General features: G+C 39.8%; 2 protein-coding genes and 2 long non-coding RNA genes across 5 annotated transcripts; all 4 read right to left on the bottom strand.

Annotated features, from left to right (window-relative positions):
- Positions 1-17,878: 17,878 nt before the first annotated feature.
- On the bottom strand, positions 17,879-39,476 carry LOC110916960 ((E)-beta-farnesene synthase-like). The gene is made up of 5 exons (XM_035984910.1): positions 39,105-39,476; positions 19,044-19,262; positions 18,824-18,962; positions 18,487-18,738; positions 17,879-18,382 (listed from the first exon to the last, which is right to left on the bottom strand). Exons 1-5 carry the CDS (start codon positions 39,464-39,466, stop codon positions 18,089-18,091), a joined length of 1,266 nt encoding a protein of 421 aa, XP_035840803.1. The 5' UTR covers positions 39,467-39,476; the 3' UTR covers positions 17,879-18,088.
- LOC110916961 lies at positions 27,872-35,929 on the bottom strand. Of its 2 annotated transcripts, XM_022161598.2 has the most exons (3): positions 35,413-35,929; positions 34,569-35,330; positions 27,872-28,133 (listed from the first exon to the last, which is right to left on the bottom strand). In XM_022161598.2, the coding sequence occupies exons 1-3, from the start codon at positions 35,804-35,806 to the stop codon at positions 28,117-28,119; spliced, it is 1,173 nt and encodes a 390-aa protein (XP_022017290.1). In that variant the 5' UTR covers positions 35,807-35,929; the 3' UTR covers positions 27,872-28,116. The 2 variants fall into 2 exon arrangements, with proteins under 2 accessions (XP_022017290.1, XP_022017288.1); XM_022161596.2 differs by lacking the exon at positions 27,872-28,133 and having other exon boundaries at positions 33,996-35,330.
- Positions 39,477-61,633: 22,157 nt separating the features above from the next.
- LOC110920019 lies at positions 61,634-64,583 on the bottom strand. Its single transcript, XR_004883049.1, has 6 exons — positions 64,074-64,583; positions 62,866-62,918; positions 62,748-62,799; positions 62,495-62,661; positions 62,330-62,392; positions 61,634-61,695 (listed from the first exon to the last, which is right to left on the bottom strand). It is a non-coding gene; the product is annotated as an uncharacterized LOC110920019 (long non-coding RNA).
- A 3,302-nt stretch (positions 64,584-67,885) lies between these two features.
- LOC110918259 lies at positions 67,886-69,099 on the bottom strand. Its single transcript, XR_004883050.1, has 3 exons — positions 69,036-69,099; positions 68,508-68,561; positions 67,886-67,895 (listed from the first exon to the last, which is right to left on the bottom strand). It is a non-coding gene; the product is annotated as an uncharacterized LOC110918259 (long non-coding RNA).
- Positions 69,100-72,089: the final 2,990 nt, after the last annotated feature.

Below are 72,089 nucleotides of genomic sequence, written 5' to 3' on the forward strand. Positions count from 1 at the left end.
CAAACTAGGTTAGTAACTTAATACAGCATTTACGTCAATTCACGAGATCAAACCCTCACAACTATTATCAAGTGCAATACTTAATAATTCAATCGGATTCACAACGAATAACAGAGCATAGTCCGAATTCGAACAACACTCAAATATTCAATATGAAATCACGACGAATAATCAAAGTACAAGCTCAATTTGAGCAGCACTCGAACAATCGTTGGATAGTTATAATCGATCGGACGTTGAATCGTAATAGCGATCGAGTTATTACCCTGATTGCGGCAGCACTTCGTGAATTGTGTGTGTTGTTGGATTGTTTCGACTATAACTCAGAGCATAATAGGAATTTGAGTGTCGAATTAAAGCAGAATGTCAAGTCCCAGACCCGACTATTTATAGCTGGAAAATGGACTCCTTCGCGCCACGCGAAAGAGACTTGTGTACCCGTCGCGTGGCGCGACGGGTCTACTTTCTAGCCTAGGTTGCTTCGTGTCTAAGTAGCTTAGCTGAGTTGGTTTCGTAGGAAATTTTAATTCAGACAACGAATTATAAAGATAATCGTCAACTAGGTTTTACCCCCCCTGAGTTTTAGGGGCCCTGATCCTGATTCCGATTGTTTCGAAAATTTTAGGGTTAGTGCAGAATTACTTGGGTGTTTTAATTAGGGTTTTCTAGTGGTTAATTTATAAATTACTATTATTCTTTTTATTTCTAAAATAATGATTTTAAAATTTTCGGTATTACAACTATTACCCCCTTAAAAGAAATTTCGTCCTCGAAATTTTTCAAATAAGAATATAACCTATTGCAACAGAAATGAAACTTTCATAGCAGAGTTACTAACTTATATAACCAGAATTTCCTAACCACACATGGGTATCTGAAATTCATAGCTAAGGTCATGACTATACTTGTCAATTACCTTATATATGTGCCCTAATGGTCCTTCTTAATAAGATATCTTACCGTATGAAAAGTTAATAGAGATTTACAGATACTTAGAGTGACTATTAATACTGACATTTCCTACATAGATATACTTAGTCATAGCTAAAATATCTTCTCATAAGGTAAAGCATAAATGACCGTAAACAGAAACAAATGAACATATATCAAATAGCAAGATTTACCGTTACTCGACTAAAATTCTATTGCGAGAATAGATTAGGGTATAGAGAACGAATTGATTCTTCAGATTCCCATGTTGCTTCGTGTTCAGAGTGATTTTTCCAAAGGACTTTAACAAACGGAATTACTTTCCTACGCAAAACCCTTTCTTGTCGATCTAAGATGGCTTCTGGTTCCTCTTCGTAGGACAAATCTTCGTGAATCGTAAGTAACGGATAACTAATAACGTGGAGTGGATGATAATTATATCCTCTTAAAGAGGATACATGAAAAACGTTATGAACGTGAGAGAGTTGAGGCGGTAAAGCCAGTCGATATGACACTTCTCCAATTCTTTCAAGGATTTCAAATGGACCGATGAAACGGGGACTAAGTTTCCCTTTAATTCCAAATCTACGAACACCACGCCAAGGTGATACCTTTAAGAATACGTGGTCACCAATTTTAAATTCGAGGGGTCGTCTATCTTGATCTGCATAGCTCTTTTGTCTACTCTGAGCTTCTTTCAGTTTTTCTCGGGCCATAGTGACTTTTTCATTTGTAATCTGAACTAATTCTGGCCCTTCAATAATCTTTTCTCCGACTTCATCCCAGCATAATGGTGCGCGACATTTCCGGCCGTACAAAAGCTCAAAAGGTGCCATGCCAATACTTGCTTGCCAACTATTGTTGTAAGCGAACTCAACAAGACATAAATATTCATCCCAGTTTCCAGACCATTCAAGTGCGCATGCTCGGAGCATGTCTTCCAAGGTCTGAATCGTGCGTTCTGACTGCCCATCTGTTTATGGATGGAAAGCCGTACTAAACTTTAGTCGTGTCCCCCAAGCTGCCTGAAAACCTATCCAAAATCGTGAGGTGAAACGTGGGTCTCTATCGGAAACAATGGAAGATGGTGTGCCATGGAGTCGAATAATTTCTTGAAGAAATATTTCGGATAACTTATTAACCGAAAATCCTTGCTGAATTGGTAGAAAATGTGCTGACTTTGATAATCTATCGATAACAACCCATACAACATCATTCTTCTTGAATGTCTTAGGTAAACCAGTAACAAAATCCATTGTGATCTCATCCCACTTCCATATGGGAATATCCAATGGCTGCAACAGACCGCTTGCTCGTTTGTGTTCAATTTTCACTTGTTGGCAAGTGAGGCATTTACTTACGTATCGAGCAACGTCTTCCTTCATGCCATTCCACCAGAAGTTCTGTCTTAAATCTCTATACATATTGGTGGATCCTGGGTGAATCGAAAACGGTGAGCTGTGAGCTTCGGCTAACAATGACTCACGAAGGGTGGAGTCATCGGGTACACAAAGTCTTTTGCCGCACCAAATCACCCCCTGATGGTCTATACTAAATTCAGATTGCTTACCCACCTCGAGATTTTGCACAATTGCCCAAAGTTCTCCATCTTGCTTTTGTGCTTCTTTGATTCGGGATATGAGGTTGGGTTCAATCTGCATTCTAGCTAGATATCCATCAGATTTACTAATCTGAAGCCAAATGTCCATCCTTTCGAGATCCCTCCTAATATGAGGTTGAATTTATAGGCAAGATATAGTCCCGGAGTTCTTTCGGCTTAATGCGTCAGCTACAACATTGGCTTTGCCTGGATGGTATTGAATATTTGCGTCATAATCTTTTAAAAGTTCTAACCACCTTCTTTGCCTCATATTTAGCTCCTTCTGCGTAAATATATACTTGAGGCTCTTGTGGTCGGTAAAGATGTCACAACTTTCACCATACAGATAATGTCGCCAAATCTTAAGTGCAAAGACGACTGCAGCTAGTTCTAAATCATGTGTAGGATAGTTAACTTCATAAGGCTTCAACTGACGGGAGGCATAAGCGATAACCTTCCCATGTTGCATTAGCACACAACCTAATCCTTTCTTTGAGGCATCACTGTAGACTTGGTAACCTCCTGATCCAGAAGGGAGAGCGAGTATCGGAGAGGATACGAGTCGTTTCTTTAATTCTTCAAAGCTTTTCTCTTGTTCCTCATTCCATGAGTACTTCACCCCTTTCCTTAGGAGTTTCGTGAGTGGTAAAGCAATTACTGAGAATCTTTCAACAAATCTTCGGTAATAGCCAGCAAGACCCAAGAAACTTCGTATTTCGGTAACAGAAGTGGGTCTTGGCCATTTTGTAATAGCTTCAACCTTTGTTGGGTCTACGATAATTCCCTCTGCTGATATGACATGACCTAGAAATGACACTTGGCTAAGCCAAAAGTCACATTTGGAGAACTTCGCGTACAATTTCTCATGCCGCAAGGTTCCAAGTACTTCATGTAGATGTGCTTCATGCTCTTCGCGACTTTTAGAATATACCAGAATGTCATCGATAAAGACAATAACGAATTTGTCTAGGAATTGGTGAAATACGCGATTCATCAAATCCATGAAGACTGCGGGTGCATTAGTTAGCCCGAAGGGCATAACCAAAAATTCGTAATGACCATATCGAGTACGAAAAGCGGTCTTGGGAACATCATCATTCTTAACCTTTAGCTGATGGTACCCAGACCTCAGGTCGATTTTTGAGAAGAACTGAGCCCCTTGAAGTTGATCAAAGAGATCATCAATGCGAGGCAGAGGATACTGATTACGAATAGTAATCTTGTTCAGCTCTCGGTAGTCAATACATAAACGCATACTACCGTCTTTCTTCTTTACAAATAAGACCGGAGCACCCCAAGGTGAAACACTGGGTCTTATGAATCCTAAATCTAACAATTCTTGCAATTGTTCCTTCAACTCCTTTAGTTCCATTGGAGCCAGACGGTATGGAGCTTTAGAAATAGGCTCGGCACCAGGGATCAAGTCGATGGTGAATTCTAACTGACGGTCGGGTGGTAATCCCGGGAGTTCATCCGGAAATACATCAGGATATTCACGAACAACGGAGTGGCTATCGATACTCTTAATACTAGCAGAAGTATCCTTAATCGATGCTAGGAATCCAGCGCAGCCGTTTGATATGGATTTTCGAGCCTTAAGTGCAGAGATAATTTTAAGAGATTTATGGGCTTGAGTCCCCTGATATATAATATCAGGATGATGAAGATCACCGAAAATAACTAGGCGAGAATGACAATCTATATTTACACGATGTCTAGACAACCAATCTATTCCTAGAATAACATCAAAGTCACACATATGTATTGGAAATAGGTTTGCCTTACACACAATAGATTCAATACGGATCAGACAATCCTTATATACGTAAGTGATTACGGATGAAGTTCCTATGGGAGTGGAAATAGTTAAAGTATGATCTAAGAGAGTTGGTCTTATCGGAAGATACTTAGTAAAAGAGTGGGATACTAAAGAATGGGTCGCTCCTGTATCGAATAACACATAGATACTACGTTCACCAATCTGAAGGGTTCCAGATACAGTACCTGGAATATTAGCAGCGTCAGTAGCAGAAAGTGCGAAAATTCTTCCTCCAACATTGGGTGGATTATTCTTCTTAGTATCTTTCTTAGGACATTCCTTGATCATGTGTCCAGTTTGGCCACATCTAAAACATGCTCCTGTACTTCGGTGACATACGCCCTGATGTCTCTTACCACAAGTATTACATAGAGGATATGTAATCTGATTCGGGTTTACTTGTTGATTCAGTGGTTGAGCTCTAATAGGTTCTGCATACAACTGAATCTGGTTTTGAGCAGGCCTCGGGTTTTGAAGTCTAGGTTGCCATGGACGTGCTTGATTTCCAGAGTTTTGATTTCCTTGCACTTTACGATCTTGATGCTGTGGCGTAGTGGATGATTGGCCGATTTCTTGCTTAAATTGGCCTTCTCTATTTCTCTTCTTATTATCCCCAGTTCGAGATAGGAATTCTTTCCTTTCGAATTCAAAAGTTTTGATTGCATCAGCAACTTCGGTGATATCCTTAAATTTCATGTACATGATCGATTTCCGAATTCGATCATTAACTGCCCACTTGCATTTTTCTGCCTGGACTTCTGCTGATCCTGCAACATCTCCTACAATACTAGCCAACCTTGAAAATCGAGTAATGAACTCAGAGGCTGGTTCATCACTCCCCTGTCGAATTATTGCATACTCCCTGATATAAGCTTCTTTATCAGCGGTCGAAAAATACTTATCGTAAAAGATATTACGAAAGTCGACCCATGAAAGATTAGCGTCAAAATCATCCCCTCCTTTGACTTGCTTATATCCTTCCCACCAAGTTTGTGCATCATCTTCTAATTTGTAGGTAGCTAGTCTAACTTTGTATTGCTCCGGAACTCCAAGAACTCCGAAGATCTTTTCAACATGAGCTATCCAGTTTCTTGCTTCGACTGGATTAGTAGCGTGACTAAAGGATTTCGGCTTTTGTTTTTGGAATTTACTAATCCATATGTCTATACTATAAGTAATATTGTTAGTGGTATTCTCACGAGTTTCACCACCAGAGGTTGGATTAGTGTTAGTGCGTTCTGGATGAAGAGTTTGTTGAATAACGGCCTTAGCTGTTTGAGCAACCAGGTTTGGAAGCAACCCAGCAACAGCCTTGTTGATAGCATTAATTATGTTTGGATCAACTGGAGTCTCATTCGAAGAAGTGTTGTTACGTTCATGGTTAGTACGAGTATTCCTACGTGGCGGACGACGAGGAGGCATCTATAAGAATAGACATAGGAGTTAAACCAAATAAGAGATCAAATTAAATCCTATAGATATCTACCCATTCCTCACAGGTCTTAATTACTATCTTCAAGTTTTCTACAGGAAAGAGCCTTTGCTCTGATACCATAGCTGTAACACCCCAACCCGGAGGGCTGACGTGTCACAATAACGGTAACATAAACAAAAGTCATAATTCCATTTATTTATTTGATAAGGATACAACCACACGACCATTAAAATTTAGATTAATATACAAGCGGAGACATTCATCTTAATTAACTAACATCTTCAGATTTATTCCTAGGCTTTATTCTTCTCTCTTTTCCCCTCCCAAAGTAATCTGTGGACCTGTATATACAAAAGTTTACGGAATGAGCCGAATGCTCAGTACGGAATTTTAGGCTCAAATAACAAATAATGCTTCATATGAAATCTTATCCGGATGGAACTTTAGGCGAAAATGATACGATGCAAGAACAAAATGTCATAATCATATCTTACTGATGTACCCATGAGCAAACTTAAAACGTGACAATACACAGGTAGCTACTCCTGCGTAATTATCACATGAGATGGCGAATTGGCATACCCGTTATCCACCTCCTTATACTTAAATCCTAGGATCGATCCATACGCCTCCTAATAGCCTTATGTACCACACTTGTACTTAAGAGACGCCGTGAACTGATCTCTCCGTCACGGATGGAGCACATGATGTCGATGCCGCAACAACATGCTCGTGGGACACTCCACGAGAAGCGATACTCAGGGTATCAGAGTACAAATGGTCTTATTCACATAACTTATAAAACTTATTTTCATAACAAAACGGAACATATATTGGAACATGCGATAATGAGTATAACATAATACTATCGCATGACATGAAAGCTAAATCAAATGATTAGGATAGGAATCGAACGGACTGTCAAATGAATCGATAATCAAAGACGTGAGGAGTTTTTAACAGATATAGTAATTTAGTGGTTTTATAACAATTTGAATATGAAGCAATAAAGAGTGGGGTAAGGATCCGTACCTTAATAATTCCAAAGTGAAGCTACCTTGTGCTAATATTTTAGATTTATACGGGCAGAGTTTAGACTACTGATTAATCTTTTAACCTAATTTAAATAACATGCACACAAACTAGGTTAGTAACTTAATACAGCATTTACGTCAATTCACGAGCTCAAACCCTCACAACTATTATCAAGTGCAATACTTAATAATTCAATCGGATTCACAACGAATAACAGAGCATAGTCCGAATTCGAACAGCACTCAAATATTCAAGTTGAAATCACGAGGAATAATCAAAGTACAAGCTCAATTTGAGCAACACTCGAACAATCGTTGGATAGTTATAATCGATCGGACGTTGAATCGTAATAGCGATCGAGTTATTACCCTGATTGCGGCAGCACTTCGTGAATTGTGTGTGTTGTTGGATTGTTTCGACTATAACTCAGAGCATAATAGGAATTTGAGTGTCGAATTAAAGAAGAATGTCAAGTCCCAGACCCGACTATTTATAGCTGGAAAATGGACTCCTTCGCGCCACGCGAAAGAGACTTGTGTACCCGTCGCGTGGCGCGATGGGTCTACTTTCTAGCCTAGGTTGCTTCGTGTCTAAGTAGCTTAGCTGAGTTGGTTTCGTAGGAAATTTTAATTCAGACAACGAATTATAAAGATAATCGTCAACTAGGTTTTACCCCCCTCCCCCCTGAGTTTTAGGGGCCCTGATCCTGATTCCGATTGTTTCGAAAATTTTAGGGTTAGTGCAGAATTACTTGGGTGTCTTATTTAGGGTTTTCTAGTGGTTAATTTATAAATTACTATTATTCTTTTTATTTCTAAAATAATGATTTTAAAATTTTGGGTATTACACCTACCACACTCCGTCAGGCAATCGAGTTATCAGCGACACTGACTGAGTCGCAGATTCGGAAGAATAAATTACACAGGAAGGGGGACAAGGGCAAGAAACAGTCGTCTGACAAGGAAGATAGCAAGAAATGTCAAAACAAGAAGGGAAAGGAGTCTGGTTCCTCAAGGGGGTCAAGGAAGCGTAAGGCTTCCCAAAACTATGTTGTCACTGCCCAAGCTAACCAGGCAGCTCCCAACCAACCTGCACAGCCTCCCGCAAAGAAACCCTATTCAGGAAGTGCACCTTTGTGCAATCGATGCAACAGTCACCATCAGCCGCAACATCAGTGCCGTTTCTGTACTAACTGTGGGAAGTCAGGTCATCTTGCCGATGTTTGTCGGTTTACTCAAAATGAATGCTCAAGAGGCACAAGCAGACAATGAAGTGGTGAACGGTACGTTCTTTATTAATAATCAGCCTGCATCTGTTCTTTTTGATTCGGGTGCCGACAAGAGTTTTGTGTCATTGTCTTTTGAGCCAATGCTTCACGTGTCTAGAACGAAACTAGGTAAACCTTTGACAGTAGAGGTTGCCAGTGGTGAACCCACTGTTCTAAATTCTGTTCTCCGCAACTGCCAGTTGAACCTTAACACCATATTTTTCCTATTGACCTCACGCCAGTGCAACTTGGAAGCTTCGACGTTATAGTGGGCATGGATTGGTTATCTAAGCATCGCGCAGAGATAGTTTGTTCTGAGAAGATTGTTCGTGTGCCGCTGTCGACAGGCGAGATCCTACAGGTTCGTGGTGAGAAGCCTGCCGGTGGTCTCAAACTCATGTCTTGTGTTAAAGCACAGAAGTATCTATGGAAGAACTATGTGGCTTTCTTAGCACATGTTACAGCAGATAAAGGCAAGGGTAAGTCTATTTCAGATATTCCTGTCGTTCGGGATTATTCTGAAGTTTTTCCTGAAGAGTTACCTGGTCTACCTCCAGCACGCCAAGTCGTGTTCCGTATTGATCTCGTACCTGGTTCAAATCCCATTGCCAGATCTCCATACCGTCTTGCACCATCTGAGATGCAAGAATTATCTAAGCAGCTTCAGGAGCTCTCTGACAAAGGTTTTATCCGTCCTAGCTTTTCACCTTGGGGTGCTCCCGTTCTCTTTGTCAAGAAGAAGGATGGATCTTTTAGGATGTGCATCGATTATCGTGAGCTTAACAAGCTTACCATAAAGAATCGATATCCCCTACCTCGCATTGATGATCTCTTTGATCAATTGCAAGGCGCTTCTTATTTTTCAAAGATTGATCTGCGATCTGGATATCATCAACTCCGTGTGCATGAAGAAGATATTCCAAAGACAGCATTTCGCACTCGTTACGGGCATTATGAGTTCACAGTCATGCCATTCGGTTTGATTAATGCTCCTGCTGTTTTCATGGACTTGATGAATAGGGTCTGCAAGCCTTATTTAGATAAGTTCATCATCGTTTTCATTGATGACATTTTAATATATTCTAAGACGCGAGCTGATAATGAGCAACATCTTCGTCTTACTTTAGAACTCCTAAAGAAAGAGCAACTTTTCGCCAAATTCTCCAAGTGTGAATTCTGGCATAAAGAAGTTCAATTTTTAGGACATATTGTCAACGAACAAGGTATTCATGTGGATCCCTCCAAGATCAGTGCGATCAAGGATTGGGATACGCCTACTACTCCTACTGAAGTTCGTTCTTTTCTTGGTCTGGCGGGTTATTACCGCCGCTTCATAGAAAATTTCTCGAAGATTGCAGTTCCTCTAACTGCTCTAACTCAGAAGAACAAACCATTTGATTGGGGATTCAAGCAAGAGGAAGCTTTTCAACACTTGAAGCAGAAACTTTGTGACGCGCCTGTCCTAACCTTGCCTGAGGGCAATGATGATTTCGTCGTTTATTGCGATGCATCTAAATTGGGTCTTAGCTGCGTCCTGATGCAAAGAAACAAAGTCATAGCATACGCATCAAGGCAGTTGAAGGTACATGAGAAAAACTACACCACTCATGATCTTGAGTTGGGTGCAGTTGTCTTCGCTCTTAAGATATGGAGACACTATTTGTACGGTACAAAATGTGTGGTTTTCACTGACCACAAAAGTCTCCAGCATATCTTCATTCAGAAAGAACTCAACATGAGGCAACGACGTTGGGTTGAACTTCTAAACGACTACGACTGCGAGATTCGCTACCATCCTGGTAAGGCAAATGTCGTGGCCGATGCTTTGAGTCGCAAGGAACGTACTAAGCTTCATTGTGTTCGTGTTCAATCTGTTATCCAAGCTCAAACCGATATCCAAGCACGTATTTCTCAGGCTCAGCAAGCTTGTGTATCACAAGGTTTGATGGATAAGGAATTTCCTTATCACATAACACCTGCTCTAGAATTGAAGGATAATGGATCGTATTACTTCATGGACCGTTTGTGGGTCCCAAGCCAAGATAATCTTCGTACCTTGCTTATGGATGAAGCCCATAAGTCTCGTTATTCTATTCATCCTGGCTCAGATAAGATGTATAAGGATCTTCGTATTCAGTATTGGTGGCCTGGTATGAAGAAAGACATTGCCTTATATGTATCAAAATGCCTTACTTGTCTTAAGGTTAAGGCTGAAGATCAGCGTCCTTCCGGATTATTGGAACAACCGGAGATCCCAGTTTGGAAATGGGAGAACATTACTATGGATCTCATTACTAAACTCCCGCGCACAAAGAAAGGTCACGATTCCATTTGGGTATTCGTCGATCGTCTTACCAAGTCAGCGCATTTCTTGCCAATCCGTGAGGATTTTTCGGCTGACAAACTTGCTCAAATCTACGTAGATGAAATTGTAGCTCGACATGGTGTTCCTTTGAACATCATTTCTGACAGAGACGCTCGTTTCACTTCTCATTTTTTGGAGAACCATGCAATCTGCTATGGGGTCCCAACTTAATCTGAGCACAGCTTATCATCCGCAAACGGATGGTCAATCTGAAAGAACAATCCAGACACTGGAGGATATGCTTAGAGCTTGTGTGATCGATTTTGGTGGTAGTTGGGATTCACATCTTCCGTTGATTGAGTTCTCCTACGACAACAGTTATCACTCCAGCATCAACATGGCTCCTTTCGAGGCTCTCTATGGTCGAAAATGTCATTCACCAGTCTGCTGGAATGAGATCGGCGAGGCTCAGCTTACTGGACCTGCCCTCATTTTAGAGACAACAAATAAGGTTAAGAAAGTTCGTGATAACCTTCAGACAGCTAGAAGCCGTCAAAAGAGTTACGCGGACCTAAAACGCAAGCCCTTGGATTTTCAAGTCGGTGATCGTGTATTGCTTAAGGTCTCACCTTGGAAAGGTGTGATCAGATTCGGAAAGAAAGGAAAACTTGCACCCAGATACGTTGGACCATTCAAGATCGTCGAAAGAATCGGTAAGGTAGCCTACAGACTTGAGTTACCTCCTGAACTTGGAAATGTTCATCCAACCTTTCACGTGTCCAATCTCAAGAGGTGTTTAGCTGATGAGAACCTCCACATACCGCTTGACGAAATTCGTGTTGATAAAACACTGAAATTTGTCTAGAAACCCGTGGAAATCATGGAACGTGAAGTCAAGTGGCTTAAACGCAAGCGCATTCCTTTGGTCAAGGTTCGCTGGGAATCTAAACGTGGACCCGAGTTTACTTGGGAACGCGAAGATCAAACGAAGGCAAAATATCCGCATCTTTTTCCACGAGTTTCCTCTAAATAAATTTCGGGACGAAATTTCCACAAGTAGGGGAGACCGTAACATGAGTTATCAATAAAACAATGTTATTTGATCCCAATGTTTGTTTGGTTGTGTTTTACATTTTTCGTGTTTTGACTTTTGTTCAATTTCAAACTCTACATCGCTTTCTGGAGAGTTATACGCAAACTGGTGCGTAAACGTACTCAGTTTAATGCGACAATTACTCTAGAACATCAACATATACTCAACATACCTTAAATAACCTGTACATAACTTAGAAATAAGTTTTGAAGGCTTTGGTATGGCAAAAAAACAAGTTAATTCGTTTACATGGACTAAACTTGACAAACTGCGGAAGTATGCCAATTTGAACTGTAACGAACATTCCGGAACATGTCCATAAGTTAAACATACCATAAATATCCTTTACATAGCTTAGAAATAGACTTTGAGGGGTTTGGTATGCTAAAACAAACTTTTGGATCATTCAGGGGCTAAAAGCGTCAAAAAGTGCACAAGTTTGCACTTTCGCGCATAACTTACGTTCTGAATACATCCGGACATCCAAAAATTTATGTAAGCATCCTTATATTATGCCTTAGTGTCTGGCATGAAAAAAATCCATTCGTCGCGTCATTTGGATCGTCTTTCGCGCTTATGCGCATTCCGTCGTAATTAAGCGAACATCGCGATCGTACGGCCAAACGAACCAACATGCGACATATTTTTGGGCATGTTTCATGTCCACAATGTTTAGGCACCATTTTAGGGCCCTAAAGTTGGCTTTACGGGCCTTAGAAGTGTCTGAAATGGCTTAAATACGTAACAGGGACTAAAACTGTAATTGCTGAAAGTTTGTGCGGATCAGACAGGGCCAGGCGGCCCGCCTGAGCCTTGTGTGAATCCTGACGCGGGCCGCATCAGACATGCAGACCAGATTCAATGTTTGATCCACTTGCATTGGCCTTTCGATCACCCAAAGGGCAACACCACGTGTCGGATTCCTATGGTGGGGGCAAAATAAGGCACCACAACTTTGTGACAAGTGTACGGCTTGGATCGTGGCACGATATTCAAGAAACGATCCTAACGGCTTTACTTTTCCTATAAAATACCCCCCCTTTTGGCTAAAACCCACAAAAATCTGATCTAAAGCTCTAAGTTGAGGCCTTTGCTCTCATACTTGAGCTCCTGGATCGAGATTAGCTTTCGGGGACCCTTCGTAAGTGTTCTTTCGTTCTTTTATTCGCTTTTCGAGTTCGAAAGTCAACGTTTTGTTTGACTTTCTGCGTAACCAGCCTATGGTCAACACGAAGTTCTTTGGAACTTCATAACGTGAGCGTGATCACGATGGTTATAGTCCGTAATGACTATACCTACTGATTACCACGTTATCTAGGCTCAGTGACGAGTCGTAGTTTCGGCCAAAATGCGCATTCTTGCGTATTTTGTAACCAAACTACTCGTGAGCATCAAAGCCGTTTGTTTTGATGCCAAACCTATTTTCTAAACTTAGTTAAGCATGTTCTAGCATGCTTAACTCGTCACTTTTAGTATAGTGCTTATATAGGGTCGTAAGGTAAGCGAACTAAACCATCGCTTATACTTTCGAACCCGACCCATTTGGTCGATCATTAGGATCCGACCAAACACATTAGGTGACCATAGCTATAACCTTCCGAGGTTATACCTTATGGCCACGATGTTAGGCGTTCCAAACGCGTTCTACGCGAACGACGCGTTAAGGTAGCATAAGCTACCTAAACAGGTCGTAATGGGCCGTAAGCACTTAGGTTAGGTTTCATTTTAGTATGTAGGCTTTGTTAAACCATATTACGCGGGTCTCCATACTCGTTTGGTTTATGAACCCGCATACTATCCGATCCTTCCGATTTTGGTCCGGTATATTAACATAGCTACCTATTAGGTGCCGTTTGATATTCCGTGATCACTAGCATTGTGTGATTATTAAACATGAACTTCAAAGCAATCTCAGGTGAGTACACTGAACCCCACATTTACTGTTTTCCAAACTGTTTTGGGGTGAAACACTTGTGCCTACTTGTTACTTTCATGCTTTCCATGTTTTCACATCATATACCTGCTATGTTCGTTAGTACATTATAGTACATGATTTCATTACATTCCATGCTATGTACGCCCATTGTGTGCGTACTTAGTACATTGTTTTACATTACATTTCATGCTATGTATGCCCATTGTGTGCGTACTTAGTACATTGTTTTACATTACACTTCATGCTTTGTATGCCCATTGTGTGCGTACTTAGTACATTGTTTTACATTACACTTCATGTTATGTATGCCCAGTGTGTGCGTACTTAGTACATTGTTTTACATTACATTTCTGCTATGTATGTTGACTGAGCATGCTAGTACATTGATTTACATGACTTTTATGCTATGTATGCCCATTGTGTGCGTACTTAGTACATCATTTTACACTACATTTCATGCTATGTATGCCCATTGTGTGCGTACTTAGTACAATTATTCATCACATGCCTGCATTTCGGTATGACATTTGGTTTGTTTAACATGGAACAATACATTCATTAACATTGATCACGCCATTCGTTAGTAGGTAGTGGTACCATAGGAATTGACAACTCCCGTTCCGGACATCCTAGGTTGGTTTGGATGAAAGGAATGACCGAATTCGATATACATAACTTAGATAAACCTTTAATTTCTGTAAAGGGTTTATCGCCACAGTCTCAAGGCTTGGATGTATGCATATTTCACAATACCGCATAAATGTTTGTATCAGTATAGCATGCATTTGTTCCACAAAACATAACTTTGATTTAAACCATGATTTACTTCAATACCTTGTTTTTGTGCATTTTACATATGGTTTAGTTGATACATTTCGCTTACCATGCATGATATATTTTGGGTACACATTACATGATTTACATTAAACATAAACATGTTGACATTGATATACACATTTGGTGGTTTACATTGAACATAGACATTTCGATATGGTTTACACAATAACACTTGACAATTGATTTATACATGAACAATTTTACATGATGGTTGGTTTGGGTAAATGGTTTGAGTAACGTGGCGTATGTAATATGATACAAACATGGTGGATACGCCGCTGGTACTTCCTATATATAAATGCTTGTATAATATTACACATCGTAGCGTTATCTAGATCATTTCAGTTTAGACATATTACGTTTTACAAAAATAACATATTCTTCACAAGACATCATTTTTACAAACAACTTATCTTATACAAACTCATTTTTACTAGGTTATTCATTTAACCTTACATTATTCTCTTATTTATACATATCATCTGATCTTATCGTTTTTCCACCGATTTACAAAACAAAACAATTTACAAGGTTCATGACTGACTGTTATTAAACGTTTTCTTAAAACCCAAGTCATGAATCCCATTTTCACAAAACCTATGTATCTCACAGGCATTTTTATGCTGACGTACCTACTTTCACATGTGTTTTCAGGAGCTGTTCCATAGGATGATGATCATGGCACTAGGGCGGACCTGTGCCTTAGAGACTAAAAATGAAGATAGACTAGTTTAATTATGTCACGAACTCTTTGTTTTCCTGTTTAAGACAATGTATTTCGCTTGTTGAATAAATAAAATGCAACTTTGGTTTCCATGGTTATGAAACAATTAATTCTGTCCCAACACTCCCCGGCGTTTCCGCCGCGGTTGCATGTTACACGCGGCCGGGGTGTGACAATTTGAAATCATGAAAATAACAGATAGGTACACATGCTTCACCCCAAAACATTTGAAAACAGTAAAAGATGGGACTCTCTACTCACTTGAGAGTGCTTAAGAGTTTTGAACAACTACCAAGAAAAGCTAGAGGAGCACGGAATATAGGTAACTATGTAAATAACCGGACCTAATTCGGACCTAATTAGGTCCGAATATAGGTAAGTAACTATGTAAATAACCAGACCTAATTCGGAAGATCGGATAGTATGAGGTTTTGTAAACCAAATGAGTGTTGGAACTCATATGATATGGTTTAAGAAAGCCTATATACTAAAATGAAACCTATCCTAAGTGCTTTCGACCCATCACGACCCATTTAGGTAGCTTACGCTACTTTAACGTGTCGTTTGCGTAAAACGCGTTCGGACTGCCTAACTAGTCCTATGACAAGTATTATATGCCTAAACATGTTTAATTATGTTGCATAATCAGTTAAGTGACAAAAGTTTGGGTTACATATGCTTAAATATCCATTATGCATAAAAAGGGCATTTTGGTAATTTACCTAAGGCAGATAAACTACCTATCATACAACTACTTAAACTAGGTGACTATAAGGTATAACCTCGGAAGGTTATTCCCTATACAACTATGGTCACTAAACATGTTTGGTCGGATCCTAATGATCGACCAAACGGGTCGTGTTCGAAAGTCTAAGCGGGTGTTTAGTCCACTTGACTGACGACTCTACACAAGCACTAGACTAAAAAGTTACGAGTTAAACATGTCGAAACATGTTTAACAAAGTTAGAAAACAGGTTTGGTATCAAAACAAACGGTTTTGATACCTACAAGTAGTTTGGTTACAAAATACGCAAGAATACGTATTTTGGCCAAAACTACGACTCGTCACTACACCTAGATAACGTGGTAATCAGTAGGTATAGTCACTAGGGACTATAACCATCGTGATTACGCTCACGTTATGAAGTTCAAACGATCTTCGCGTTGACCATAAACTGGTCAATGCAGAAAGTCAAACACAGTTTGACTTTCAGACTCGAAAAGCGATAAAAGAACGAAGGAATACTTACAAAAGGTCCCCCCAAGCTTTGATTTCCCAAGTATTCTCAGGTATGAAGTGGCTAGCACTTCAACTTAGAGAAATCTCAGAAAATCAAGTGTGGGTTTTGCAAGTGAAAGGAGATAGGTATTTATAGGAATGCTAGAACCGTTAGGATCGTTTCTCGATCATCGAGCTTTAATCTTGGCCCTCCACTTGGGAAAATGGTTTTGTAATACAAGGGGTAGATAAAAACCATCAAAATCCAGCCCATAGTATTGAAAATGTTACATAAAAACCCCTGAAAAACAAGCTGGTTGCTGAAAACTGGGCTGCTGAAAAATGGGCACTTTCACGCCACGCGAGAGGAGCACATGGTTCTGTCGCGTGGCATGAGGGAGCCTGTTTTTGGCAAAAGTTTAATTTTTGGCAGAACAGGTCCCTGCATGCTAAAAACTTGATTTTTGGCACGTTTAAGCCCCGTTAACCCCATTTCAAGGCTCTAAAATGAAGTTAAAGTATAGGGAACTCAAAACATGCTAAAAAAAAATCTCGGATGTCAGTTCGTTTGGTCGTATGATCGCGTTATTCGCTTAATTACGACGGAAGTCGTTACGAACGCAAATACGATCCAAATTAAGCGACGAATGAAATTTTATCATGCCAAACACTAATATAAAATATTTTAATGCTTACATAAATTTTTGGATGTCCGGATGTATTCAAAATGTAAGATATGCGCGAAAATGCAAACTTGTGCATTTTTTGACGCTTTTAGTCCCTATTGATCAAGAAAGTTTATTTTTGTGCACCAAACACCTCAAAGCCTATTTCTAAGCTATATAAAGGATATTTAGGGCATATTTAACTTATGATCAAATTCCGGAATGTTCGTTACTATACGAATCAGTATAGTTTCGCAGTTTGACTCAAATAGTCCCTGCGATCGAACAAACTTGATTTCAACACACCAAACCATCTGAAAGTTATTTCGAAGTTATATGAAGGTTATTTAAGGTATGTTAAGCCTATTTCACTATTCCGGAGTGTTTGTTGCATTAAACTGGTTATATCAGAGCGCGTATAACCTTCCAGAAAGCGATTTAAAGCTTGAAATCGAACAAGAGTTGATATGTGCAAACGATACACATATTTTTACAAATCCCAAGTATGAAATACAATATTTCATTGGTTTGGTATTTGTTTGATGATTGAAGTGACACAGGTGTCACAATTTCTCTAAAAAAAACCTCAAACCCACCGCCATAGGTTTGTTCAGATGCGCCTTTGGTGTCATGTAAGATCCATCGGCAACATACGTTCTGCTTATTTTCCCGGCAAATCACCGTGAACGACAACCTTGGTGAAGTGCCGCACTCGAGATTTTGATTGTGAAGATATATAAAGTCTTTGCCTTTCTTTTATTACAAATAGAAAACTCATTAATGCATGATAAGAGAAGTGAGAGTTTATACATTATTGGTGTCCAAGGTTTAGATATCTTTGGCTTTTTCAAATGAACAGAGCAAGATGAAACATGGAAGAAAGAGTTGCGTAAAACTTGGCAAATGAATCTGGCAGAGCTTTAGTTATTTGTCACAATGTTACTGGAGTTGTAAAAAAATGAACACTCAAGTAACACACATGACCAGTTTGCAAGTTAATATATAACAGGTAATTAAACAACAATTATATTACCAAACATTTATTTTATAACATCACTTGGAACAATGGTATGACAGGCACGTAGTATGGCATGCACATAGAACAACGTACGTGCATGGCCAGAAATATATGCTTATCACACACACAATAAGCCTAAGAAAAATACATTACAACAACTATATTTGTTAACACAGACAAACACCATGCATTTAGTCTTGAATCTTAAATAGCTAATGGGTGAACCAATAGCGATTTGATGTGATTTATCATCTCCTTCCTAGCATGAGTGTAGCTGTCGTTGACTTTATATATGACGTCACACGCACGAGCAAAGTTGATTGTGGACGGTAGTAGAGGAAATGGGATGTCGGTTGGTCTGAGCGACTCTCGATTTATAACTTTCCATGCATCTTCAACCATGTTAGAGATAAATTCACATGCTTCCTTCTCGGATGCACCGGTTTCTTTTTGGTAGCACTCGATGCTTGAAGCTACACGGCCTCTTTCTTGCTCCTCCTGAAAATATTTTAAAATGTTATTTCGCAGTATTAGTATATGTATCACTTTCACTTGAATTAGAGATTTGAATAAATAGATATGAGTATGTGTGTATGTAGTACCTTGTGGGTGGTAATATCATCCATTAGCCTTAAAACCAAACATGCAGCTTTAATAATAGGAGGATATGTGGCGACCCATTTGAAGGTGTCTTCAGTGACCATATTATCAACCCTACCAACAAAGGATCTCGCTATCATCAAGCCGTAGGTACAAGTCTTCATTGAAACAGACATGTACTCTTCAAGAGTTGGCATGTACCCCTCTTTTAACCATTTAGCTTCAACTAAGTTGTTTTCAAGCACCTCTTTTGCCTGTATGCCCAATTTTTTGCTAATTAGACAAGACTAGCATTCATAAATTATGAATTGCACAATCAAATGCGGAAATGTAATATACCATCTCTATCACATAGTGGATCTGGTATGTTTTTCCTTCCTTTTCAAGTGATTCCTCCATTTCTTGGTGATGATTCAAAAGTTCTTGGTATATTAGTTTCATATACTCTGGAAGCAAATCCAAGCAGCTCATTGACCATCTAGACAATATACAATTAACAATAAAAGATTATACTAATTAATTAACCAATTATTTACAAGTTTGCATTATAAATGTGTACCTTTGAACAGCATCAGAAAAGATCTTTAGTTCTTCATAAGTTCCATAGTTATCATATGTGTCATCCAGCACAATCAACCACATGGAGGTTTTCATTAAAAATATTCTCGTATGAGAATGTTGAGGCTCAAAATAGACCCCCAGTATCCAAAAATAGCCTTCTATCAATCTGTCTCGAACATAAGGTAGTTTCTTTTGCATGTCCAAGTCTTTCCACCATCTACCACAAATGATTAATTAAATATACGATATATCATGAAAATACAGAACTTAATCTAAAGAGTGTGCCTATTGGCACACTAAAGTGCCTATTGGCACACCAAACCCTAGCAAAAGTTAGGGTTTATCTACGCTTCGTATTGGTCAATACGCAGCCTATAAGGTTAACCCTAGACGCTGCGTATTGACCAATACGCAGCGTAGATAAACCATAGATCTCAGTGCCTGATTACCAATCATTGCACAGAAAACAAGGTCCCTATACGCTGCGTATTGACCAATACGCAGCGTATACAAAACTGATGCACATTTGGGGTCATTTTGGTAGGTTTGAAGTGTCAAATTTTTGCCAGGTTTCTATACGCTGCGTATTGACCAATACGCATCGTATATAAACTTGGTAAAATTTGACACTTCATACCTGGAAACATTTTGTGTCAATTTCAGAAACATAAGGGACCATTATTGTAAATCCTGGAAACATCAGGGACCATTTATCTAAATTATCAAATATCAGGGACCATTTTTGTAATTTCATGAAACTTCAGGGACCATTTTTATAAAAAATGAAACACCAGGGACCAAAGTGTAAATATATATAAAATCAGTATAAAAGGGGGTCTTCTTTAAAGAACCGGCCCTTAGCATGAATCGAACTCGTGACCTATCATTTAGAACCGTAACGCCTTAACCAGTTTATCCTCCGTTCCGGAGCTGTTAGAACATGGAACTTAATTCTTATATGCAGTGACTCCTAATACGCTGCGTATTGACCTATACGAATCGTATACTGACACTTTGTATACGCTGCGTATTGGTCAATACGCAGCGTATAAAGCCTTCTAAACTTTAAATTCACACAGAACCTGTTATGTTCCAGAGACACTCGTTAGAACATGGAACTTAATTCTTATATTTTTTTATTATTTAGTCGACGTCGTCCGTAAGGCGCGTACGGGCCTAACGAGCGTCGAAACTAAGCCCGTCGTTAAACGGACTTAGTTTCGACGCTCGTTAGGCCCGTACGCGCCTTACGGACGACGTCGACTAAATAATATTTTTTTTATTATTTAGTCGACGTCGTCCGTAAGGCGCGTACGGGCCTAACGAGTGTCGAAACTAAGCCCGTCGTTGCCCGTTAGGCCCGTACGCGCCTTACGGATGAGAAATTTACAAAAATGGTCCCTGAGGTTTGATGTGTTTACAAAATTGGTCCCTGAGGTTTGATGAATTTACAAAAATGGTCCCTGGTGTTTCCAGGATTTACAAAAATGGTCCCTGGTCAATTTCTGAAACACAAGGGACCATTTTTGTAAATCCTGGAAACACCAGGGACCTTTTTGTAAATTCATCAAACCTCAGGGACCAATTTTGTAAACACATCAAACCTCAGGGACCATTTTTGTAAATTTATCATCCGTAAGGCGCGTACGGGCCTAACGGGCAACGACGGACTTAGTTTCGACGCTCGTTAGGCCCGTACGCGCCTTACGGACCACGTCGACTAAATAATAAAAAAAATATTATTTAGTCGACGTCGTCCGTAAGGCGTGTACGGGCCTAACGAGCGTCGAAACTAAGTCCGTCGTTGCCCGTTAGGCCCGTACGCGCCTTACGGATGATAAATTTACAAAAATGGTCCCTGAGGTTTGATGAATTTACAAAAACGGTCCCTGGTGTTTCCAGGATTTAATAAAATGGTCCCTTGTGTTTCAGAAATTGACCAGGGACCATTTTTGTAAATCCTGGAAACACCAGGGACCATTTTTGTAAATTCATCAAACCTTAGGGACCAATTTTGTAAACACATCAAACCTCAGGGACCATTTTTGTAAATTTATCATCCGTAAGGCGCGTACGGGCCTAACGGGCAACGACGGACTTAGTTTCGACGCTCGTTAGGCCCGTACGCGCCTTACAGACGACGTCGACTAAATAATATTTTTTTTATTATTTATTCGACGTCGTCCGTAAGTCGCGTACGGGCCTAACGAGCGTCGAAACTAAGCCCGTCGTTAAAATTTTAACGACGGGCTTAGTTTCGACGCTCGTTAGGCCCGTACGCGCCTTACGGACGATGTCGACTAAATAATATTTTTTTTATTATTTAGTCGACGTCATCCGTAAGGCGCGTACGGGCCTAACGGGCAACGACGGACTTAGTTTCGACGCTCGTTAGGCCCGTACGCGCCTTACGGACGACCTCGAATAAATAATATTTTTTTTATTATTTAGTCGACGTCGTCCGTAAGGCGCGTACGGGCCTAACGAGCGTCGAAACTAAGCCCGTCGTTAAAATTTTAACGACGGGCTTAGTTTCGAAGCTCGTTAGGCCCGTACGCGCCTTACGGACGACGTCGACTAAATAATATTTTTTTATTATTTAGTCGACGTCATCCGTAAGGCGCGTACGGGCCTAACGGGCAACGACGGGCTTAGTTTCGACGCTCGTTAGGCCCGTACGCGCCTTACGGACGACGTCGACTAAATAATATTTTTTTTATTATTTAGTCGACGTCGTCCGTAAGGCGCGTACGGGCCTAACGAGCGTCGAAACTAAGCCCGTCGTTAAACGGACTTAGTTTCGACGCTCGTTAGGCCCGTACGCGCCTTACGGACGACGTCGACTAAATAATATTTTTTTTATTATTTAGTCGACGTCGTCCGTAAGGCGCGTACGGGCCTAACGAGCGTCGAAACTAAGTCCGTCGTTGCCCGTTAGGCCCGTACGCGCCTTACGGATGATAAATTTACAAAAATGGTCCCTGAGGTTTGATGAATTTACAAAAATGGTCCCTGGTGTTTCCAGGATTTAATAAAATGGTCCCTTGTGTTTCAGAAATTGACCAGGGACCATTTTTGTAAATCCTAGAAACACCAGGGACCATTTTTGTAAATTCATCAAACCTCAGGGACTAATTTTGTAAACACATCAAACCTCAGGGACCATTTTTGTAAATTTATCATCCGTAAGGCGCGTACGGGCCTAACGGGCAACGACGGACTTAGTTTCGACGCTCGTTAGGCCCGTACGCGCCTTACGGACGACGTCGACTAAATAATTATTATTTAGTCGACGTCGTCCGTAAGGCGCGTACGGGCCTAACGAGCGTCGAAACTAAGTCCGTCGTTGCCCGTTAGGCCCGTACGCGCCTTACGGATGATAAATTTACAAAAATGGTCCCTGAGGTTTGATGAATTTACAAAAACGGTCCCTGGTGTTTCCAGGATTTAATAAAATGGTCCCTTGTGTTTCAGAAATTGACCAGGGACCATTTTTGTAAATCCTGGAAACACCAGGGACCATTTTTGTAAATTCATCAAACCTCAGGGACCAATTTTGTAAACACATCAAACCTCAGCGACCATTTTTGTAAATTTATCATCCGTAAGGCGCGTACGGGCCTAACGGGCAACGACGGGCTTAGTTTCGACGCTCGTTAGGCCCGTACGCGCCTTACGGACGACGTCGACTAAATAATATTTTTTTTTATTATTTAGTCGACGTCATCCGTAAGGCGCGTACGGGCCTAACGGGCAACGACGGACTTAGTTTCGACGCTCGTTAGGCCCGTACGCGCCTTACGGACGACCTCGAATAAATAATATTTTTTTTATTATTTAGTCGACGTCGTCCGTAAGGCGCGTACGGGCCTAACGAGCGTCGAAACTAAGCCCGTCGTTAAAATTTTAACGACGGGCTTAGTTTCGACGCTCGTTAGGCCCGTACGCGCCTTACGGACGACGTCGACTAAATAATATTTTTTTTATTATTTAGTCGACGTCATCCGTAAGGCGCGTACGGGCCTAACGGGCAACGACGGGCTTAGTTTCGACGCTCGTTAGGCCCGTACGCGCCTTACGGACGACGTCGACTAAATAATATTTTTTTTATTATTTAGTCGACGTCGTCCGTAAGGCGCGTACGGGCCTAACGAGCGTCGAAACTAAGCCCGTCGTTAAACGGACTTAGTTTCGACGCTCGTTAGGCCCGTACGCGCCTTACGGACGACGTCGACTAAATAATATTTTTTTTATTATTTAGTCGACGTCGTCCGTAAGGCGCGTACGGGCCTAACGAGCGTCGAAACTAAGTCCGTCGTTGCCCGTTAGGCCCGTACGCGCCTTACGGATGATAAATTTACAAAAATGGTCCCTGAGGTTTGATTAATTTACAAAAATGGTCCCTGGTGTTTCCAGGATTTAATAAAATGGTCCCTTGTGTTTCAGAAATTGACCAAGGACCATTTTTGTAAATCCTAGAAACACCAGGGACAATTTTTGTAAATTCATCAAACCTCAGGGACTAATTTTGTAAACACATCAAACCTCAGGGACCATTTTTGTAAATTTATCATCCGTAAGGCGCGTACGGGCCTAACGGGCAACGACGGACTTAGTTTCGACGCTCGTTAGGCCCGTACGCGCCTTACGGACGACGTCGACTAAATAATATTTTTTTTATTATTTAGTCGACGTCGTCCGTAAGGCGCGTACGGGCCTAACGAGCGTCGAAACTAAGTCCGTCGTTGCCCGTTAGGCCCGTACGCGCCTTACGGATGATAAATTTACAAAAATGGTCCCTGAGGTTTGATGAATTTACAAAAACGATCCCTGGTGTTTCCAGGATTTAATAAAATGGTCCCTTGTGTTTCAGAAATTGACCAGGGACCATTTTTGTAAATCCTGGAAACACCAGGGACCATTTTTGTAAATTCATCAAACCTCAGGGACCAATTTTGTAAACACATCAAACCTCAGCGACCATTTTTGTAAATTTATCATCCGTAAGGCGCGTACGGGCCTAACGGGCAACGACGGGCTTAGTTTCGACGCTCGTTAGGCCCGTACGCGCCTTACGGACGACGTCGACTAAATAATATTTTTTTTTATTATTTAGTCGACGTCATCCATAAGGCGCGTACGGGCCTAACGGGCAACGACGGACTTAGTTTCGACGCTCGTTCGGCCCGTACGCGCCTTACGGACGACCTCGACTAAATAATATTTTTTTTATTATTTAGTCGACGTCGTCCGTAAGGCGCGTACGGGCCTAACGAGCGTCGAAACTAAGCCCGTCGTTAAAATTTTAACGACGGGCTTAGTTTCGACGCACGTTAGGCCCGTACGCGCCTTACGGACGACGTCGACTAAATAATATTTTTTTTATTATTTAGTCGACGTCATCCGTAAGGCGCGTACGGGCCTAACGGGCAACGACGGGCTTAGTTTCGACGCTCGTTTGGCCCGTACGCGCCTTACGGACGACGTCGACTAAATAATATTTTTTTTATTATTTAGTCGACGTCGTCCGTAAGGCGCGTACGGGCCTAACGAGCGTCGAAACTAAGCCCGTCGTTAAACGGACTTAGTTTCGACGCTCGTTAGGCCCGTACGCGCCTTACGGACGACGTCGACTAAATAATATTTTTTTTATTATTTAGTCGACGTCGTCCGTAAGGCGCGTACGGGCCTAACGAGCGTCGAAACTAAGTCCGTCGTTGCCCGTTAGGCCCGTACGCGCCTTACGGATGATAAATTTACAAAAATGGTCCCTGAGGTTTGATGAATTTACAAAAATGGTCCCTGGTGTTTCCAGGATATAATAAAATGGTCCCTTGTGTTTCAGAAATTGACCAGGGACCATTTTTGTAAATCTTGGAAACACCAGGGACCATTTTTGTAAATTCATCAAACCTCAGGGACTAATTTTGTAAACACATCAAACCTCAGGGACCATTTTTGTAAATTTATCATCCGTAAGGCGCGTACGGGCCTAACGGGCAACGACGGACTTAGTTTCGACGCTCGTTAGGCCCGTACGCGCCTTACGGACAACGTCGACTAAATAATATTTTTTTTTATTATTTAGTCGACGTCGTCCGTAAGTCGCGTACGGGCCTAACGAGCGTCGAAACTAAGCCCGTCGCCTTACGGACAACGTCGACTAAATAATATTTTTTTTATTATTTAGTCGACGTCCTCCGTAAGGCGCGTACGGGCCTAACGAGCGTCGAAACTAAGCCCGTCGTTAAACGGCCTTAGTTTCGACGCTCGTTAGGCCCGTACGCGCCTTACGGACGACGTCGACTAAATAATAAAAAAAATATTATTTAGTCGACGTCGTCCGTAAGGCGCGTACGGGCCTAACGAGCGTCGAAACTAAGTCCGTCTTATATGTAGTAACTGCGTACAGGCCTAACGAGTGTCTCTGGAATATAACAGGTTCTGTGTGAATTTAAAGTTCAGAAGGCTTTATACGCTGCGTATTGACCAATACGCAGCATATACAAAACTGATGCACATTTGGGGTCATTTTGGTAGGTTTGAAGTGTCAAATTTTTGCCAGGTTTCTATACGCTGCGTATTGGCCAATACGCAGCGTATATAAACTTGGTAAAATTTGACACTTCATACCTGAAAACATTTTGTGTCAATTTCTGAAACATAAGGGACCATTATTGTAAATCCTGGAAACATCAGGGACCATTTATCTAAATTATCAAACATTAGGGACCATTTTTGTAATTTCATGAAACTTCAGGGACCATTTTTATAAAAAAATGAAACACCAGGGACCAAAGTGTAAATATATATAAAATCAATATAAAAAGGGGGTCTTCTTTAAAGAACCGGCCCTTAGCATGTATCGAACTCGTGACCTATCATTTAGAACCGTAACGCCTTAACCAGTTTATCCTCCGTTCCGGAGTTGTTAGAACATGGAACTTAATTCTTATATGTAGTAACTGCTAATACGCTGCGTATTGACCTATACGCAGCGTATACTGACACTTCGTATACGCTGCGTATTGGTCAATACGCAGCGTATAAAGCCTTCTGAACTTTAAATTCACACAGAACCTGTTATATTCCAGAGACACTCGTTAGGCCTGTACGCAGTTACTACATATAAGACAGACTTAGTTTCGACGCTCGTTAGGCCCGTACGCGCCTTACGGACGACGTCGACTAAATAATATTTTTTTTATTATTTAGTCTACGTCGTCCGTAAGGCGCGTACGGGCCTAACGGGCGTCGAAACTTTTAACGACGGACTTAGTTTCGACGCCCGTTAGGCCCGTACGCGCCTTACGTACGACGTCGACTAAATAATATTTTTTTTCTTATTTAGTCGTCGTCCGTAAGGCGCGTACGGGCCTAACGGGCGTCGAAACTAAGCCCGTCGTTAAAATTTTAACGACGGGCTTAGTTTCGACGCTCGTTAGGCCCGTACGCGCCTTACGGACGACGTCGACTAAATAATATTTTTTTTATTATTTAGTAGACGTCATCCGTAAGGCGCGTACGGGCCTAAAGGGCAATGACGGACTTAGTTTCGACGCTCGTTAGGCCCGTACGCGCCTTACGGACGACGTCGACTAAATAATATTTTTTTTATTATTTAGTCGACGTCGTCCGTAAGTCGCGTACGGGCCTAACGAGCGTCGAAACTAAGCCCGTCGACGGGCTTAGTTTCGACGCTCGTTAGGCCCGTACGCGCCTTACGGACGACGTCGACTAAATAATATTTTTTTTATTATTTAGTCGACGTCATCCGTAAGGCGCGTACGGGCCTAACGGGCAACGACGGACTTAGTTTCGACGCTCGTTAGGCCCGTACGCGCCTTACGGACGACGTCGACTAAATAATATTTTTTTTATTATTTAGTCGACGTCATCCGTAAGGCGCGTACGGGCCTAACGGGCAACGACGGACTTAGTTTCGACGCTCGTTAGGCCCGTACGCGCCTTACGGACGACGTCGACTAAATAATATTTTTTTATTATTTAGTCGACGTCGTCCGTAAGGCGCGTACGGGCCTAACGGGCAACGACGGACCTAGTTTCGACGCTCGTTAGGCCCGTACGCGCCTTACGGACGACGTCGACTAAATAATATTTTTTTTATTATTTAGTCGACGTCGTTCGTAAGGCGCGTACGGGCCTAACGAGCGTCGAAACTAAGTCCGTAACGACAAAACACTTTAAATAACCTGCCAGAATTTTTTATAACCTGCCTGAATTTCAAAATATAACATTTCAAAATATGTGAAACTGTTTACACCGAAGTTTGATATATACATAACAAAATACATTACAAAGTTTGTACATACATAACAAAATGATAAAATACTACTGCTGCTGCTCCTGATGTTGCTGCTGCTGCTCCTGATGCTGCTGCTGCTGATGCTGCTGCTGCCGCTGATGCTGATCCCAGTCCGCATCCGCAATGAAGGGTAGTGGAGGTAACCCGTCATGCTGTCGCTGCTGCTGCAGCGCCGCAGCCACCCACTCTAGCAAATAATTGTTTCTCTCAACGTTTCGAAGCAGCCGCTCATGTGACGGGTCAGGACCGGGCATAACATGGCGTGGGAACTGGGGCGCCCCGGGTGGTCCACGCGGCTGTGGTGGCCGCGGAAGAACGGCGGCCGGCTCATGCGGCTCCGGCGGCTCCGGATCCCGCGGGGGATAAATCAGAGGGAACTCTTCTGGCAGTTCCTTAAGCTGGTATTGCGTGCCGTCCAGATTCTTTATCCGCTTCCCGCATGGAAAGTCTTTGGTAATATGCATCCCGTTTATTGTGTTCATCCCCATCCGCTTTGCCTGTGCCGCTGGGCCTACACGGCCGCGGTCGTTCTCCGGATGATAGCCCAACGAATGGGCTATCTTGGTCACGTAAGCGCCGCCGAATAGCATTCCGCGCTCCTGTCGATGATGCGCGGAGGCGAAATACTGCGCCAACCCGTAGGCGAGAGCGCACGGCCTCTTGTATAAGAGGCAATACAAAAAGAATAAGTCACCACTCGTACACCACTCCCGGCTTTTGTTTCGAGCAGTGATCGAAGTGGAAATCATCTTGTGCAAATACCTGCATAAATGGAAACCAGTCAGTAAATAATAATCAGACGACATCGATTAAATGGAAACCGTAAGTCGCGTAGGTCCCTAACGGGCATTTAAACGGCTGCGTTTGCAGTCGTAAACGAGCGTTTAAACGGCTGCAAACGCAGTCGCACACGGATGCGTTTTCGCTGCCGTCTGCGGCGGCATTTGCAGCCGTAACCGGGCGTTTAAAGGGCTGCAAACGCAGCCCCAAACGGCTGCGAAATCGCTGCCCTTTGGGGCTGTGTTTGCAGCCGTTTAAACGCCGGTTTACGGCTGCAAACGCAGCCCCAAACGGCTGCCGGTTTAGACGTCGTTCAAACGCCGGTTACGGTTCGACTTCGACTAAAAAATTAAAAAAAAAATATGTTTAAAAAAAATCATGTTTAAAAAGAAATTTGGTTTAAACGGTCCTTAGAGTTTCAAAAATTGACACAAATGGTCCCTTTTTTGATATATTTACACTTTGGTCCCTGAAGTTTCAATTTTTTACAAAAATGGTCCCCGATGTTTCAAAAATTGACACAAGTGGTCCCTAACGAGCGTCGAAACTAAGTTCGTCGTTAAAATATAAAACGACGAACTTAGTTTCGACGCTCGTTAGAGACCTACGGGCCTTACGGTTCGATTTCGACTAAATAATAAAAAAATATATATTTTAACGACGAACTTAGTTTCGACGCTCGAACGGACCTACGCGCTTTACGAGCGTCAAAACTAAGATCGTCGTTAAATTATACTTTTTTTATTATTTAGTCGAAGTCGATCCGTAAGGCGCGTAGGTCCGTAACGAGCGTCGAAACTAAGTTCGTCGTTAAAATATAAAACGACGAACTTAGTTTCGACGTTCGTTAGGGACCTACGCGCCTTACGGTTCGAATTCGACTAAATAATAAAAAAAATATATATATTTTAACGACGAACTTAGTTTCGACGCTCGTTAGGACCGTACGCGCCTTACGAGCGTCAAAACTATGATCGTCGTCGTTAAATTATATTTTTTTATTATTTAGTCGAAGTCGAACCGTAAGTCGCGTAGGTCCCTAACGGGCGTTTAAACGGCTGCAAACGCAGCCGCAAACGGCAGATATTTCGCTGCCGTTTGCGGCTGCGTTTGCAGTCGTAAACGGGCGTTTAAACGGCTGCGTTTTCGCTGCCGTCTGCGGCGGCATTTGCAGCCGTAACCGGGCGTTTAAACGGCTGCAAACGCAGCCCCAAACGGCTGCGAAATCGCTGCCCTTTGGGGCTGTGTTTGCAGCCGTTTAAACGCCGGTTTACGGCTGCAAACCCAGCCCCAAACGGCTGCCGGTTTAGACGTCATTCAATTTTTTACAAAAACGGCTGACGGTTTGATATATTTACACTTTGTTCCCTAAAGTTTCTATTTTTTACAAAAATGGTCCCTGATGTTTCAAAAATTGACAAAAATCAACTAAATAATTAAAAAAAGAAATTTTCTTTTAAAAAAATCTGTTTAAAAAAAACTGTTTAATAACTAACGTACCTGAAGAGCGGATCCTCAATCAGCGTACTCCTCCCCTTGGATTGGTGGTGGTCCCAATGACGGATGTCCGCGATCAGATCCCAAAACCCTAATAGCGTGGGTTTATCAATCATTACGAGCCCCTGTTTACACGAATGTTTATTAAACGTTAAATTAATATTAAATCTTAAATGTTATATATTAAAAATAATAATAATAATAACAATACAAAATTTGTGTTAAACGTACCTTCGTATAAAGATCCGTAGCAATCTCAGCCTCCGTATACAAACCGCTATGCACCGCAAACTGTGCAAGTGACATTTCGCGCGCCTGGCCAGCCATGCGAAAAGAAACCTCGGGCGGGGGAGGGGGCTGCGCGGGGTCCACAACCTCATTTGGCCGACGAGAATGAAACTCGAACGACGACAGAAACTCGACTAGTATCTCCCTGTAGGTCGGCGTAAACGATAGCTCAAACAGACGATCCCACAGTGAATCAACGGGAACAAACCCCCGCACCCAATCTTCAACCTCAAGCTTCCGGAGGGTTTTCCACGAAACCGCAAAGTGTTCACCAATATGCATCTTCCGAAGCTTCTCGCAACGGAGCGCAGCCTCGGACTCCGGAGGAAACTCCAAATACGGGTGATTCTCTAGAGGATCTGGCGGTGGACGCGCCCGCCGTTTCCGCTGCGGCTGCTCCGGAATATCTACTTCGAAATCCATTTCCTCCATTTTTCTGTTTTTAAAAAAAAAAACAATTTAAGTTTAAGTTTAAAAAAATATATATTTTCTGTTTAAAAATATATATTTTCTGTTTAAAAATATATATTTTCTGTTTACAAAGTGAAAGCATAAAGAAAAGTGAAAGCATAAAAATATATATTTTCTGTTTAAAAATATATATTTTTCTGTTTAAAAAAAAAACAATTTAAGTTTATGTTTAAAAAAATGGTCCCTGAGGTTTGATGTGTTTACAAAATTGGTCCCTGAGGTTTGATGAATTTACAAAAATGGTCCCTGGTGTTTCCAGGATTTAATAAAATGGTCCCTTGTGTTTCAGAAATTGACCAGGGACCATTTTATTAAATCCTGGAAATACCAGGGACCATTTTTGTAAATTCATCAAACCTCAGGAAACAATTTTGTAAACACATCAAACCTCAGGGACCATTTTTGTAAATTTATCATCCGTAAGGCGCGTACGGGCCTAACGGGCAACGACGGACTTAGTTTCGACGCTCGTTAGGCCCGTACGCGCCTTACGGACGACGTACACTAAATAATATTTTTTTTATTATTTAGTCGACGTCGTCCGTAAGGCGCGTACGGGCCTAACGAGCGTCGAAACTAAGCCCGTCCCGCTCGTTAGGCCCGTACGCGCCTTACGGACGACGTCGACTAAATAATATTTTTTTATTATTTAGTCGACGTCATCCTTAAGGCGCGTACGGGCCTAACGGGCAACGACGGGCTTAGTTTCGACGCTCGTTAGGCCCGTACGCGCCTTACGGACGACGTCGACTAAATAATAAAAAAAAACAATTTAAGTTTATGTTTAAAAAATGGTCCCTGAGGTTTGATGTGTTTACAAAATTGGTCCCTGAGGTTTGATGAATTTACAAAAATGGTCCCTGGTGTTTCCAGGATTTAATAAAATGGTCCCTTGTGTTTCAGAAATTGACCAGGGACCATTTTTGTAAATCCTGGAAACACCAGGGACCATTTTTGTAAATTCATCAAACCTCAGGGACCAATTTTGTAAACACATCAAACCTCAGGGACCATTTTTGTAAATTTATCATCCGTAAGGCGCGTACGGGCCTAACGGGCAACGACAGGCTTAGTTTCGACGCTCGTTAGGCCCGTACGCGCCTTACGGACGACGTCGACTAAATAATATTTTTTTTATTATTTAGTCGACGTCGTCCGTAAGGCGCGTACGGGCCTAACGAGCGTCGAAACTAAGCCCGTCGTTAAAATTTTAAAAATGGGCTTAGTTTCGACGATCGTTAGGCCCGTACGCGCCTTACGGACGACGTCGACTAAATAATATTTTTTTTATTATTTAGTCGACGTCATCCGTAAGGCGCGTACGGGCCTAACGGGCAACGACGGACTTAGTTTCGATGCTCGTTAGGCCCGTACGCGCCTTACGGACGACGTCGACTAAATAATATTTTTTTTATTATTTAGTCGACGTCATCCGTAAGGCGCGTACGGGCCTAACGGGCAACGACGGGCTTAGTTTCGACGCTCGTTAGGCCCGTACGCGCCTTACGGACGACGTCGACTAAATAATAAAAAAAAACAATTTAAGTTTATGTTTAAAAAAATGGTCCCTGAGGTTTGATGTGTTTACAAAATTGGTCCCTGAGGTTTGATGAATTTACAAAAATGGTCCCTGGTGTTTCCAGGATTTAATAAAATGGTCCCTTGTGTTTCAGAAATTGACCAGGGACCATTTTTGTAAATCCTTGAAACACCAGGGACCATTTTTGTAAATTCATCATACCTCAGGGACCAATTTTGTAAACACATCAAACCTCAGGGACCATTTTTGTAAATTTATCATCCGTAAGGCGCGTACGGGCCTAACAGGCAACGATGGACTTAGTTTCGACGCTCGTTAGGCCCGTACGCGCCTTACGGACGACGTCGACTAAATAATATTTTTTTATTATTTAGTCGACGTCGTCCGTAAGGCGCGTACGGGCCTAACGAGCAATATTTTTTTATTATTTAGTCGACGTCATCCGTAAGGCGCGTACGGGCCTAACGGGCAACGACGGACTTAGTTTCGATGCTCGTTAGGCCCGTACGCGCCTTACGGACGACGTCGACTAAATAATATTTTTTTATTATTTAGTCGACGTCGTCCGTAAGGCGCGTACGGGCCTAACGAGCGTCGAAACTAAGCCCGTGTCGTTAACGACGGGCTTAGTTTCGACGCTCGTTAGGCCCGTACGCGCCTTACGGACGACGTCGACTAAATAATATTTTTTTCATTATTTAGTCGACGTCGTCCGTAAGGCGCGTACGGGCCTAACGAGCGTCGAAACTAAGCCCGTCGTTAACGACGGGCGCTTAGTTTCGATGCTCGTTAGGCCCGTACGCGCCTTACGGACGACGTCGACTAAATAATATTTTTTTTATTATTTAGTCGACGTCGTCCGTAAGGCGCGTATGGGCCTAACGGGCAACGACGGACTTAGTTTCGACGCTCGTTAGGCCCGTACGCGCCTTACGGACGACGTCGACTAAATAATATTTTTTTTATTATTTAGTCGACGTCGTCCGTAAGGCGCGTACGGGCCTAACGAGCGTCGAAACTAAGTCCGTCGTTGCCCGTTAGGCCCATACGCGCCTTACGGATGATAAATTTACAAAAATGGTCCCTGAGGTTTGATGTGTTTACAAAATTGGTCCCTGAGGTTTGATAAGTTTACAAAAAATGGTCCCTGAGGTTTGATAAATTTACAAAAATGGTCACTGTAAACCCTAATCAAACAAATCAAACAAATACCCCTAATTCACTGTAAACCCTAATCAAACAAATCAAACAAACACCCCTAATTCACTGTAAACCCTAATTTACCTATGATACAGCCCTAATTTACGGATAAAATACCAAAAAAATCAAAATTACTTAAATAGGTTGAGTATATACCTCGTTTATACTTCGAATTCGCGTGTATATGGTCGGAAATACGTAGTCGCCTTCGTAGGGGTTCGTAGAGGTTTTGTATGTAATTTGGGGAAGAACATACGCTGCGTAGGGGTTTTCCTGATTTATATCAGAACCTATACGCATCGTAGAGATCAATACGAATCGTATGCCAAAGTCTGAAATTACGATTTCGCCCTTCTATCAGTGCTATACGGGGCTTAATATAAGGGCAAAAAGGTCATTGTCCACCTCTATATACGCTTCGTATTGATCTCTACGATACGTATATAAGAGGTCATCACAATGACCTTTATACCCTTCTGTTTAGCCTATACGAAGCATCTGTAGAAGGGCATAAAGGTCATCATGATGAAAATTATATACGCATCGTAGAGACCCATACGAAGCGTATATAAAGGTCCGAAAATGACCTTTTTACCCTTATATTTAGCCTCGTATAGCCCTAAAAGAAGGGCAAAATCGTAATTTAACATATTTATATTTTCAAACTTCAATTTGGGGGGAAAATTGTCCGCCTTTAACATACGATGCGTATTGATCAATACGCTGCCTTGTTTAGCCTCATTTTACCTTTTTACCCTTGTTCTGAGGCTAAAGGAAGCCAAAAGAGGGGCTTTATTGTCATTTGGATAACATACGATGCGTAGGGATCCCTACGCACCTTAGAAGACCTTTTTTTTTTGTTTTTTTCTTGGTTTGTATTTAGAGAAACTAAAAATAATCCAAAAATTATGTTTATAAAAATTTGAATTATAAATTATAAATTATAAATGAATTAAAAATGATAAAAACTTTATAAATTAAAAAATTTCTACAATTTACAAAAATACAAGTTTCCGCTTAATCTTCGATAACATTTAAACTCGGTTCTCTGTCTTTGTCTCGGTCTGATTTAGGATGCATTAACTCGTAGTAGTGCTCTAACCGCGGTGTATACATTTCTTCCCACCGTTTCGCAGCTATTGATCGATGTGCCGACCACAGCGGGTTCACTAAAGGCATGGGGTAGTCTCCTTCCAACTTAGCATGTATGAAGTGTCCCCCGTGAACATGTATAAGCGTTATCGCTTGAGGTCGTGGATCTAGTGGGGCATCCGTTAATGGGAAGATGGTAGAGCTCCATTCAATGCTTAGCACGTGGAGGACAATATTATACCTTTGCGCTATGAGAAGCCCTACCTGGGGCATTTCCATCCAGTGACTTTGATCGCACCCTTTCACTGAATGCCATTCGATGCTCTTACGTATTCGTTTAAAGTCTCCTTCGTTATATGTTTCGAATACATGCTTCCAACGCGGTTTGTTATGGTCAATCTCCAGCAGTAAATCTCTTCGAATATTGGGCCATGCGTGTTCCGTAAAACCTAACCCGACAGCCACAGACCTGTACCCACAATGACCGTCTGGGGTCACATCTTGTATACGCGATATGTAAGAGCGAAACTCTGATGGAATTTGATTCTTAAACCTCTTAATGCATAACAAGTGCTCGTCCCCCTTTATTAATGGAAAAACCTTATCATCCCTCGTCTCCTTCTTTTTAGAACTTGTTGAACTGTTTGGTTGCATTTTAGGTTTTTCAGACTTCACAAACGAACCAGTTCCACGAGAGCCCTCTGACGGTACGTATGAGCTGTGTCGGGGTAAATCGTACCTATGCTTGGGGGAAGCGGTAATTACGTTGCTGTCCTCGCCACAGGAGCTGTATCTCGCAGCTTGGTCTAACCTCGCAGCTTCATCTAGCCTTTCTTGTACTTTCTTTGAAGTAGGCCGACCGCGAGTGTTTTGCTGGACGATCGGTGGTTTCTTGGTTGACGATTTCGGGGTGAAAACCGCTTTTATCTTTGAAAGCATACTCTTTTGCTGAACGGGGGACTGCGCCTCTAAATGTTGCCGCACATTATTGAGCTCTGCTACAATATCGACCTCCTCGTCTACCAGTTTACAAGGGAGCAAGTCAAGCTTACGCCAGAATACATCTATCTCGTCGAGTTGTATTATACGCCCTGCACAGTTAAGTTAATACGGTGTGAGAAACAGCTAAATCGTACAAAATAACAAAAGGTTTGTGGTTTTAATATTTTTTACCTGTACGTGTGTAGTTTTCCAGCCTACAAGCACACGGCAATCCTTTGCTAAGCCACATATGGCAACCACATGATGCGTTAAGTTTCCGCAACACATCCATCTTCCTCAGTAGCTCTTTTTCCAGCAAATCAAGTGCTTCATGGGAAACCTTTCCACGTAGGTTGTCCAACATTCGGTGTCTGTGGTGGTTCATCGTTTTTTCGATGCTCTCAGTGAAACTTTTTTGTATTTCATCGTACTGAGTTTCAACTATATCAATGATGCATCTTGCTATTCGCTCCAATGAACTCCCGCGCGTAATGTATCTTTTTAAATTTGCGTGCTGGCTCTCAACTCTGTTGGTGGTGCGCTGACCAAAGTTGCGACACTTATCGGTCCACGCATAAACGAACATTTCTTTATAGTCTTTGAGCCAGTTTTCGTAGACGTAATCATAGACACCTGTAAAAATAAAATAATGAAATGTAAAAGCGTGTGTGAAATATAATAGATTGGGTGAGTCGTTTGTTGAAGGAACACTTACTGTCTCGGTTGGCAACCACGAGTCGGTTATACATTTTCTCCAAGTTGTACTTGTACATGGGCTCTGATGAAGATTCGCACAATGTCCGCCAGTACGACATAAATTTCCCCCAATCTTCTTTATCGAACCCTGACTTGCACTTTCTAGCTATATTTTGTTGGATGTGAAAGTGGCATAGAAGCCTTTTTGCGTTCGGGAATACTTTAGAACACGCGTTTATTAGGGCAAGCTCCCTATCCGTGACTATCACACGCGGCATCATACATTCATGCAATATTGACTTGATCCGCTCAAGCACCCACACGTAGTTACCCCTTCGTTCTTTACAAATAACGGCATGTGCGATACAAAAAGACTTCCCAGTCGACGTCATACCCACAACCTGGACAAATGGCATGTTGTAGAGGTTTGTTTTGTAGGTCGCGTCGATCAACATCACGTGCGGGAATGCACGCCACATAGTGATTGAATAAGGATGAACAAAGAAAATCTCTGTTACGACATCTGTTTTGGGATCTTGTCGGGTGTCGTAAATGAATCGGCGGTCATGCAGCAGGCTTTCCAGTGCCTGAATAGGATTCTTTCCGTCCATTATTGTCGCTCTAATTTTTTGTACCGCATTTTGCACGTCTTTCTGAACGTGCAGGCTGTCGGGGAACTGCTTTCTTAGGGTTTGAAATATGATACGTGGCTCCATGTTTTGAGCAGTTAGCTGCTCCACTAGCTTGTATTCGGCTTTAGTAAATCTTCGCACAAAAGCGTGGCCCAACAGACTCGTCGTAGGTTCGTGGTTATGGTTCGCACAGTCCACTTTTAACTCCCACGTGTCGTTCGTCACGTCCCGGATGGCGAGTAATGAAAATGGGCAGCCGATTTTTTTGCTACCAGCTTTCCTAACTGTTGCTTTACTACGGTGTTCACCACTACGGTCGCACACAAGCCATACCATCCCAGTAGTACCGCCAATATTTTTTGATCGGCGGGTAACAATTACGTAACCATTATCCTTTCCCGTTTCTTGTACCCAATTCTTCAAATCAGTTAGAGACATGAAACGCTAAAAAAAGTTACGTTAATAATAATAAAATCGAAACTTCAGGGACCATTTGTGTCAAAAAGACATTAATAATAATAATAACAATAATAATAATAATAATAATAATAATAATAATAATAATAATAATAATAATAATAATAATATAATCGAAACTCATACTTCAGGTACTAATATGGTTATTATTGAAACTATTTTAACAGAATGATTTAACAAGGTTAACTTTCATATAAAGATTTCATCTTTAAACACTAACTCAGTTAGCATACTTAACTGAACAGTATAGGGACCATTTGTGTCAATTTTTTAAAACTTTAGGGACTATTTTTGTCAATTTTTGAAACTTCAGGGACCATTTTTGTCAATTTTCGAAAGTTCAGGGACCATTTTTGTCAATTTTCAAAAGTTCAGGGACCATTTTTGCAATTTTCGAAAGTTCAGGGACCATTTTTGTCAATTTTCGAAAGTTCAGGGACCATTTTTTGTCAATTTTCGAAACTTCAGGGACCATTTTTGTCAATTTTCAAAACTTTGGGGACTGTTTTGTCAATTTTTTGAAACTTCAGGGACTATTTTCGTAAAATTTGAAACTTCAGTGACTTTTATTGTTTTTGGCACTTAACTGGACTAACTGAGTTCTCTAACTCAGTTAGTGGTCCCTTGTATTAAATGCTAACCTAGTTAGGATATAACTATGATTTAACTAACTAAGTTAGGTTTAAACTAACCATTTTGTTAATTAGACTAACTAGATTATTATTATAAAAAGAATACATTTTTTAATAATAATAATAATTATAATTATAATATTTTTAACAACAACAACAATAATAATAATAATAATAATAATAATAATAATAATAATAATAATAATAATAATAATTACAATTATAATTATAATTAAAGTATTTTAACAATAATAACAATAACAATAATTATTATAATTATATTATTTTTAACAATAATAATAATAATAATAATAATAATAATAACAATTATAATTATAATAATAATAACAATAATTATTTTAATGTGATACCTCATTTACTTGAAATGGATTGCCCGGGGTAGATGGTTCATAAAGTGATGTGTTACGGGACTCATAACCATATCCACCATGTTCTTCGTATCCACCGTATCCAACTTCATCCCTAGATCTATCGTATACACTGTAACCACCTTCACCCCCGTATCCACTGTAACCACCGTCACCCCCATATCTATCGTATCCACCGTAGCCCCCATATCCACTGTAACCACCTTCACCCCCGTATCCACCATCACCACCGTATCCACTGTAACTTCCGTATCCACCTTCATCCCAGTATACCCCATAACCCGGATACGATTGCTGCGACGGGTAATATGGTTCATCAACAGGTGCATTCTCAACACCGTATCCACTTTGTTGCACGTACGAAGATTCATACCCGTATCCGTAATCTGGACACACTTGATGCGCCGGGTAATTTGGTTCATCAACAGGTGGAGTGGAAGTCTTGTTCAAGTCTGGCAACTGTGTTTCTTGATTAACAGGGACTCCAGACACAACCTCCTCCTCCTCATTGGCAGCATTTGATCCCCATGTGTCGTTAGAATAACGATTACCGAAATAATTATCCTTCCAAAATGATGACATTTTAACAAGGTTAAACCAAAAACTAACAATTTACTGAAGAAGAAGATGAAAAGGAAAGCAAAGTATATGTCGGGTGATGGGTAACATATATGAATGGAGGAATAAATAGACTTTCATCTGGCATGTCAATACGCAGCGTATTGATCCCTACTCACCGTATTACTTTATTCACGTGCCCTGGACAACATCGTATCAGGTCAAATCAGTCTATCAATACGGTGCGTATTGATCAATACGCACCCTATGTAAGACTGATTTGACATGGTACTAGGTTTGACTGTCTGGTCGTGCACCTACCACTTATATACGCTGCGTATTGACCAATACGCAGCGTATTCAGGTAACCCTATACGCTGCGTATTGACCAATACGCAGCGTATGCAAACCCTAATTGTGCAGATAGCCTGACTTGGTGTGCAGATAGTGAGAGCCAATCTAAATTAGCCATGAGGTCTGAGCTTTCACGCAATTCCTACTTGCAAATTTGGCTAAGTTCCTCCTTGTGCATTGATTGAAGGACATTAAAATCGGACTTTGCAAGCTTCAGTAAGACCTCATTGTGGGAAACATCTTGTTGGTAAATAGGTATGTAACGCACGGCCTCTAGCCTTGGCAACCTTTTCCGGAGAGGCTGCTTTAGTGCTTCTTGTATTTGGGTTCTCAATAAAGAGTCGCAAGAAGGATCCTTTGCTATGATAGCAAGGTGAGTTTTAGTGAGCTCGAGGGCATCATCTAGTACTTTTTCGCCTTCCACCCGCATATAAGATGCTTCATACAAAGCAAGCAATCCTTGAGCATCTTCACATAAAGACTCCTTAAAATTTCCCTTCTCATACATATGGTACTTGAATATTCCTGTATGGTGCAAGCCCTCATCTTAGTGCCACAGTACCACATCAGGCCAAAATCAACAAAAAAATTATACAGGTCTATATCGCAGATAGTGCCCCATCAACAAAGTCCTGCGGGTTCAATGTCCCAACAAGGACAATGGGAAATGATTTTGAGTTTGATGTTTTGAAAAAAAAAAATTGTAAATGAGACAATGGATGCATTTAGAAATTAACGTTATGGGTCTGATATTCATATTTTAATAGTGATCATGTTCAAGTCTGGTTGTGAAGGGGTTAGTGGTTCTAAACATGTAACTAAATACCAGATGAAATGTTGAAGCCTTGTTGCCGAAGGAGTCGGAACCAAAGAGAAAGGTTATGTAGGTTGTTTAGATCCACCCATTCTCACCATATGTAACGTATATATGTTTCAAGGCTTCCTCGATCTCCTCTTCGAAATGATAGGCAACGCCAAGGCGTTGGACTACATCAATAAATTCAATCAACTTCATATGTTGCAGTGATTCATTAGAGGAACCTTTGATCACTAGCTCCTTTCTTACTTCTTCTTTGAGCACTTCAACTACTTTCTTCTCCATCTCTAGATCATCTGGCTGCACGTACCAGGGCCGGCCCGTTAGTGTATCAAACCTAGGCTACCGCTTTGGGCCTCCAAAAGTTTAGGGCCTCCATTTGAAAAATATTATGTTTATATATTATGTATAATAACATTAAGTTTGATTAGCTTGTTGAATCTGATCCCTGTAGTGTGGTGGTAATTATTCCGTGCTTGTCAAAGCCCAGTTTTAGGTTCGATTCCCAGCATCAATTTTTAAACCTTATTTTTTTTCTTTTTAAATTGGAGAAGCCTCCGTAGGGCCAGATCCAAAAAATACAATGGATAAATCTAATGTTCAGTCTCTTTATATTATCATGGTTTGTAGCCTGTAGTGTTTATTAATTGATATATTTTAATTTAATGGTTTAGGTTTATTTTGATTTTATTTGTTAAGATTATTGTTATGTTGATTTTATTTGTTCAGATTTTTGGGTTTTATTAGCAAAATCATCAATTTAATAGTGGTTTTTGTCTTTTTGGTTTATTTAAGTTGATTAGTAAATTATGTTATCCTAATTTGCTTTCAAATAGTCGTTGGTCACAACCAAAAATTCAAAATCAGAACTGGTTCCCTTAGAAACAAGAATAAGTTTATCACTTTTTTGTGCTACTAGCGTTTTAACTTTTAGATAGTCTCAACAAGTTTGTTATAATTGGTAATATTTTTTTTTGGAAACACGGCAATTAGTATCTTTTGAATTTCTGGAATCTTAATCACTCGGCGTCATTTAACTTTATTTTAACAAATTATGTTTTTCTTCCATTAACAAAGTGTAATGGATCCATGTTCGTTAACACGTTATCGACTCATTAAGCGATTAATCTAGTAATATTGGTGAGTTATCAATTATCATTAAGATGGTGAGTAAATTAATATGTATTCAAAAGGGCCCCCAATTTTAATATTCGTTTTGGGCCTCCAAAAAGCTTGGACCGGCTCTGGCACGTACAAAAGAAATAAGAAGATGATTTTCTCATTATAAATGGACGGTTAAACAATAAATTAGTAGTGATAGAAAACCTCTTCAAATGTAAGAAACTGATCCCCCCATATGCTAGCACTGAAATTCACAGTGTTGCGGATAACATCCAGCTTCGTGTCACTATTATCATCAACGGCCGATGGTAAAATACGCGAAGAGAAGGAAACAGTAGAAAGCTGAAAGTTTGACATCTCAAAATTTTCTAATGGTGATAGGCTATAAAAATTTTGAGATCAACTGAAGTATATATACACGTAATGCAAACTGTTCGTCATGTGTATCCATTCAAAAAGACATAAATAGTACACCACCAATTTATCTCTTTTAATGCAAACTGTTGATCATGTGTATCTTTCCAAAAATACAAAATTAGTACACCACCAATTTCACTCTATTAAAGACACATATTAGAAAACCTTAGCCAACTTGTCATATTTTATTTTTTAACTAACAGTAGCAATTAATTTTTGCGGTAGTTGAATACATATTCGTTCATCTAGGGGCGTGGTCTTGGTAGTAGCAACCCGTAATTGAATATATATTCATTCATCTTGGAGCTATGGTCTCAGTGGTAGCCACCCCTAGAGATACCTAAGTGTGACAAATGTCTGCCCTCATTATAACCTTTGCTGACCCTACAAATTAGTGGGATATTACTGGATAGCTTTCCTTAGTTTCGTTAAATGTTCATTTTATCTAAAAAAAAAGTATTTAAGGTACTCTTAACACAATAGATCAGGTTTCTTTTGTACCAGCCTTTTCTTAAAGACAGGTTATAGATGATTGGGGAGTACTCTAATTAGACTAGGAGTTGTGGTTTAACTAGCAAGTGCTTGTTAAAGCGCCACGCACTGCCACGTAGGTAGTGAGGCTTTAACTCACGTCCCAATCCTATAATCAAATCAATAAAAAGAACACACAATTTGGACTAAGATCTCCAATAGATTAAGAAAATAACACAAAGCTTGATACAACTTTTCATAATACGTAAACCATACTCGGCCATGTACTTAGGGTGGAGGGGGTGGTGATCACTCATCACTCAGAACAGCCAATCAAGTTCCGCCATGTCATCAACCATTATTCCACCACTCACAACCATTTTTAGTGGAAATACTCATCAATCACAACACACAATAATAAACCCACACATTCTCTCACAATCTTCTTTTCTTCACGCCGTGATAATTTCCACACGTGATATATTTTTATGCCTGATACATGAAGTGGCGATGGTGTGATACATTTTATCACTCGTTATATTCCTTTATCACGGGCTAAAGTTAAACCGCCCCGCCTGCCCTTATAGGGGACTAACTTCCTAACATTAAATTAGTCAACAAGAACAATTAGTAACCCTAATTAACACTTTAAGATTAGGCACACTACCCATCACCTACTTGGGCCGACCTATTGGCTCGGACTGAATTTGAAATCATGCCAACAATCTCCCCCTTAATTTCTTACACAAAATAGAGGAGTCTTGAAAGCCCAATAGCTCTCACATTTCAACAAACTTGATTCTCTGGAGTGGTTTTGTCACTACATCCGCTCATTGCTCCTCTCCACAAACGTACTCGATCAAAACTCGCCCCTTCTCTATACTTTGGCTTTTCAAATGAGTAGCGTAAGATGAAACATGGAAGAAAGAGTTGTATAAAACTTGGCCAATAAAGTTAGCAGAGCTTCCGTTATTTGAACACAATGCTACTAGAGTTGCAAAAAAATGAACACTCAACGTAACACACATCACCATTTTGCAAATTAATATATTGCAGGTAATTAAAATATAATTATATTAACAAACAATTATTTTATAACATCACGTGGAACATTGGTATGATATGCACGTAGTATGGCATGCACATAAAACAGCGTATGTGCATGGCAAGAGATATACTCTTATCACACACGGAACAAGCTTAAGAAAAATAAATTACAACAATGACATTTGTTAACACCGATAAACATCATGCATTTAGTCTTGAATACAAAATAGCTATTGGGTGAACCCAGAGCGATTTGATGTGATTTATCATCTCTTTCCTGGCATGAGAGTAGCTGTTGTTGACTTTATATATGACGTGACACGCACGAGCAAAGTTGATTGCCGACAGTTGCAGAGGAAATTGGATGTCAGCTGGTGTGAGCGACTCTCGATTTATAACTTTTCATGCATCTACAACCATGTTAGATATAAACTCACATGCTTCCTTATCGGATGCACCTATCCGGTTTGTTTTTGCTACCACTCGGTCCTTAGAGCTACATGACCTCACTTGTTCCTAAATATTTTAAAATGTTTTCTCACCGTATTAGTATATGAATCACTTTCTCTTGCATTAGACATTTGAATAAATAGATCTGAGTATGTCTCTCTCTTTAAATATATATATATATATATAGAGGAAGGTTCAAATGAAAACCACTAGTTATTGTGAAAACTCGAAAACTAATTAAAAAAAGAAAAAAACATACAATTTTTTTTTTTTTTTTTTTTGCAAATCAAATTTCGTAGGTTTTTTTTATAAAAAAATTCAAAAAAAAAATTTGTGTAGTACACATGTGTACTACTACACATGTACTACACATGTGTAGTATTACACATGTGCACTACACAAAAAAATTTTTTTTGAAAAAAGGTTTTTTTTACATATATAAAAACCAGCGATTTTTATAAAAAAAATTGAAAAAAAAAATTTTGTGTGTTTTTTAGGCTTTTTTTAATTAGTTTTGGAGTTTTCACAATAAAAGTGGTTTTCATTTGAACTATCCCCTATATATATATATATATAGGATTAGGTTCAAGAGTGAACACTAGTGTAGCTTGCGAACTGAGTGAACTAATCCTTGCCATACACGTGTGTAGGTGAATGGCCAGGATTTGATGTTGAAATACACTAGTGTATTTTACGATTTGATGATTAGATCCTGACCATACACACGTGTGTAGATCAATAGGCAGGATTTGTTCACTCAGTTCGCAAATACACTAATGTTCACTCTATAACCCCACCCTATATATATATATATATATATATATATATATATATATATATGTATATATATATATATATATATATATAATATATATATATATAGGAGAAGAATCCGTTAGGAACCATACTTTATTACAAGAACCAGTGTGAACACATGGCAATTTTGTAATTATAATATGCTTATGATAAAACACGCGCATTCCTTTTTTTGTCACTGTTCTCCATTTTAGGGTTTCAAGGAGTTTCATCAGTTCACAGTTTTCACAAATGGCAGAGACGCTTCACGGTGGTCGCCGCTAATGCTCCGTCGCTAAAGAGAAGATGTCGCCGCTAAAAAAGTCGCCGCGACATATTGATCTTTAGCGACGACATTTGTCGCCACTAAAAGTCAAAAACAGTAAAACAAATTCCATTGTATTGCTATTCCCAGGTTTACTGCCATTTCCAGTTTTCAAAATACATACCAAACCGTTGATATATATATATATATATATATATATATATATATATATATATATAAGTACACAAACGCTAACTAGTTCGAAACCGCAAACAGAACTGTGAAAGCACCGGATCGATGACGAACATCAAACATTGCACTTGATTTCAAGACATGAAGAACAAAATATGAACAAGATAGAAATATGTAGAAGATGAAACTCTTTATTGATGAATCAGTCATCACAGATTACACAAACCAAAGGAGTATACATCATCTACAAGCTGGATTTAGATCACAAAGATCTAAACCCTAGCTTTCTCTCACTAACACATAGTCTCTCTGAGAGGTGCACAAAGCTTCAAGAGTTGCCCTAATCTACACAATACACACATATATATAGGCTAGGGACTAAACATCGGACAAACCTATTCTACACCAAAACTCTGACTTTTGCCCTAAACATAAAACTCAGACAAAAGTTCTCCTAAAACTTGGACAAGTTGTCCAAGGATAAACCTTGGACTAACTTTCAAGACATGTACAATAAAGACCCTAACAATTGGAAGGCATGCACTTTTCACCCAAGGTGCATTAACAACTCCCCCTTGATCAAAGCATGGTCTTCATGTGGTCTTGAATTCTTCATTATGGTTGACTTTAACTTGGACTTCTGCTTTGGTTGACCAGAACTGATAAGCGACAGTTACCCGGCAGGAACTGCACTTACAGTCTCCCCCTTAACTGTTGCATCAGTTCTGTGTGGCATCGATAATCTTCAATCACCGGATACTACACTTAGAGACTCCCCCTTGACTGATGATATCATGCATGCTTTCAACTTTAGCTGAGACTTGATCTTTTAGGTAGAGCACATCGATCTTCAACCCTTCTAATTAAAGACTTGCTGACGATCACTTAAGGCCGCTTTGAGAAACCCGAAGAATCCAACATCAAACACTGTAGATCCTCCCCCTCAAACTACTCCCGAATCAAATTAACGCGAACCGACCTACAACCACATGTAGGAATATCGCTCGATACATTAATCTTCAAACCTAACCGGTAGCAGAAAGAAACATTGGATTTCCAATGCCCAACCTTGAACACTTCAAACTTCACAAAGACATGAAGCTCAGTTGGATAAGTTAATAACAAACTGAACTTTGTAAAAGTACATCCACCATCTTGATCAGAGTCTTCAACCGAGTGTCTAAAATCATTTCATCTCGAATCTTCAAGATCCAATCTCGTATCTTCACAAATTCCACCAATTACCCGATGACTTTCGTCTCTGATCTCCCCCTCAATGTAAGAACCCCTATTTCAAGAATCCGATCAGTCACCCAACTTGGAAGAGGGACCAAGAAGACTCATCTTCTCTACTCTAACCGGCAAACGATAAAGGCATCACCTTCAAGTACTTGCCAAACGAACAATTTGCTTCATCACGTCAACACTTGATTAAGCCTCGAACAAACGTGACAGAACTCAATCATACACTAGCTCTAACTTGCTTCATGTTATAAACACTTCGCCACCGGTAAGATTAACACTAAGTTAATCTCAAAGATAGTAAACATCAACTTGTTTCGATGTAGCACCACGAGGTTTTCGTTTACAAAGAAAACAGGAATTTCAAAATTTTTACTCCCCCTTTTTCTTTGTAAACTATACAAGAATCCAAGTAAGTCGTATTTTCTTCACCTCCTCACTTGATCCGAACAACATAAGTACCATAAAACTTTTCGATAATCCGAAACCGACTTCAAGTCTTCAAAACTACACATAATTCTGACTCTTAGTTCGGAACATGCACCAACTTGAAACTTCCGAACTACACAAGCTTCTAAACTTAGTTAAAAATCCGGTACCCCAGGTAACCCGGAATTCTAGAAAATTCGGAACTCGTAAAACCCGAAAGCTCTTGAAACCTTGAATCAGATGATCGGTGCATTTTAGATACACTTTATTTGATTATAATTATCTATAAAATGCATCGATATTATTATAAATATATTATATTGAGTTGCTTTTGTATTCTATATGTATCAAAAGACTTTGATCTAAAATGATGATTTTATACAAGAAAATAATTGATCATAACTCTTAAATACTAATGATAGCTCTTAATATGGGAGTTAAAGATTATTAATTGTAATTTATGGTCATTAAATAATTATTGCTTTGACATGTTTTGTAGGTCTCGAGAATTATAATCATGAGTTAAATGGACTTTACAAATTAATTTTTTTTTGAAAAAAGGCAATTCATTGAAGACAAAAGCCTTAGCAAGGTGCTACAGGCAATAGTACAGTACACTAAGGAAAAAAGAAGAATAGGGAACAAGAACAGTTAACTAAACTAAGCAAAAAACTATTACATGAAACAATTAAATTTGCCCCATTCTTTCCAAACCAGCTCCATTTTTCCAGCCCTTGCTTTCATCCATAAAAAAGAGAGTGCCTTGACATCTCCGACCGCCCTTGATACGTGTGTTGTTTTCTGATTAAAGATTAGATTGTTTCGAATCCGCCAAAGGGTCCAGCATGTTGCTGCAGCAACTAGATATAATGCCTTCTTTTTCTCTTTCGACGAACAGTAAGACTCAATATGTTCCAATAATTCGACCAAGCTGAGTAAATATCTCGGGAGAGGTATTTTGACCCATAAAGATATCGCCGTCCATACTAACTGTGCATATTGACAGGAGATCAATAAATGATCGACCGATTCAGATGTCGAACCGCATAAGGCACATAGAACCGAGGGGATATTTATGTTCCTTATCGCCAAAGCCTCCCTTGTCGGAATCCGATCCAGCACCGCCCTCCACAAAAAGCAATTAATTTTTTTCGGTATCCAACTTAGCCATTTTAGAACCTGTGTTTCCGGAATGCTTTGAATGCTATCCAGCTCTGTACGTAAGAGGTTTACTTTGAATACTTCTCTTGTTTCATCTTGTCTCCATAACCATTCATCCGATTTCGTCTCTATCTTGACATCTTCCAGCAGCTTAACACACTCGTTCCACTCCTCTGATGCCTGTGAATGATTGACCAAGGATCCACCACCCCATACCCACGAGATTTGCCCCTCCATAAGACAATAACGTTGCTCCACAAAGCAATGTTTTTCATTTTCCAAAGTAAACAGGCTGGGAAAACGTTCCCGTAATGAAAAATTCCCTGCCCATTTATCCAACCAGAAAAAAGTTTTGTCACCCTTTCCCAATTGCACTTCCAGCCTATTTTGAACATCTGATAAGTTGAGGTTCGGCCCCTTTCCTAAATTTACAATATTTTTCCACACACCTGTAATCGAGCTCTTCAATGGAATGGATGGGTAGCTTCGTTTCCTACCATGTATTGCCTTAATAACTTTCGTCCAAAGATGTGATGTTTCGTTCCTGAATTTCACGATCCATTTGACCATCATAGCCTTATTCATTGAAGCTAGGCTACCAATTCCCAAACCCCCATGTTCCTTAGGTGCCACAACTTTGAACCAAGGAACCCAACTCATCTTGTTTTTATCTAAGCAACCTCCCCAAAGAAACTTACGCCTTACTTTTTCTAAATATTTAATGACATGTAACGGAGCATTAAATAAGGAGAAATAGTAAGTTGGGAGATTACCTAAGACCGCCTTAACCAGTGTCGTTCTTCCGCCGAATGATAGTGTACGTGCCTTCCATAAAGAGAGCTTGCTTTCAAATCTATCAATCACAGGCTTCCAATTTTTTACCAAACCCATGTTGGATCCCACCGGTAAGCCTAGATAAGTGAATGGTAACGAGCCTCTTTCACAGCCAAGTATCGAAGCCATGTTCAAGATATCTTCATTTCTCACCCCCACACCAAACACTTTGCTTTTAACAAAGTTAACTTTTAGACCCGACGATAAGTGAAAGCATCTTAGTAGCCTTGCGAGGTTGTAAAAATTTGATTCTGACCATTCGCCTACAAACAATACGTCATCAGCATAGAGTAGATGTGAAACAGTTGGCCCCTCACCCGGTGTTGACATTCCTTTAAAGATACCCTCTCCCACCGCACAATCCGTGGCAATATGTAGAGCCTCCATAGCCAGAATGAAAAGAAGTGGAGATAACGGATCACCTTGTCGAACCCCCCTTTGAATATCAAATTCAAAGGTTGGTGACCCGTTAACCAGAATCGAAGTTCTGGCCGTCTTTAGTAGTCCCGTCACCCATTTCCTCCACAGAGCCGGAAAGCCCATTTGCGATAAGACCGAGTCCAAAAACTCCCAGCTTAGAGAGTCGAATGCTTTCTCGAAGTCGACCTTAAAAAGCATCATCTTTTTCTTACTACTTTTTGCCAATGAAATCAACTCGTTGATGATTAAGGGACCTTCAAGAATGCTCCGTCCTTCGATGTAAGCCGTCTGTACATCACTAACTAATGAGCCAATCACTTTCTTGAGCCTGCTAGCTAGGATTTTAGTGACAACCTTCGAGATACACCCAATCAAATTAATCGGCCGAAAGTCGTTTATAGTCTGCGGGTTGTTTATTTTAGGAATAAGAGAGATGAAACTCGAGTTGCAGCCCCGATTGAGTTTTCCATGTACATAGAAGTAATCAAGTGCAAACCCGAAATCTTGTTCAAATATGTCCCAAAAGTCTTTTAGAAACATGAACGTAAAGCCATCCGGACCCGGTGTTTTATCACCCCCACAACTCCAGACTGCCTCCTTTATTTCCTCCTTTGTGAATCTCTTCACCAACATGGCGGATTGAGACAAATTTAGTGCCTTGAACCCATTATTGATGAACCTCGGTCTCTCATGCTCCTGTTCCAAGAATATCGATTCAAAATGCTTGCAAATCTTCTCCTTAAGTTCCTCCGGTTGGGATATCCAAACATCCCCAAAGTTCAGCCCATTTATTCTATTATTTTTTCGATGACCATTGATTACTCCATGGAAAAAGGCCGTATTTTCATCCCCGTCCACTGCCCATTTTACCTTCGCCCTTTGTTTGAGATCTTCCAATCTTTTATCATCCAGCTCATTTATCGTTTTTAGCCATGAGTTCCTATCTTCAATCTCCTGTTCGGTTAACGCAACTGATTCAGCTTTTAAATCCAACGTCTCCACCTTTTTCTGTAGGTCTTTTAGCATACCACTGTTCTTTTCTTTGATCTTGTCACACCATGGTTTTAACGCAGCTTTGATGGCCTTTAATTTTACTGCTAACAGTTTGTCTGGAGGGTTAAACCAAGCTACCCCATCATATGCTTTTTTCACAATTTCATATAAACCCTCCTCTTTTAACCAAGAGTTGAAAAACCGAAAGGGTGGCTTACCAAAATTCACATCGGAGCATAGTAATAACAGTGGTCGATGATCAGATTTGTGTCTTGTCAGTCCCCATAACTTTGCTGCAGGCCACATAGCTAAGAACGAATGACAGACTAATACCCGGTCTATCTTACTGAGTTTTAGTCCGTCGTCCGTCACGTACGTGAAGGTACACCCCATCATAGAGTATTCCGCAAGACCCGCTGCATTGATAAAGGAATTAAAGTCCTCTGCCTCATTTTTATTGAATCTGGAGTTTTTCCTTTCCAAAGGGTCCCTAACACAATTGAAGTCACCCAAGAATATCCATGAACCCGAAAAAGATCCCATCAAGACTAGTAGATCTTCCCAAAGCTGTTTTTTCATATTCTGATCCTGTGGAGCGTATACATTAACCACTGCAATATTTCTTTTTTCATTGCCCATTTCCCCCAGTATGGCTAAGAAATAACGATTCTTAACAGCAGCCTTTTTAGTAAAAATGCCCGAATCCCATATACTCAGTAGACCACCAGATCTCCCACTTGCTTCAATACAATCAAAATCAAATTGAGTGTTATCCCAGAAGTTGCTGACCTGAATGTTCGAAGAATCCGACATCTGTGTTTCTTGAATAGCAATAAAGCCCAATTTGTTACTTCTTTTGAGATTCCTAATATGCTCCCCCTTACTAGGATCTCCTGCCCCCCTTATGTTTGCGGATAAAAAATTCATTTGTGGAGATTTGTCACCTGTGCATCATTGATTTGCTTCTTGATCCTCTCTTCGCAACCGGAAACTCTAAACCCAAGTTTCTCGCCGACTTTAATCGTCAACTCCGCTTCTTCATCAATTGCCTGACCATAAGTATTTTCAACCCTGGCACTTCCAGCTTCTTCACAAGTTGTCGATCCCCTGCTTCTGCTCTTAGATGCTTCCGAGATTCTACCCATCCAAAGAGTGTCTTTCATCTTCATTGAAGGAAAATTGTGCTTCTTTTTTTTCTGACCTAACTTCTGATGAGAGGATCTAGAATCATTGACGCCAAGCTGTGGGGAGTTCGGTGAATTGTTTAAATCAATGATCTCTTTATTTTTTTGGGCCATCTGATTAATTACCTCCATAATATTAAATGGATCGGATGACATAGGATCAGCATTATCTTCAGTGGGCCTAGTTGGAGTATCATCCACAAACTCCTCATTGTTAAAAAGCTCATTCAGGCCCATCCCAGAATTGGGCTCGTTATTGGGTTTATTTTGTGGTACATGTGGGGGTGGAGGTGTGTCACATGGGTCCCCACTGTTGTTGTTACTATCCATGTTACCATCTCCTGAATTATTATTATCATTGGGAAAAGATGTGGCCCCCATATTGTTACCACCATCCTTGGAACCCACATAACTAGCCGCCCTATTTTTCAAAGTTGGTGAGTTATGAAATGATTTTTCATTAAAGCCACCACCAGTACCATTCTCGTTTCCCAATACTGATGTTTCAACTTCCTCATGCACGTCCGTTTGGTTTCCTACCTCCCATTCCGATGACATACTATCATTCCGGCTATCTTCAAACCATTCAGGCGGATCTGTGTCAGTCTCCGATATCCAAATAAAACATGGTTCACCGCCCCATTGCAACGTTAATTTGCAGTTGATACGACCCACTTTGTTTGACAGGACTCCGATTTTATTAACCGATAGATCAACGTCATCATCAGATGCTCTTGACGGAATAATCACCTTCCCGACCAGCTTACCTATTTGATTAAAAATATCTGGTCCCCAAAATTGTAACGGTACTCCTTTGATTAGAATCCAAGCGAGCCTTTGAAAGGGTAGATTTTGTCCTTCCCATGGGTAAAGTGATACGAACCATATAGACCAAAGCTCCTCCTTTAATTTGATAAACTCTTCCGCCTCTGTCGACGTTTTGAAAACAAGCATAACCCGTAATCCACCCAGGTATTTAATCACAAAACCAGAAAGACCAACACGTTCCAACTGTGTTCCTATATCTTTTAGATCAAAAGGGTTTCTTATCTCACCTATTAAGGACTTCCTCCTCCATCTTTTAGAATTTTCACTTTCCTGTAACTGGATCTCCAACGATTCTTCTGGTGCCTTTACTTCTTGTATCCCAGTGACGATGTTCGGTTCGTTTTTCTCCCCTGCTGCGTTCTTCTCATTTTGCACAGTTGTGTTCTTGGGTTGCCAGGCCTCGTTTTGATTCTGATGCACATGATGTATCTGCTCTTTCCTTGATGCCTCGACTGCAAAGCGGGTTGAATTAGCATGAGGTGTTACCGGCCTGTTGTTATTTTTCCTTAACCTCATGTTATCCCTGGACCAGCTCGTGTTCTTCTTGCTTCCAAAGTCATTCTTCTCAAATTTCGCCAAGTTCACCGAAACCCTGATCCGATCGATTTTAACTGATCCCAGATTTTCTCCCAACGCATGCACATCTCTAACTCCAGCAAACCTTATGAAACCAAAAGTGTTACCCATTCGGTCTTTTTTCTGTGGTATATATGCATCTGTCATGTTCCCAAAGTCCTGGAATACTTCCCATAAGAGATAACTCGAGCAGTCATCCGGTAAGTTTCCAATGAAATAGGTTGTTTCTGTTCTTTGAGGTCTTTTTTGTTGTTTATCTTCATGAACTAGCCTTCTACCTTTGTATCTTGCAACCCGCCAAGGCTCTTCTCTCGTGTTTTCATCCCATCTCCTGTTGTCTTCGAACCTTCTATTATCTTCATGGTGTCGGCTGTCATTGTATCTCCCCCCATTGTTTGCAAATGTTTGTCTCCCTATCTCCATTCTCCTTAAACCCTGACGGTGATGTGTCACGCGTTTCTTTTACCTGTTAAATGACATGTAGCTTAGCAGTATCAAAGTTTATATGGAGCTAGGCCATGTGAAGTAACCATACGATCAAATTTTAGAAGCAAGAAGAAATAATTTGAAGATGAGTGGTTCTAGTCATATCTAATGGACTTGAGACACAAAAGGTGAACATTGACTTTGGGGACTTCTGTTTGGCGGTGTCATCAGTGGAACAAAAGAAATAGCGGCTGAGTTTTGAGGGAAGTCACGTGAAGTAAGTGGACTTGTTGTGGGGGTTATCAATACAAGCAAAACATCATCATTAGTTTTTGACATTTTTGGAGGTTGAACAAAAAGTGACGGCATCAACATTATATCACTTTTGGGTGGAATTCTTCCTGGACTCACGAAATAAATGGGCAGCCAATCACATTATTTTGGGCTGTCGTAATCGGCCCAACAAGCCCATCATTATCATCGATTGGAGGGGGCAGCCAAAAAGGAGTTACAGTTCCCAATTTTTGGAGGAGGATAATAATGGTTACGAGAGGACGCATGGGTTTCTCAACTTATCATCGACCATCATTCCCACCTCTGAACAAAAATCAATCATGCCTAAATCTCATCTCAAGCCGGTGATCGCGTTCACCCAACCATGAACGGCTAGTCTCTTCGGTTTCACCCCAGTGTAGGTAGTTGTATTTTCTAGGGTTTATGCATTTGTTCTTTGATTCGACTCTGTGACAACTTGTATTGATTTTTGAAACCATTGACAATAGTTTACATTTGTTTCGTATTCGTAAAATGTCGAACGATGTTAAAAGTTATGACTTTGCGAAATGGTTATGTGTAGTTATGCGTTGTCGTGGTTAGGATTTACTTGTGTTGATTACAAAGTGCATTCTTGTCCGTTTTTCGGGACGTTGATAGTTATTGGCACCTAAGTCACGGTACACTAAATCCGCTAATCGTATGCAATTGAGTTGAATTAAAACATGTAGGAACCCTAGGACTTACAATTACCGAAACCGGGTGTGATCCGTATTCTTAATTCCTATTTTCAATTAAGTAGTTTAGTTTACAAGTTTAGTTAATAAATCATTGTTTTCGATAACATCAATTTGTCGGTTCATTCCGATTTATTTTAAAAACCAAACAAATAAATAAAAATAGCAATCTTCATAATCATCTTGTACATTATTTGTAAATAGTCTAACTAGTCGAACGGGTCGTGCAATACTGACCACATGCTCTTCGTGGATACGATACCCGACTTACCCTAGCTACCTAGGTTTAATTGGGTTTTTGACTGATCGGGACGACACGGTCTTTCAAAATGGCGCCGCTGCCGGGGAGCTAGTGCGCTTAGTATTTCATTGCTTGTTCGATTTTAGTTTAGTTTTTTTTTCTCTTGTATTTTTTTTTTTTGTGATTTTACTTTGGGTGGTCGAGCTTGTTTGTGCAGGTACATGTTTTGCAGGTACCATCTTTCAATATGAATTGGGTAGATGATGATCCGTGTGAGTGTTGTGGAAGCGGAGAGCACTATTTAGAGGATTGCTCTGTTTTCTACGAAAAAGTTCAAGCTAACAAGGAACGAGAAGACTACCTCAGCGGATTGTTTGATTATAGGAGGGCGGATCATAAAGATTTCAATGGTCCATCCTCACATTATCCATACACTAGACCACCTTTACCACCAGAGCAAGAAAGCGAATGTCCTTGTTGTGGAAAAATTCATATACATGAAGATTGTCCAGTGTTTTGGAAAGATCCGGTGTTTTGGAAAGGAAAAATAAAGTCTGGTTACAAGCCACCACCACATTATCAAGAATACTACTATGAACCCAAATCACCATATTTCTCAAGTTACCGGGAGGAGGAGTATGATGATTATTATAATGAATACCCTCAACCGGTATACGAGAACCCACAAGATTCGATGCATCCTAAGCTTGATGCTCTCATGGACATGATGAAAGAATATCACCAGGATATCAAAGATATGAAGAAAGCGAATGAAGTGAGAGATAAAGCCCATGAAGCATTGGTGGTGCAAGTGGGTCAATTAGCGGAGGAATTAGCCCAACTTAAACGAGACCAAGAGGTTTGGGCTAATGGTACAATAGTAGATGGTGATGTGATGGAAGAGGTTATCGATCTTCCCGAGCAAGAAAATGAATGTTTGAACCGAGCGGAAGACATCCCACCGCGAGACGAGTCGGATCCGAAAGATGCCCACGTTCATATCCATCCTTATCCCATACTTATCACTCCAACCAACAAAGTTGGGGATGCGGGTTCGGGTATAAGGATTCGAAGGGTGGCGTTGCAAGACATAGGCCAGTTTAGTAAGAAGCGACCCCAAAGTTGTACAATATGCATGCCGAGCAAAATAAAAAGAGAATGGATCCGGCATGCCAAATACCGAGCGTATGTTGGAAACTCGGTAGGCAAATGTGCACTTCGACCACCATGAGAGGTAAATCAGGTATAATTGTTGTAGAGTTTGTATTATTATTTGTTTTATTTTATTTTAGTAGTTAAATGAACGTTGTGGGTGTGTTCCCTATATAACCCTCACGAGACCTCTCGTCCTCCCGAGATATCGGGGGGTTTAAAAGGGCTTGTTGCATAAGCTAAATGCAACCGTGATTCCTACGAAAGTGAGTTAGGTTTGTTGTTATTGTAAATTATTTTCCACACAAATAAAAGTGAATTAACGTATGACTTGGTAATATTTTCATAAAAGTGGTAGAACTAAGTAGCTAATAATTTTAATGGTTGTGAGAAGCATGCTTTTACACAAGGGTTAAGATTTGTAGGTACATCATGTTCGTGGGACGACCGCTTTATTGAAGAGAAGAAGAGCACACGAGGAATGAGCTCCAAAAATCAGGTGCATACGTTCCCTTTTTTACTTTTGATTTTTAGTTAGCAAATAAGTGGATTGTAAATTGTATTTTATTGGGGTGAAATTTTGGGGAGGTTAGCCGTGTCACATCCCTTGTGCATTTCAAAAACTCTAGTTCTTACACATTGAGGACAATGTTCATCTCAAGTGTGGGGATGGGGGAGTAGTAAAAGTTTTCGATTTTGACCCGTTCATTTAAACACTACACATTGAGGACAATGTTTACCTCAAGTGTGGGGATGAGGGAAAATTTCAAAAATTTTTCAAAAATGTCTTTGTTTGAAGCGATCTAAAAAGCACAAGTAACTAAGTCAACGAGGGATGACACAACTCATTTGGTCTATTGTCATGGTCAAGTTCAAACATTTAGCATGACGGGTATTTAGCGGGTGGTTATTTGGGAATAATCCGCCTAAGAAACTAGTACATTATGCATGTCACATACCACACCCTTTATATACGTCAGGTTTTGAGCCACTTTTATATCATAGATTTACATATACATGTTTCTTTGTTTGAGTGGACCATTGGTCGCGTATTGTAGAACGTGCAACTTTTGATACGTTCGAGACCATAGACCGAATACAAGCACGAGAATGATTAAGGCATTAGGTGAACCTTTTCCTTTAAAACCATTTATATATCCTTACCCAAACAAATCCCCTAGTCGCCCACTTTGAGCCTAAACCTTTCGTTTGACCAACCCAATTAGCCTATAACCATAAGCCTTTTCTTTTTAAACCCGTGTGATGAAGATTTGATTATAGGAGTTAAGTTTGTATAATTGTGATTTATTCATATATAAAAAAAAGAGCAAAGAAAAAAAAATCAGAAAATGTTATGAAAAAAAAATGAAAAAGCATTGAGAAAAAAAATATATGTGTTTTAGTTTGTTGAATAAAAGGCGAAAAAGTATTGCCCTCTAGCTCGATGTTTGTAGATAGTTGTGTTAGCATAGTGATTTTGTAATAAGAATCGAGTTTTCATCACCTTAGCCACTTTAAAAATATCCTATTTCCTACCCTTCACCTAGCCCCGCTACAACCCTTCAAAGTCCTTTTGACTTGTGCTTAGTATTCGTGTTCGGTGGTGGAGAATGATTGAGTTGCAAGCCTATGCGGGTACGTGTTCTAATCGGTTTTTGAGTGATTACCTGAAAAGAGCTAATTCATTATCTATTAGCCAAATTTTAAACCGAGTGGAGAGAACATTGTGAGGGATGTGCATGATTTATTAGTTTCAAGGGCGGGTTAATCTTGGATAACCATATTATACGTGATTATTCACTTTACCGTTAGATATTTTGTAAATTGTAAAAAAGTTTGAACTGGGCATGACAATAGACCTTAAACTTAGTCTCGGGAATGGGGAGTGTGTTTTTCGTTCGACCCACGTGAAAGTGAAAAACAGATTTGCTTGAGGGCAAGCAAACGACAAGTGTGGGGATGTGATCGGTGCATTTTAGATACACTTTATTTGATTATAATTATCTATAAAATGTATCGATATTATTATAAATATATTATATTGAGTTGCTTTTGTATTCTATATGTATCAAAAGACTTTGATCTAAAATGATGATTTTATACAAGAAAATAATTGATCATAACTCTTAAATACTAATGATAGCTCTTAATATGGGAGTTAAAGATTATTAATTGCAATTTATGGTCATTAAATAATTATTGCTTTGACATGTTTTGTAGGTCTCGAGAATTATAATCATGAGTTAAATGGACTTTACAAATTAATGAATTAAATAATATGGAGCTAGGCCATGTGAAGTAACCATACGATCAAATTTTAGAAGCAAGAAGAAATAATTTGAAGATAAGTGCTTCTAGTCATATCTAATGGACTTGAGACACAAAAGGTGAACATTGACTTTGGGGACTTCTGTTTGGCGGTGTCATCAGTGGAACAAAAGAAATAGTGGCTGAGTTTTGAGGGAAGTCACGTGAAGTGGACTTGTTGTGGGGGTTATCAATACAAGCAAAACATCATCATTAGTTTTTGACATTTTTGGAGGTTGAACAAAAAGTGACGGCAGCAACATTATATCACTTTTGGGTGGAATTCTTCCTGGACTCACGAAATAAATGGGCAGCCAATCACATTATTTTGGGCTGTCGTAATCGGCCCAACAAGCCCATCATTATCATCGATTGGAGGGGGCAGCCAAAAAGGAGTTACAGTTCGCAATTTTTGGAGGAGGATCATAACGGTTACGAGAGGACGCAGGGGTTTCTCAACTTATCATCGACCATCATTCCCACCTCTGAACAAAAATCGATCATGCCTTCAATCTCATCTCAAGCCGGTGATCGCGTTCACCCAACCATGAACGGCTAGTCTCTTCGGTTTCACCCCAGTGTAGGTAGTTGTATTTTCTAGGGTTTATGCATTTGTTCTTTGATTCGACTTTGTGACAACTTGTATTGATTTTTGAAACCATTGACAATAGTTTACATTTGTTTCGTATTCGTAAAATGTCGAACGATGTTAAAAGTTATGACTTTGCGAAATGGTTATGTGTAGTTATGCGTTGTCGTAGTTAGGATTTACTTGTGTTGATTACAAAGTGCCTTCTTGTCCGTTTTTCGGGACGTTGATAGTTATTGGCACCTAAGTCACGGTACACTAAATCCGCTAATCGTATGCAATTGAGTTGAATTAAAACATGTAGGAACCCTAGGACTTACAATTACCGAAACCGGGTGTGATCCGTATTCTTAATTCCTATTTTCAATTAAGTAGTTTAGTTTACAAGTTTAGTTAATAAATCATTGTTTTCGATAACATCAATTTGTCGGTTCATTCCGATTTATTTTAAAAACCAAACAAATAAATAAAAATAGCAATCTTCATAATCATCTTGTACATTATTTGTAAATAGTCTAACTAGTCGAACGGGTCGTGCAATACTGACCACATGCTCTTCGTGGATACGATACCCGACTTACCCTAGCTACCTAGGTTTAATTGGGTTTTTGACTGATCGGGACGACACGGTCTTTCATCAGATCATCGGAATAGTACTTAGAGTACAAAGAAATTCAGAACAAGCAAAGAAATCCGAAAAACCCATAACTGAACAAAGTCACCCAAAATCCATAAAGTCACCGAATCTGGAAAGCCCACATTTCCATTACTAATACCATTCTTGGACTGAGTAATGCAACTATTTCCAACTGAAACATTCTAAAACATTCTGGCAGCAACAAAAATAATATTCCATCATCATTGCTTAATCACTGTAATCCATAATAAACATGCGGCCCAATCATTTATAAGCCCACGCACTCATTTCCTTTGACAAACCCTAGCCGCAATTGATTATCCCAGCCAACACGTATCACCGGAGATACATCGGAACAAATCCGGCCATCTTCCGACCGACAAGACAATCTCGACACTATCATTCATCATTAATTATCACCATCAAGAGAAACGTAGATTACGGGTTTACCGTGGTTGCTGTAAAATGACAATGTGAACTCTTGAGTCGTCGACAGAAACCTAGTTGTCGGAACAACCATATATCACGGTCATCGTCTCCTCCGTTCACCATATCAGAACCACTTTTAACTATCATCAACGACCACCAGAATTCAACCAACACCCCACCGACAGGAGTCTACTGCCTATTCAATCCAAAACCCGATTGAGACACGAGCCGATGTAACCAAAGTAAGTCAGTCGGATACTAAGATGATAACAGATGTGACCCACACATAAACAGATCATGTAAACCTGGAAAGCAATTAAGATTAAAGAGAAACCCACCGTTGACGTAAATGACACTTGAAAAACCTTTTCACGATATTCAAAACCCGGACATCAGTTGAATTGCTGAAGCTCGAAGAAAAGTTGAATTGTTCTTCATCTACTCGGACATCAGTTGAATTGTTCTTCATCTACTCGAGTTTCAAATCAATAAATCGTTCTTCATCTACTTTCAAATCAATAAATCGTTCCTCATCTACTCGAGTTGAATTGTTCTTCATCTACTCGGACATCAGTTGAACTGACCTACAGCCCACAAAATCAAACAGCAAAACTCGGAACTAACACTTACAGTCATCGGAACAAACAAAGACATGAAGAACAAAAACTCGGATAGACTCCTGTTTAAACATCGGAACAAGATATGAAGAACAAAAACTCGGAAAGACACCTGTTTAAGCATCGGAACAAGATATTAAGAACAAAAACTCGGAACAAACAAAATTTCAAAACTCGGACCAGTAGTTGTTGACTGTTTAAACTCAAAACTCTGAACACTGGTTTGATAAGAAAAACTCGGAATCAAACTCGGAGACACAGAGGTAATCAAAACTCGGACCCATATGCTGTAAAAGTCGGACCTATCTAAAGAGAACTACAGTAATACTCGGACCCTCTTAAAACTCATACCACTGTTTTCTGTTTAAACTCGGATAATCAATATGGTTTGATAAAACTCGGACAAAACTAGGAGTTTTGTTAATGTACTGATTGAACTCGGACAATACACAAGAGTGTTTAAACTCGGACATGATTGATGGATGATTGAGACTCGGAATGTCTTATTTATAACCTGCGGAAGGATCAACACTCGGAACAACCCTGACTGTGAAAGTCTGACAGTACAAAAGCAGTTTCATAAAAAAAAAAAAAAAAACTCGGACCCAAAAACTCGGATCTCAAAAGTTTTTTCATAAAACTCGGAAATAAAAACCTGATCTAAAATTCGGAATTAAAGACCTGATCTAAAACTCGGAATTAAAGATCAAAATTCAAAACTCGGAGCATTGTAAACCATGATAAACCTCGGAGACCACATAAGAACTCTCAGTAAAGAAAACTCGGACATGTTAAATGGTTGAAACTCGGACAGTTAAATGAAAACTCAGACAAGCTGAAGCTCAGAAGAAACAAGTCTCCGGACTATCTCCCTAGTGTGACTTCACACTAGTTCACCAAAACCCCGGAAACAACAAACACAGAGTTTTAAAACTCAGACAAGTTTAACACAAAGAAAAACTCGAACAGAGCAATTTTTGGATCAAACCTCATATCTGCAACAACTTGGAGAACAAAACAACCACGAACAACTTCATTTTCTTCAACTTTTCTCCAAAATCTTCAAGTCTTCAAGATGTTTGGCGGAAACAAACATCAAATCAAGAGCAATGATGATTCAGAAGGCGGTTAGACCATTCTGAATCGGTAACCATGCTCTGATACCACTGTGAAACACCGAATCGATGACGAACAACAAACATTGCACTTGATTTCAAGACATGAAGAACAAAATATGAACAAGATAGAAATATGTAGAAGATGAAACTCTTTATTGATGAATCAGTCATCACAGATTACACAAACCAGAGGAGTATACATCATCTACAAGCTGGATTTAGATCACAAAGATCTAAACCCTAGCTTTCTCTCACTAACACATATTCTCTCTGAGAGGTGCACAAAGCTTCAAGAGTTGCTCTAATCTACACAATACACACATATATATATAGGCTAGGGACTAAACCTCGGACAAACCAATTCTACACCAAAACTCTGACTTTTGCCCTAAACATAAAACTCAGACAAAAGTTCTCCTAAAACTTGGACAAGTTGTCCAAGGATAAACCTTGGACTAACTTTCAAGACATGTACAATAAAGACCCTAACAATTGGAAGGCATGCACTTTTCACCCAAGGTGCATTAACAACTCCCCCTTGATCAAAGCATGGTCTTCATGTGGTCTTGAATTTTTCATTATGGTTGACTTTAACTTGGACTTCTGCTTTGGTTGACCAGAACTGATAAGCGACAGTTACCCGGCAGGAACTGCACTTACAAGAACCAAAAATAAGAGCAAATGCCACAAAAAGAAACCGCATAACAGAACCAAAATACCAGCTAGAAGTTTAGTCAACAGTGGTGTCATGATAATAGCTCCAATAGTCGAACATCTGGAAACACCGGCATAAAGATTGCTTGTTAGAATTCTTTATATAAATACAAGCACTAAATGGGTTATATTTTGGACAATTGGATTATACTCTACAACAAAGATTATATTAAACAAGAGACGGAAGCTTACGTTGTCATGAGAACAGAAATTGCTACGTTTCCTTTCGATATATAAGTTGCAACATTTAGAGTCTGTGGATACAATTCAAGTTTTTATATCAATAACACAACCCAAAAAAACAGTAAATCTAACAAATATGAAGATGCAAAAAAAATATAATAATATTCTTTGGTTGCCGATTAGTACAAAAAACAAAAGCAACAAATTTTACTTTGGTGGATTTGAAGTTAATACTCTCAACTATTAAGAAAGCTTAGTTTGACCTTTTTGCGGTCAAACATTTTCCTATTCATTTAGGACGGAGTAAAGTATACGGATGGTCCCTGTGGTTTACCAAAATTTTGGTAAAAGTCGAGGACTAAATATGTTACAAATTTCAAACCACAAGGACCATCCATGTACTTTTAGAAAGTTAGGGACCAAATCTAAAGTTTTGGTAAACCACAAGACCATCCGTGTAATTTACTCTTTACAACAAGTACAAACTATGGAGCAACAAATATAGCATCCACATCGTCTAACTCATAGCATTTATCAAATATTTTGACATGGTAATTACAGCTTTGTAAATATTTAACGAACTCATATTTAAAGACGAAAATATAAGTTTTGTTCATTTGACCTCAATATTCACAATAAGTGCACTTCATGTAACCTTTTTTAGTTAATAGTTAATACTCGATATCCATAGGCATTATCACGTACCTTTGCAATGAAGAATCCCAACAAGGGTTTGATCAAGTACTGAGCAAGAAACCCTACGCCAACCTAAAAAACCGAAAACATATTCCTCTTTGATATCCAATACAGAAGATAAACTCCAACAAACAAAAAAAAACGAAAAACGAAAAAAAGAGAGGAAATGCTTACAGTCCATGGATTCCTTAAACGACGTCTGAAATCCTCAAATGTTAGCGTAAGTCCCATTGAAAGCATGAGAAAACCCAAGCCAACGGTAAAAAGGTCTGTTTCTATCACATGCCTGAATGTTATATCCTAAAGGCGAGATCACTAACATATCTGGCATGAGCCTCAATCTGAATGAAAATAACTAGTAATTAGTGACGAAAGGAAATATTAAGATATCATTAAGCTATGTTACGAAGTTTATTGTAGGACACACCTCTTACGTGGGAAGCAGTGGATCCGGTCTTGTTTCAACGTTACTCAGGATTCTACCAAAAAAACACTATGTTAAAAAATCATTAATCACACATAAACAAAATATTATTGATACTTACTGTTTCCTTACAGCTGAGGCTGCTTCCATTTTCTCAAGCTGGTCCAACTCCTCCTGCATATGACATCACAATATCGAGAGCTTCAATACATATTTCACATTATAATATTATTTACACATATCATATATAATTGAACACACGCAACACCTTAAAACTATAACTTATGCAAACTCCTTTAACATGCAAAAGTTATTTAACATTATAGTAGTTTCTGAGGTGAATTTTATTTGGAGACTGACTACATGGCAAATTGGCAATATTATTTTCTAATGTGGAATGCTCTATATTGGTCAAATAGTGGTCAATAGTGCTGATAATAGCGGTTCCGCTGTTTGACACTGCTATTTTGGAAGGCCTGATAACCGCTATCCCACCCGCTATTGACTGCTTAGGATAAGAGTTCCCCGAAAAACGATTACCCCATAAGCATAGTGATAAAACACGCATACAAGATCAAACATTACCGGATCCATTCTCCTGAACTTTGTACTATAGCATCCCAAAGTGACCAAAGTACACCTTGTTGGCATCTAAAATTTAAACTTCTCCAGCAAACTGATTCGCGTTTTCTAAAGCGGATATGACTTGATCCTCTTATTATCAAAAAAGAATGCACTCATTAATCCAACATTCTAACCAGTCATATCTATCATTACATAAACATTAGGCTCACTATCAATATAAAAAATCAGCCATCTTATTCAGAGTTAACTCTAAACAAATTAATATCATGAAACAACCTAATAACAAACCAACTATAATCTTAATTTCAAGAAAACAAATAACAATATAAAAATTCCCAATTTTAAACAAACCCACAAATAACCCATATAGATAAAACTAAAAATTCAAACCACAAAATGACGAGTTTCTTGTTCAAGCCTCTTCAATTCAGCCAAAACTCTATGCTTCCCTCTTGTATCTGCTGCAACCGATTTTATCGACTCTAATTTCTCTATTTGCATCTCTCTATTTATTGATCTTTGTACCAAAGTTGCAAACCCTAAAGAATCAGAGCAAAATTCATTGCCGCAAAAGTTTGTTTTTTTTTTGTGAGAAGAACCTTGACAACAACACAAGAAATTCGACATTTTCTAACACAAGAAACTTGATAACAACAGCACAATAACCTGCCTTTCTTAATTGACAATCTAACTCAAGAATTTTGTAAAGATAAACCTAATTAGAGACAAATTTGTCAAGATTACCTTGTGCGTGGGGCTAAGGACGCCGGATAGAGGAGGTGGGGCACGAGGCAGAGCAGCGGTGTCATGCTAGGGTTTGGGGGAGGCTAGTTGTGTAATTGGGAGGGAATGAGGATGGGAGTAGTCCGCCAAGGGTATTATACCCCCTTTACTGTTAATATAACATGCACCGTCGGATCCTTTATTCATCAACGGCTAGGGATCGGTTATAAAGATGTGACGCGGATTTAGACCTTTAGCGGCGACTTTTCTAATGTCGCTGCTAAAGGGGTCGCCCCAATTGCCCTAACTTCTTGTAGTGGTAGAGGCGTTCACGGTGGTTTTCATGGCAGAGAGGTAGTCGGCTTTCACATATTTCACGACGGTGGCAGTCAGCACAGTATTTACGATGGCATATGGCGTATTCTGATGTATTCTGATTCATCACGTGGCGATCTTCATACATCTGACATCTGATGATCCTCCTCATACATTGTTCCTCCTGTAACCCTAATCGTGTCATTCCTTCTACCATTGTTCCTCCTGGAACCCTAATTGTGCCACACTTCTTGATGATTCTGATCTTGTTTCCCTAGTTGTGCTACACTTATAAAAAAGGTAATAAATATGGATATTTTGTTTGAACTTAGCAAATCCGGACCACCTATTTGAATGTAGACAGCCGAATTTGAATTTTGGTTGGAAAATGACATTTAGAAAATTAAGTAAATATTATTTCTATTATATAGCAAGCGCGTTGAGACTAGCGGATCGGCAATGCGCAGGATCAAATGTTACTTCATAAATCTAAGTTATAATAAGTTGATGTAACTTACGTACATATGTAACATTAGTGTATGGCAAAAAAGGAATGCATCAGAAAGTGTGGTTGCTGTTTTATAAAAACACAGTAAATATTATTATGTAAAATAAGCTGATATGTCATAGACGCTTCCAACCGACACTAATGGCATTAAAATTTGACTCAATTTTGAACATGATGCCTTGTTTTGCTATAGTGCATGAACTACTAATCTTAAAGAAACAATATAAACTAAAGTGATGAGCATTTACATAAGCAATATATTAACATTTTACAAAGAATAAATTATCACTAGAGAATAACTATATACTACTCTTAGATAGAACACACAGATTCCACTACTAGAAAACTAGGTTTTTCCGACCGCAATTTTGGTCGCAAACAAGTCGCAATTGCCCTGTTGCGACCGTTTTCCGACCGGAACTGTGATTGGAAAAACACCGGTCGCAATTGCTCTATTCCGACTAAGTTGCGATTGCTATTATCGTTTGCGACCTGGGTTTTGCGACTTTAATAATGGTCATAAATATTGCGACTGTTCCTGGTTTTGTGGGACTTCGGTTGCGACGGTCTTGATGCGACCGTATTCCGACCGCATGCCTTTTACAAACTGCGACCGTTTTGCGACCACTTGCCTTTTGAAAAATTGCGACCCCAATAGCGGTCGCAATTTTTATTTATTTTTTATTAATTAATTTCAGCCATTTTCTATTTTAACGTGTATATAATGTCAATTTTAAAATTTACATATTATCAAACTTTCACAGTTATATAAAACATTTCACTTGAAACATCAAATACCAAAGTTACCGTAACAAAATACATATTCAAAACAAAGTGTTTAAACGTTTGAAACCTAAATCGATGATTATACGTTTTGAAACCTAGCCTTTAGCATTGCTTCAATGTTTGCCATTCTTTCATTCATAGCCTCTTTTTCCGCCTTATATTTCTCTTTTTCCACCACCAATCCCGCAATAATATCATTCAACCTTTCTTTTTATTTTTCTTTTTCTTCTTCTTTTTCTTTCACTATATCTTGGATAATCACGTTCAACCTTTCGATCTAATAAAACCAATGCAAAGTGAAATATTAATGGCCAGCATAATCACAATTTATGAAACTAATTAGTAAACTATATGCTCAAGAAGGAACAAATTACCACTTGAACTGAGAGCATTATCCGTTGTGGAGATCATGTGCATGCCCATACAATATATATCCATCTGAATCAACAAAGAATAGCAAAATAAACAACGTTAAGGCCCTTTATAATAAACAAAAAAAAACAAAAAAAAAAACAAACTTCAACCGTTTAAAATTTTACGACTAATTAAAACATGTACGAAATTATCTTCTAGACCGAGCAAAATCTATAATGTGAGTCGAGGTAGTACAAAAAATAAAACTTACGAATAAATAATGAATCACTTGTAGCCATTCATGGCACCAGGATGCCATTTGAACTTCACAACTTACAGAGGCTTCCATTTGATGACCATAAAGTAACTAACTAATTTTTATCAAGATACACAAACTTAAACCGGAAAAACTTAAGGAAACTTCAAAGGTATGATCACCTGTTCAGCAATGATGCCAGCATTAGCATATGATTCACGGCTCTTAGAAGTTAGACCCGTAAGCGTATACGCATATAAACCACAAGGACCATCCATGTACTTTACTCTTATTTAAAAGACAAGATTATCATAGTAGTAATATAGTATAACAGTATATTTAAAACATTGATTATCTAAAAAAACTCAATAAGTTTACCTGTGCCTTGAAAGCTTAGGCATGTCCAACTGAAGTAGTCTGAAAGATATATTATAAAGGAAAACTTAGGCATGTCCAACTGAAGCAGTCTGAAAGAGCAATCCAGGTTTCAATGGCCGATGTTGACACTTAATGAATTACATGACTTGGGCAACCAACATGACTTTGACCCGTAATCACAAAGTTAATAAAACCTGCGTGTAGGTAGAACATGTCATCAACTGCCTCGAGACTCTTATTGCAGCCTCCCATGAATATAAGAACGCCTCCATGCTGTGGATGCAAAGTGCTTCCTGCCATAGAAAATCTGGCAGATGGGCCCACTCCTAAAGTAATAACCTTGGTGTAGGTCCCTAAATCGGAGGATCGATTTTCACTACCGAATCCTTGTTTATATCAAACAAAGTTAAGTGTGCGGAATCCACTTAACTTAGCCAATCAAACATAGAACAAGATAAACACAAGGTTAACCAAAGAAACACAATCGTTTGATTAACTATTAACCGGATGAGATATGGTCACTGATACAAACACAGTTCTTACAAGCTTGAAGGGTAAACTCTCATCTTTAAGTAAACTGTGAACTATCTGTGCCTATATATAGCAGATGGGCTGTTGTGTTTGACGAATCAGAACATGGGCCGACGAAACAGAAGTTAGCCCAGTAACAAGCCCAACAGTCAACGAATCACATTTGATTCGTTGACTACCTTGACGAAACACAAACAAAAACAACAACTCTGTTTCGTCGACATCTCTTTGACGAAACAGGCCTGTTTCGCCAAGGTCTGCAAATTGTTATCTGTTTGCTGTAAACAGACAGCAAACAGACAAGGCACAAACATCACTTATTATATTGACAGAATTACCCTTAGTATGCGTGTAAGGTCCGCTTTTCGTTACTGTTAGATTACTTACAAAAGGATAATTTTTTTTCGGACATCGAAATACCAACTTGTACACCTAATAATATTTTTTTTTTTTACAAAATTTGGGCATGACCCGTCTGTAAAACGGACATGCCCCCTGTTTTGACATAATTGACAATATTCACCTACGACCCTACTAGCTTTAAACTACCCAAATAAAACAACAAGTTTTCAAGTGTAAGACTTCTAACAAGATTAAACAAAGTAACAAAACATGGACCCAAAGCATGTATAAAAACTAGCGGAAGCTCTTGGTATAATAAGGCTTGATCATGTGCTCGCTCCATTTTCCCAAATCGCCTATAGTGGAGTTTTACCTACATTAACAATCAACATTTTAAAAGGTTAGTTATCACCCTAGTAAAAATCATAATTCTTTCGTTTAAGCTTTATCCTTACAAAACATTCTTACTTTTACGCATTCGACTACCCAAATAGTTGGGTTAGGCATAGACACTCTCATTGAGAGTTAAGCATACACATTCGACCCGTTTAATTGGGTTGGCATAAACACTCTTGTTGAGAGTTAAGCATACATATTCGACCCGTTTAATTGGGTTGGCATAAACACTCTCGTTGAGAGTTAAGCATACATATTCGACCCGTTTAATTGGGTTGGCATAAATACTCTCGTTGAGAGTTAAGCATACATATTACTCTTCGTTCAATCCGCATAACGGATTCTAACTTTCACATTCATTATGGCATTCAAAGCTACCCATTAAAACGGATAGCGTTTATCTTTACTTGACATGACTTAATTTCAATCGGTCAACATATATAACTTAACACAACTTTCGTTAGCATACCCAAATCCACAAGGGATTTGTCGCGTACTTGCTACTTGTTACATTTGTTATACAAGAATAGTTCTACATCGATTATATAAAAAGAGAATATAACAAGGATTTGTATGCAATGAATCATACCTCGATCTTGTACACCTCCCGCTTTACTAGTGTTCGAGCTTTCTTCCTTCACGCCTACATTACAACATTCGTTTACTTAGTTAAATCAAGTCATTCCATCATTTTCTTCTCATACCACATATATAATCATCTCTTAAGCATTTTATCAAACACTTGGTGGGCATTGTATTTACAATCATAATGTACAAGTGTTCATAGCATGGATTTTACTTGATTAACTTTCTAGTTTAACAAGAATTGGTTGAATTCCTATCTTTCCTTCATCTTATGATAATTTGTCTAATTTCTTTATCACATACAAGATCATGCAACAACTCGCAATTGTAAGCATATTATAAAAATCATCTTGTTCATGCAAGTCCTACAACATACGGGTATAAACCCTAACCCTTTCAATAATCGAAATCAAGCATAATTCCCAGTCTATTATGAGTTCCTAACTTACATTTGCACAAGAATTGCACCTAATTTCACATTGGGTCAAAAACCCATTTCTCATCACTCACTAAAACAGGATTTTCGACTTACCTATTGATGTTCGAGCTTAGATGGTTGACAATTCGGGTTCTATCATTGATTTGGGCTCTCAATTTCTTCTTAATCTTGAGAATCCTTGAAACTAGGGTTTTCCCCCTCTTTGTCTTGCTTCTGGTCGACTACCACACACATCAGTGTGTTTATTTTTGTGGTTTCTCTAGTTTAGTGAAACTAATATTACATTTAACAAGTTCAGCCCCTAAGTTTCAAGTGTTGACATTTTTCACACTAACTTTCTTTCTTATTAATTAATATCATATTCTTTTAACTTGGTTAATTTTTTTTTTTTTTACATTTTTATATACTTAAAACAGCATAAATGGATAGTGTATTTTGGGGTGTTACAAGTCTACCCCCCTTAAAAGAGGTTTCGTCCCCGAAACCTGAGCACATAACCAATTTAAATACTGACATACCGAAGAGAAAAGGATAGTGTTTCCTCATTTCGTCTTCTGCTTCCCACGTAAGATCCGAACCTTTCCGGTGCCGCCATTGCACCAACACCTGTTTAACAGCTTTGTTGCGGAGATTCTTCACTTTGAAGTCTTTAATGGCTATGGGTCTTTTAACATAGTTTAACCCCTCATCCAACTCAATGTCATCGAGAGGTACTAATGCTGTGCCATCCGCAAGACATTTCCTCAATTGCGACACGTGGAAGGTATTGTGAATCCCCTCTAGAGCAGGCGGTAATTCTAATCGATACACAACCCTTCCAACCCGAGCTAAGATTTTAAACGGTCCGATGTAACGGGGGACCTAACTTACCCCGTTTGCGAAAACGGATTATACCCTTCCATGGGGGCACTTTTAGCAAGACAAAATCTCCGACTTGGAATTCAATAGGACGCCTTCTCTTGTCTACATAAGCTTTTTGCCGATCTTAGGCTGCTTTCAACTTTGTTCTAACCATTTCAATCTTTTCATTCGTTACTGCTATTAAATCACTTGGTGCAAGCTCTCCTTGTCCTACTTCGCCCCAACATACGGGAGTCCTACATTTTCTCCCGTATAGTAGTTCGTAAGGTGCCATTTGAATACCACTATGGTAACTGTTATTATAAGAAAATTCGACCAGTGGCAATTGGTCGTCCCAACTTCCCCCAAAATCTAAGGCACACGCCCTCAGCATATCAACAAGTGTTTGAATGGTTCTTTCTGACTGGCCGTCAGTTTGAGGGTGGTAGGCGGTACATATGTGCAATTTCGTACCCACACTCTCATGAAACTTTTGCCAGTAACGAGAAGTAAATCTAGTGTCCCGATCCGAGACAATCGACACGGGCACTCCGTGTCGGTGTTCATATAAATTTCTGCCATCTTCTCGGAAGAGTAAGCTTCTTTGATGGGTAGAAAGTGAGCGCTTTTTCTAAGTTGGTCTACGATTACCCATATTGTATCGTGCCCTTTCTTTGTTTTAGGAAGCTTGGTTATCAAATCCATCGTTAGTTCTTCCCACTTCCATACCGGTATCTCCAAGGGTTGTAATTTCCCGTACGGCTTTTGATGTTCTGCTTTCACTTGGGCGCATGTTAAGCATTTCGCGACGTATTTAACTATGTCACGCTTCATGCCCGGCCACCAATAATTGGCTTTCAAGTCCCGATACATCTTTGTAGCCCCAGGATGGACCGAATATCGAGACTTATGTGCCTCGTCGAGCAAAGCAGCCTTGACTTCACAGAATCGTGGGATCCAGATTCGGCCGAACCGCGTCTTAAGTCCGGTCGAATTCTCTTCTAGATTATCGATCACACCTTTTAATCGTTCTTTCTTCAGGTCTTCCGCTCCGAGCGACTTTATTTGGGATTCGCGTATCGTCTCGAGTAATCTTGGCGTAACTGTCATCTTCATGGATTTCACTCGAAGGGGAGATGGATACTCTTTACGGCTTAACGCATCGGCTACCACGTTTGCCTTTCCCGGGTGATAAAGGATATCACAATCATAATCTTTGATAAGTTCCAACCACCTCCGCTGCCTCATATTTAGGTCCTTCTGTTCAAAGAAGTATTTAAGGCTTTTGTGGTCCGAGTAAATGGTGCATTTTGCCCCATATAGATAATGCCTCCAAATCTTTAATGCGAACACTACCGCCGCCAATTCTAAGTCGTGGGTTGGGTAGTTCACTTCATGTGGCTTCAATTGTCGTGAAGCATAAGCGATAACTCTCCCTCTTTGCATTAGAACGCAACCTAATCCCTGGTGTGAAGCGTCTGAATAGACCACCAGGTCTTCAGTTCCGTCTGGTAATGTCAAGACCGGGGGACGTGATAGTTTCTCTTTTAACATTCAAAAAGCCTCCTCCTGTTCTTTTCCCCACACAAACTTCTCTTTCTTTCTTGTCAATTTTGTTAAGGGTAAGGCTATCTTGGAAAAATCCTGTATGAACCTTCTGTAGTATCCCGCAAGACCCAGAAAACTTCTTATCTCTGTTGGGTTTTTCGGAGAAACCCACTTCATTACAGCATCGATCTTTGAAGGATCCACTAAAACACCCTCCGAATTTATCACGTGCCCCAGAAACTGCACTTCCCTGAGCCAAAAGGCGCATTTTGAATTTTGCGTTGAGTTTCTCCTTACGGAGAACTTCAAGTACTTCACGCAAGTGTACTGCATGTTCGTCTTTGCTTCGTGAATAAACCAGAATATCATCTATGAATACGATCACAGACTTATCCAACATGGATCGGCATACACGGTTCATAAGGTCCATAAATGCCGCCGGCGCATTAGTTAACCCGAAGGACATAACTAAAAACTCATAATGTCCATAACGGGTTCTAAATGCGGTCTTTGGAATGTATTCTTCTCGTACCCTAACTTGATGGTACCCCGATCGCAGATCTATCTTGGAGAACCAACTCGCCCCTTGTAACTGATCAAAAAGGTCATCAATTCTAGGTAAAGGGTAGCGGTTCTTTATGGTCAACTTATTTAACTCCCTATAGTCGATGCACATGCGCATCGACCCATCTTTCTTCTTAACAAATAAGACAGGTGCTCCCCAAGGCGACACACTTGGGCATATGAAGCCCTTGTCTA

This window comes from Helianthus annuus, chromosome 16 (assembly GCF_002127325.2).
Source record: "Helianthus annuus cultivar XRQ/B chromosome 16, HanXRQr2.0-SUNRISE, whole genome shotgun sequence".
Taxonomy (NCBI): Eukaryota; Viridiplantae; Streptophyta; class Magnoliopsida; order Asterales; family Asteraceae; genus Helianthus; species Helianthus annuus.

What these genes read in the sequence shown, in the direction of transcription:
- LOC110916961 (XM_022161596.2), bottom strand. Translation starts at nt 35,806, where the DNA reads ATGTTCGTTTATGCGTGGACCGATAAGTGTCGCAACTTTGGTCAGCGC. An exon ending in GGAAAACTACACACGTACAG is followed by an intron (nt 35,331 to 35,412) that starts GTAAAAAATATT and finishes TTAACTGTGCAG; the next exon opens with GGCGTATAATACAACTCGAC.
- LOC110916960 (XM_035984910.1), bottom strand. Translation starts at nt 39,466, where the DNA reads ATGTATGAGAAGGGAAATTTTAAGGAGTCTTTATGTGAAGATGCTCAA. An exon ending in GAACTTAGCCAAATTTGCAA is followed by an intron (nt 19,263 to 39,104) that starts GTAGGAATTGCG and finishes CATTTGTGGTAG; the next exon opens with ATGGTGGAAAGACTTGGACA. An exon ending in TCCACTATGTGATAGAGATG is followed by an intron (nt 18,739 to 18,823) that starts GTATATTACATT and finishes TTGGGCATACAG; the next exon opens with GCAAAAGAGGTGCTTGAAAA.